This window comes from Triticum urartu, chromosome 1 (genome assembly GCF_003073215.2).
Source record: "Triticum urartu cultivar G1812 chromosome 1, Tu2.1, whole genome shotgun sequence".
NCBI lineage: Eukaryota > Viridiplantae > Streptophyta > Magnoliopsida > Poales > Poaceae > Triticum > Triticum urartu.
Window position 1 is genome coordinate 442,727,671 of NC_053022.1, and position 72,089 is coordinate 442,799,759.

The 72,089-nt window shown below is 45.2% G+C and overlaps 3 protein-coding genes across 3 annotated transcripts; 1 reads left to right on the plus strand and 2 right to left on the minus strand.

Annotated features, from left to right (window-relative positions):
* Nucleotides 1-8,130: 8,130 nt before the first annotated feature.
* LOC125517228 (homeobox protein Hox-B3) lies at nt 8,131-8,919 on the minus strand. Its single transcript, XM_048682414.1, has one exon. The coding sequence runs from the start codon at nt 8,836-8,838 to the stop codon at nt 8,365-8,367; it is 474 nt and encodes a 157-aa protein (XP_048538371.1). The 5' UTR covers nt 8,839-8,919; the 3' UTR covers nt 8,131-8,364.
* A 28,817-nt stretch (nt 8,920-37,736) lies between these two features.
* LOC125535197 (membrane protein PM19L) lies at nt 37,737-38,820 on the plus strand. The gene is made up of 3 exons (XM_048698241.1): nt 37,737-37,976; nt 38,097-38,362; nt 38,457-38,820. Exons 1-3 carry the CDS (start codon nt 37,850-37,852, stop codon nt 38,577-38,579), a joined length of 516 nt encoding a protein of 171 aa, XP_048554198.1. The 5' UTR covers nt 37,737-37,849; the 3' UTR covers nt 38,580-38,820.
* A 245-nt stretch (nt 38,821-39,065) lies between these two features.
* LOC125535207 (GDSL esterase/lipase At5g45910-like) lies at nt 39,066-40,617 on the minus strand. Its single transcript, XM_048698252.1, has 3 exons — nt 40,302-40,617; nt 39,991-40,203; nt 39,066-39,895 (listed from the first exon to the last, which is right to left on the minus strand). Exons 1-3 carry the CDS (start codon nt 40,576-40,578, stop codon nt 39,162-39,164), a joined length of 1,224 nt encoding a protein of 407 aa, XP_048554209.1. The 5' UTR covers nt 40,579-40,617; the 3' UTR covers nt 39,066-39,161.
* Nucleotides 40,618-72,089: the final 31,472 nt, after the last annotated feature.

Genomic DNA, 72,089 nt, shown 5'->3' on the forward strand with positions numbered 1-72,089 from the left:
AGTATCTCCTTTGCGAACGATCACTTGTGAGATGCCTCTATAGATAGGTGTGAGTTTGAGCACATCTTTCCACCAGAATGATCCACACGGGTCTGAGGCGTGTGGGATTTTGTTGTTGTAATAAGTAGACCAAATCAAGTCAACCCACGACAGATCCCAATGGTTATAGAATTTGTGCAGGTATTTCATGAGTCAAGCATCACTTTGGGTTTGTAAGTCCAGAACCCCTAGGCCCCCACACATTTTCGGTCTGCAGACCATTTGCCAAGAAGCTAGGGAGTTACATTTATCCCCATCATCAGTTTTCTTGGTCCATAGGCATTGTCTTCTGATTTTATCCAACAGCTCAATAATCTTCGGTGGCAGTTTGAGGGTGCAAAGGGCAAAGATTATAAGAGAAGCTTGGTCCGGACACGCAGGGAGCAGCATGATCGTGTCATCGGCGTATTGAATCACCGGGTACTCCGACTGGTTGGGTCGGTGAAAGGGCAGTTGAAGATCATTTCTTCGGAATGAGTCATTAATTGCAGCTTGCAATAAATCTGCCGCCAGGACAAAGATTAGGGGGGACAGGGGATCACCTTGGCGCACTCCACAAACACAATTAAACTGCCTGCCCGGGACTCCATTAAGGAGCACAGAAGACTTTGCAGATGAGAAAATGGTTTTGATCCACCCCAGCCATTTTTCATTGAAACCCATGTGTTTCATGATTTCCAGCATAGCATCATGGTCAATGGTATCAAACGCTTTTGCAAAATCCAACTTGAGCAGAACTATTGGCTTTTTGGAAGATTGGCATTGGTATATGTACTCAAAAGCCCAAGCAAGGCAGTCTTGTATAGACCTCTTTTTCAAGAAACCGTATTGGTTACGGTGAATAATCTTGAGAATGATTTTTTGTAACCTGTTGGCTAAAAGCTTTGTGATGACTTTAAGACAACAATTAAGCAGATGATCGGTCTAAAGTCATTAACTCCTTGGGGCGCAGCAATTTTGGGGATGAGTGTGATGAAGCCATCATTGATACTATCAAGGTTGAGACCACCCTCAAAGAATTGATCACATAGAGCATAGAAATCTTCCTTAATTATGTGCCAACAAGATTTTAGAAATGCACCATTAAACCCATCAGGACCCGGAGCCCTATCTGCAGGCATTTCTTTGATTACTAGGTCAATCTCCTGCCTAGTAAATGGTACAGTGAGAGCATCTAACCCCTCAATTCGCTTGATAATGGAGGGAAGATCAAATTTCATGTCATGCTTTGAGGAAGTTCCAAGTCTTTCCTTAAAAGATTGATATATGACAGATTCTTTACTTGCGTGATCATCCACTATGGTTCCGTCATGTAACATTAAGGAGGCAATATTGTTTCGTCTGTAATGTTCAGAAGCCATGGCTTGAAATTTTTTGGAATTCTCATCACCAAAATGAACCCACCGAATTGTGCATCGTTTCTTCCAATATTGCTTTTGATAGGAGAGTAATCGTAGGATGTGGGCCTTTAAGATAATCCTAAAATTAGCCTTAGGAGTTGTCAAAGGCCTTTTGTTTTCCAGCGTGTCCAGATCAGCTAGAGCTTTGTTGGAGTTAGAGATGGCGATGGACAAATGGGAAATGTTCTTGCTCCATCTTCTGAGGCAGTACCGCAAGTGCTTAAATTTTCTACAAAGAATGGTTGCAGAATTGGTCGATCGGACGGGCTTATCCCAAGCAGACTGAACTATCTCCATAAATCCAGGATGTTGGATCCAGAAAGGTTCAAAGCAAAAAAGTTTACTTCTAGGAATAGAAGTTTCAATGGACACCACGCAGGGTATATGATCAGACACTGGTTTGCCTAAGGGTTTAACAACTGTGTTGGGATATGAGCCAGTCCAGCTACATGATGTAAAAAACCAGTCAAGTTGTTCCAACAGTGGATCCTGTTGCATATTGCTCCAAGTGTAAGTGCGGCCTTTGAGTGGCAATTCAACAAGAGATTGTGTTCGTATGAAGTCATTGAACGTAATCATGTCATTAATGCTCCCACCCGGCTTGTTACGATTGTCAGGGCTGCGAATGTAGTTAAAGTCTCCGAGTAGGAGCCAATCTTCATTAGCCGGGATGTTTAAGGAGAACAACCAATTAGTGTAATTAATACGTGGATCACCTTGACATGGGCCATAAATATTCACTAGTGTCCATGCTTGGGAGGACTGGGTTGATTGAAATTTAATTACCAGGGCAAAATCCTCTGAGGCAATAACTGTGCCAAAGAAAACCGAACTGTTCCAAATAGTAACAATTCCACCCGAAGCCCCATGTGAAGGAACAAAAGCAAATTGGTCGAAGCGACGGGGACAGCAAGATTTGATAAAGGCATGATCGATCATAGTCTTCTTAGTTTCTTGCAAACATAAGACCGAGCAACCACTAGCATTGATAGCATTAGAAAGAGCTAATTGTTTATCGCCAGAGTTTAACCCACGAATGTTCCAGCATAACACATTCCAATTAACCAAAAGACCCATAAAGTAAATAAAGCAGCAAATTAAGCTGAGGACAAAGACCCGACATCCTTGGACTCCAAGAGAGCAGCTTCAGTAAGTTCTTCTAGCGGGATGGCGCATTGTTGGACACCCACCTGCTGGATTACTTGAATGGGAGTGGGAGGAGGAATGCCCTGGGCCGTCTCAGAGTCCAGCTCCCTGATGATCACCGAGGAAGGAGCAGCAGGAGTGTGGCATGGTTTGACCTTTGATTGCTTCTTCTTGGTGTCTGTTAGTGCATGGACCCGGAATCCATCATATTTATTAGATCTGGCACTGCGACGAAGAGAAATTTCACATTCAGGTGCCTGAACTTTGCCACGATGAGAGGAGGCGCCTCCAGGAGACACGACCACTGCAGATGGAGGTATAAGCAGAGAGCTAGAGCTTCCCGGGATCATATCTATGGGGGATCAGTCGGAGCCGCAGCAGAAACAGACCAGGATTGAACCACAGACACATTCTTCATTTTCCCTAGTGATCTGGTGCCCAGCAGTGATGAGGATAGAGTCATTGTGGAGGCAAACTTGAACATGCGCTTGCAAGCAGTCCCGAAAGCCCAGCCCCGAGCTCCATGGGCCAAAAGTGGCCATAATTGGCTTAGTGGCCGTCCACAGAAAGTCATTAATCTGTCTCACCGGCCTGGAGGAGTGGAAGAGCATAGAAGCCATTAAATTTCCTTGGTGTGACATAGTGAAGTGCAGACCAGAGTTGTTCAGAGCAAGATCAATGGTGAGAGAATCTTGTTGCTGTATTATGGGAACCACAGCAGAATTGGCAGGACTGTCAAAATTATTCCTCCAGAGATTGTGCAGAACATTGACAGGCACAAGAGCAAACCCATCAGAGCTGACAGAGGAATCAGAGCTGCTGTTCAGAGAGATGGAGTCATTCCAAGCCATTGCAGGGCTATCAAGTAGATTGTTTTCAGGTAAAATTCCATCAGAAACCTGAAGACCTTCAGCAGCAAGCCATGCCTGAAAGTTGTACACAGCAGGAGGTGGAGGAGCTGGCCAGGCACCCCATTGCGCCTGAAACTGAACCTGTTGGTCGACAACCACATTGTCATTGGCCTGATTAGCCTGATGCATTGCCTGATCAGCAGCCACGTTCTGAGCCATCCAGTTGTGCAGCTGGGCTTGATACAGTTGCTCAGCAGTCAGCCCTTCCCCAAACAGAGGATGTGGAACACCATCCTCAGGAGGAGGATCTTCACCCGCAGGTGGGACTTCAGGTAAGTGCGCATTCCAATCACTACTGCGTAGCATAGTGACAACAACTGTCCAGCAATGTCTAGCCCCCCCCCCCCCAATCTGCCTCATCACAATACTCTTAGGGACCAATCTAAGATGAATGACCCTGGCCTTCAGAAGCACAAAATGCCTGTCACCCCTGGGGTTATGCCATTCAATCAGAGACCCGAAAGTATCCACCGTGTAAGTGCATCTAGTGCCACCCCTAGTTGGTTTTGGAGTATTGACGACAAACCTAGTTGAGGGACTAATGTGTTTGTGAGAATTGCAGGATAACACAGGTAGAAGTCCCTCATTGATTCGGTTTTCCTACCAGAGATGACCCCTAAAAATATATGAAGACATTGATGTCAAAGGTGGTATATGAAGATATTCACGTCGAAGACTATGACAAGAGAAGACATCGCATGAAGCCTATGGAGCTCGAAGACTTAGATCTTTTGTAGTTCTTTTTTCTTCTTTGTTGAGTCATAGGAATCACCGTACTGTTAAGTGGGGTCCAAGAGAACCAGTCAGAATGACTGAAGTGATGCTTAACCAAAACATATGTCTTCGAGTGAAGACTATGAGAGCGAATCTTGTCCAGAGTCGGACAAGTCAGTTTTGCTTGTAGCCCAAGTAAAGTTGCCGTGTGAGTTTGAAATCTGACCGTTGGAACATGTCTCAATTCCTTAGTGACCCAGGGTCATTTCGGACAAATCAGGTCGGGTTGCCTAGTGGCTATAAATAGCCCACCCCCTACAACCATAAACGGTTGGCTGCTCAGAGTTAGTGTACGGCTTTTGTCGTTTGAGAGCAACCCACCTCGAAGCCTTTGAGAGAGAATTCCTTGCGAGGATAAAGCCCTAACCACCCAGAGCCAAAGAGAGTTAGGCATCACTTAAGTCTTCTTGTCTGTGTGATCTGAAGACTTATTACATTTGAGGACTGTGAATCCTCCAGCCGGTTAGGCGTCGCGTTCTGAGCATCCAAGAGACATTGTGGATAGCCGATGAACGAAGTCTGTGAAGGTTTGGGAGTCTCCCTTGAAGACTTACCAGAGTGATTGGGCGAGGTCTGTGTGACCTTAGCTCAAGGGGAATACGGTGAGGACTGGGTGTCCTGAGCTGCGTGTTCAGGACTGGGTGTCCGGGACTGTGTGTCCTCAGGTTTAAATACCTAGCCGCCCTAACCAGACGTACAGTTGTCACAGCAACTGGAACTGGTCCAACAAATCATTATCTTCAACGAGTCACTGGTTTCATCCTTCCCTTCCCTTTACTTACTGTTGGTCCTTGTGAAGTCATTGTATGATTGCACTATCTTTTGTCTTCACCGAGTGACTGCGTGTTCTGTTTGGCTTCATAATATCTTCCTACCTGATCCTTACTACCTAGCTGCTATTAGTCATTGTGCTTTCACTTCATTGAATACTTGATTATGGTTTGCCTAGTGTAGTCTACCTTCCGCTGCATGGTAATAGGTTTATTTCTATCGTTTGTCTTCAAAACTTCCACGTTTTGAAGACTTTCATAAAAATCGCCTATTCACCCCCCCTCTAGTCGATATAACGCACTTTCACACCGACTTGTGCATGTAATGCTGGGTCTGATAGTCATATGGAAATCCAACATATAAGATCCAAATCTCCAGGCCAAAAGTGGTGAGCCGCATGTTAAGCGCAGCGTCATGAGGAACAAAAGAGATAATCGTGTGCTCATCCGCTTGCATCTCATCTAGTTCAAAGGTGGTTCCGACGACATAGTCTCTAACTAGGGAGTCATCAAATCCAAAAATACCAATCCCTAGAGGGTGATCTTCAACTTCAGTAGGGAAGAAGTGAGACTCATGGAGCAAACCTTGGATTGTATCTCTGAGCGCTTCTTTCTGATGCTGTGGGATGAACCTGTTGGCCTCAGCAATGGCCAGGAAGTCATGGCGCAAGGGAGGCACCGCGCTGACCACCATGTCTGATCGCACCTTCCGATCAGGCGGGCCGAGCTCCACCGTCATTCCTTGCGGCAGGTAGGGGACGATGTTGACGGGGAAGTTCGCCATTGTTGGTGTGGGAGGGAGGAGCAGAGCATGCGCAGAGGAAAGCACGCGTGGCGAGGCGGAATGCGTATCGACAGGGGGTATGGACTGTTTGTTTAGCCAATTTTCTTTGTTGGAGTGCCACCCCTGGATACAGGATGAAGCCACGTGTCCAAGCAAGCCGCAATGAACGGTCGAGGATTGTTTGGGCGGAGTTGTGGGGCGCAAAGTAGGTGAAAGAGGTAATTGCTTGCTAGTAGAAGGAATCCGTGCAGCCCCTGATTTGACTAGACCAAAATCAATTAGCCTCCCATTTCCCAAGTTGGCCGTGGCAGAGCTGCCAGTAAATGGTAGGCAGGGTAATGATTCCATATCAATTAAAGGAGAAATAGGATCCTTTCCTTTGAATGATTTAGCAAAATGATTTATTACTCCAGATGAATGAATATCAGAAACCGTAACATGCTTGGGCTTCCAAAGATAGCGCTTGGCCTCAGGATTGAAGCAGGTACGCTTGGTATGGCCCAATAAGAGACATGCCTCACATTTGAGATAGGACGAGCACTGGAAAAAAAGATGGGAATGTGATCCACAGATAGTACAGTCCCGCGAGAACAATGGCGGCCCAGGGCCCATATCGTGTTCAAAGGTGGGCCGAGCAGCACTCACCCGGCTAGCAGGTGGGGGACAGCAGCAACTATCTTTTAAGATAGATTGAACAAATCTCGCCTAGGCATGCAGTAGCCAAATGGCCCAACAACTTACGAGAGGAGCACAAATTAAGCCTCCCATAAATGTAAACCGAGGGAGGGACCGACGTTAGAGACCATATGTTGGCAATATGTGCATCAGAATACCCAAAATGACGTTGGTCCAGAATATGGAAGAGCATAAAATTCGGAATATTGCTCCATGTAGTCTCCTTAAATTGACAACCTACAAATCTGTATTTATTAGGCCTTGGCTCATTAAACACATAATTCCCCGCAGTAAAGGGTGATTTGAAAGTCCCAAAGATGACGTCCGAAGACAAGGAATGTGTGTTAATGCCCGCAGTAAATGTCTGGCTATCTGTCTGCCCCGGAATAATCTGCTCCGGCAACAGAGCTGCCGGCGTTGAGCCGTCCGGTGACGCGGCAAGGCTGGAAACCAGACCCTCCGTAGGAGGAAAGCCAAATTTAGATAAAATCAGACTTGAAGCTTTCAACACCTTATCTTGCTGCGAAGAGAACTTGTATTTAGACTTGATAGCAATAGGAGAACGAGCAGCCACCTCAGGTATGTGAGAATCAAGATGCCATGATGAATCCTTTGCCAAAATACCAGTATTGTTCTGACGGAAAAGACTAAAGTGGCATACAAAATCCGGCCAGACTCTGTCCTTAAGACCATAGATGAAATGCCCAACCTTATTGGACGCCACTGAGAAGCGAAATCTTCTACCATCAATATGTGCCACGTTAAGACCAGAAGGGAGGCCCCCAATACAGCATTGGAGGGCAATAGCAACCGAATCATCATTGAGAGGGAAGCTTGCCGATGAAAAATGCACCACCACCAAGAACTCTTTGTTCGAACCAGAAGGAGAGAAATGGACGGTAGAACCAAAACGACGACGCACCTGAGCTGCCACGGCAAGGCCGGGGGGAAAATCCCAATGCAGAAGACCTTCCATGATCGTCTAGATCAGAAATCTCCATGGCTGAGTGGTGTGTGGTGGAGGGCAGGTGGAAGGGAGGGGAGGAGAGGAGAGGAGGTGGGAGGAGCCATCTTCACGAAACCCTATACCGCTCCATCATATTGGGTATATTGTCATTTGTATAATTGGAAACATTGGCATTGATCAATCTAATAACATTGTCATTCGTCAACCTTTTAACATTGCCAGTTGTCAAATTTTGCAGCTAAAAATCACTAGTACTGTCTTATTTTGCAACTGAAATTCATTAAACATAGATTTCATTCATAAATTAGGCAGTCGTTCTTTATACATACAGCACAGTTTAACTTACAGCTAAGCCGAACAAACTTTTTCTCAATCGTTGCCAATCATGTACCAAATCACACATTTAGGAGAAATTAGTCATCTACTGGGCCACTTAAAAGAAAAACATTACAGTCCAGTGGCACCACTATAATTCTTGGTTTATACCGTTACATTATACCTTTTTTTAAGTGTATTACCGTGACATTATACCTTTCCACTTGCTGCACGGTTTACAGTTTCGACCATGCAAGTGACCAGATATAGCCACAAACATTTTTCCAAACAAGTATCAATTGCTTGCACCAAACAACTTTCTGTATAATTTGTACTAAGCAATCGGTGCTAGTCCAAGAAAATAGAAGGTCTTGTTCATATGTTCTTCCATTTCAATTCGACGAATTTGTTTTCACGGATCGCCAGAAGCAATCAGCAAGGAACAAGGATCCTAGCCCCCCAACCCCTAAATTCACAGGCACGCACATATATACACAAGCAGAATTCGGGTAGAGGAAGCAGATCCTACATCAGGGGAGAGACCGGGCAGTAGGAGACTGAACCGTCCGAGAGGATCCCCACCTCAGCAGACTCTGGGGACGAAGCGCAGCGCGGCGACGCGGGCGGCGAGAAGCCCCGCGAGCCTCCGCACGGCAAACTGGGTGCAGTTGGAGAGCGCGATGAGGCACATGAGCTCGTAGATCACGCCGAGCGCCACCTCCGCCGCCGATCGGCGGGGCGTGGGGACGTCGGGCTCCGATGAGTCCCAGCCTTGACCAGATCCGGACCCGAAACCATGGTTCCACCCGCCGCCGCCGCCGCCGCCGCTCCCGCCACAGCCGGGTCCGAAAGGGCCCTCCCCGTCATCGCCGCCCGCGCCGGAGATGGTCTTGGAACGGCGGGTGCGCGCGCGACGGCGGCGGACGGTGGTAGAGGCGGAGGCGGAGGCGCGGCGGCTGATGGTGGTGGTAGCGGAGGAGGTGGCGTGGGGGCGGAGGAGCACCGGCTTGGCTGGCGGGGAAGAGCCGGCCGTGGCCGTGGCGGCTGAGATCTCCATGGTTGGTGGCCGGCGGGCTAGGGTTGTGTGTGGAGGAAGGCAGGCGATCCAGGTGGGGGGTGGGGGGGGGGGGGGGATACCGTGGTCTCGCGGCTGCCGTGTGGGGTTTGGTTTTCACGTGTTGTGACTGCCAAGGCGACGCGCGGACACGGAAGGAGGAGGGCGCACGGCCGGTCGGTGCCGAGGGTTCGACACTTCCACTGCTTGGGATCAGGCTCACGATCGTTGACAGGGGTTCGTTCGCTGCGGTCCACGGAGGGGCGAACGGCCAAAATGCCCCGGCTGCTAACGTGCACAAGAACGCAATGTGTCACAATCTCTACCTAATTTTGTTTTATTTTATGGGGGACGTTAGGCGTCGGCCGGCGGATTTTTTAAAAATATTCGCCGGCTCGGCAGCCGTTAGATCTAGTGTCAATCTATGACCCAGATGCGTTCTTACAATTGCAACAACGATGGTGTTGCGAAAACTTTCGCAACAGATGTCATGTTATGGAAATTTTTACAACAAAGCTCATGTTGCAGAAATTTTTGTAACAGTGGTCCTGTTACATAATGTTTTTGCAACAGAGGTCCTGTTGTGAAAAGAAAATTCAAAACTTTTTTTGCAATATAGATCCTGTTACAGAACCTCATTGTAACACAACATGGGTTGCAAAAAACACCTTGGGTGATAATTCACTGCAGCGAACACACAGCGCTTCTAAGCCAAGGAGATAAGACTAAGTGTGGCGTGAAGAAAGACGCATGGCGATTGGAACAGCGGTGGATGCGACCGAGTGATCCGCCGGTTGATTATTAGCATTTCCCTTATTTTATTCTTATTTTAGTAGAAGGAGACGTTTCTATTGACTACAAAGACGTATGTGGCAACTTTGTCAATGTCAATATGATTAATAAGTTGGGTCGACTTAGTCTTTCCAAGGTCTCGCAGATAGAATGTACATGCATGTGTTGTGTGTATGTATTTATGAGCGTCTATGTTTATATTGTATTAAAATAAATTAACAAAAAAATAAAGAGAGATATATTTTTCTGATTTTTTGGTTCGTCCAACCATGTATATAACGATTCGTCTGACCCCACAAAACTTTCGTCAGTGGCTATTCAAAGTGGTATTAAATTGTGTTACCTTCATCCTAAATTAATTTTCTTAGATTTTAATATATGTGTTAGATACATCTATATCTAAAAAAAATGAATAATTCAAGAAGAAGGGAGTACCAAACTAGCGATGCTTTTGTTCTATGGGTCAAATAGCAATTTTATCCAGGCCGCTTTCCGTCTGGCAGCCATGTCATAAGCAATGAAATCGCTAATTAAGGAGTACTCATTCCAAACATAACTTCCATCTCCCCAGGTTGCGACAAGTGACTGGGAGTTTGCCTTTTTTTTGTAGATCCGTTTATTCAAAACGGTTTACCTTTTAAACCGTGCGTCCAAATCTTGAACTGTTTTCATCATTGGATTTCTCGCGTAGAAATCCTCAAAACTAGATCTCATGTTGTTAGGTTTTGACGAACTTTTTTTTTCACAAAAAAAACGGACCGGAAGCATGTTTTTCTCTCTTTCCGGAAGCCATTTATGAGAGCACGACCATGCCTCTCGCGGAAGCAAAACCATGCCTCAAGCGAAAGCAAACTATACTCTTGCGAAAGAAAAAAAAGAAAATATGTTTTTTTTTCGTTTCCAAGAGACGCGGCTGTGCCTCTCGTGGAAGCAAAACCATGCCTCGTGACTCTCGTGAAAGAAAGAAATCATATTTTTTTTCCATTTTCAAGAGGTACGGCTGTGCCTCTCGCGGAAGCAAAACCATGCCTCTCGTTGAAACAAAACCATGCCTCTCACAAAAAGGAAAAAGAATGTGTTTTCTCGTGTAATTTTTTTTAAATTTTTTTGGTCCAAAAGATAAGGAAGACCGTTGAAAACTGAAAAGCCGAAAAACCTGAGAAAACCCATCTAAAAAGGCAAAAACACGTGCGAAAAAAAATTCGAATGAAGCATCCAGAGCCTAACACATGACGGCGGCTGAGAGCGCGCCAACCCATCCTCAAGTGTCCCTTGGGAGGTCGGGAACAAGCACTCTTTAGTTAGTTTCTCCCTCATAGCAAATTAGAAATAAAAGTAGAAACGAGACCTCCTCGTCAGCGCCCTCTGCGCCGGTTACTGCTACTCGCGCCTGTGCAGAACGCATAGAGGGCCGGCCCAACAAACCTGATGAGGAGAAAAAAGTTAATCGGCTCGTAACCTCCGTAACCAAGACAACAACCACTACCCCAACTCATTCTATTGTCACTTTGGAGGGCAAAAACCGTATATGACCCTTTTTTAGTATGACATTAACATGTACTAGGATATATATATACCCAGCATACTATGCGTATTATATTATGATAAAAGTGAAAAAGAATTAAAAGAAAATAAAACGCGAACTTGAAGAAAGTTCACATATTTAAAAAGGTTCATACAAACTGAAAAAAAAAATTATCGGTTTTGAAAAAGTTTGGAACTTTCCGAAAGCTCATCGATTTAGAAAAAAGGTTCATCGATTTTGAAAAAGTTCATAAATTTGAAAAGGGGTTAATCAATTTTAAAAATCATAAAATAGAAAAGTCCATCGATTTTGACACAAATTCATCAAATTTTCATAAGTTCAACGATTTTGAAAAAGAGTTCACAAATTACAAAAGTTCATCGAATTTTATAAAAGTTTGCCAATTTTTTAAAAAAGATCATCAATTTTTTTAAAAATTTCTCAATTTTGAAAAAAATAGTTCACAAATTCAAAAATAAATCATCAATTTTGGAGAAAGTTCATGAACTTGAAAATTTTCATCAATTTGAAAAAAAAACTTCATCAATTTTGAAAAAAAATCACGAATTTGAAAAGGTTTGCCAATTTGAAAAAGTTTTATCAATTTTTCAAAAAAGTTCATGAATCTGAAAAAGGTTTATCATTTTTTCAAAAAGAATCACGAATTCAAAAAATGTTCATCGATTTTGAAAAAGGTCATAAATTTGGCAAAAGTTCATGGGTGTTGGGAAAAAGTTTATCTATTTTTTAGAAACAAAATCGCTAATTTGTAAAAATAAAAAAGGTGACGAAGAAAAAAGGAAAGAAAAGAAAAAGAATCAAAGGAAAAAGAGAGGGGGAAACATGTACCAAATCGCAGCAAGATGGTTATCGCGTCTTACATTGCCCTCAGATGTCGCGGGTTCAAATTACAACTCATCTCGTGTTTTTGCAGTTTTGAAACAGGAAAAAACTTGAAACGGGACGGCCCATCGCGGTGGAGAGGGGTGTGCGCCCGTTTGCGGGATCTGAAGAAAAGGGCGCTGAAGGCGCCGAATAGCATTTGGCACTAGAAAACCAATCATTTTTTGCTTTTATGGTTTTCTTTAAACACGGCTTGCCTCAAGCCCGCGGATGGCCCAGTTTCATACATCACGTTGGGCCTCGGCATCGGCCTGCAAGTGAGCACCAGAACAACTCACTTTCTTAGAGTTAATGAATTTTGATTCTACCATAATTTTAAGTGTTGGATATGCATGTGGCTTCAAAATGGCATAGCTGATGCAAGAATTAACATAAATCATTCTATAAACATTGAGCAGAATGTAAGTCCAAGCCAATGCAATCAATGTAGAACGCATGCCACCGCGGGAAAAAGGTACATTGAGCAAGTTGGCAACATCATATATCTTTGGATATGCAAATAAAGGCACATTTAAGCTTTTGATTGCATAGATATAAAATTAAGTAATAAATGCTCAAGAATATACAAAACCATAGTTTGGATGAAATGAACAATAAAGCAGTGGGTTAGCAGTAGGCTTGCTCTCCCTTTCATCTTGACCCTTTTCAAGTATACAATTTATTTTTCCTCAACGTGCTTGAAGGAAAACCATAGTTATCTTTGAAGGTTAAAAACACAACAACAACAACAACAACAACAACAACAACAACAAAGATGATGATGAAGAGGAAGAAGCAAAAAAGTTGTTCTTACCTATTTTTAGCTAACTTCCATTCTCGGAGATACTAAAATTACTACTGAAAACCTTGAGCATAGGAGCAAAAATCTAAAATTATAGCAACACAAATAAGAAAACAGTAAAAACTTTACCTATACAAAAACTTCTTCATCGCCGTTCTCTTCTACCTCTTCTATCGCAAGTCAACTAAAGTGTCTTTCTCACCAATGTTCAACATTTTATCGCACAACTTGGTTTTAGTCACATGCAGGAAGTCTTGCTTACTTTCTCAAGCCGCAATCAAAGAGCCTTTGGTGAGTTTCCATTTTACTTCACCGAAATAACCAAGATGTTTAACATCGTCAAGCTTTCCCACAGATAAAAGATTCAGCCTTATGTCGAGAAAATGCCTCACACCATCAGGCACCGACGCGCAACCTGTGTCTGTCTCAATTATTATAGAGCACTTGCCAACAATTGCTGTCGAACCATTGTTTGCCATCATCACTTGACCAGTAATGCCACTTTGTGGATGATGTAAAATAATCTTTGTGTGATGTGATATGAAAGGATGCACCTAAATTCACAACCAAACTCATGGCATCATCACGAACAAATACTATAACATTCTTCATCTTCAATGACAAAGTAGTCATCATCTGTTGCAGTCACGGCTGAACTATTTCACCCTTTTGCTCGGTTTCTTTGCATGTTTACCCTCTGCAAGCACTCTTTTTTGTATTTCCTACATTTTCTCGTATTGTATGAGATTGCGTAAATAAAGCAATTGAATTCTTTTCTCTGTTGTTACTTTAATCTTGTAACACCCCATATGTAATTACCTTAATTGTATTCCAACTCTTGCCGTTTCTGGCACTAAGTTATTTTATTTCATCGTTGTCGGGTTTTTGCCTCCGTGTGTTTTGTCTTTCTCATGCATCTCATATCTGTTGGGGAACGTTGCAGAAAACAAAAAAATTTCCTACATTTCACCAAGATCAATCTGTGGAGTCAACTAGCAACAAGAGGAGAGTGCATCTACATACCCTTGTAGATCGCGAGCGGAAGCGTTCAAGAGAACGGGGATGATGGAGCCGTACTCGCCGTGATCCAAATCACCGATGACCAAGTGCCGAACGGACGATACCTTCGCGTTCAACACACGTACGGAGCGGATGACGTCTCCTCCTTCTTGATCCAGCAAGGGGGAAGGAGAGGTTGATGAAGATCCAGCAGCACGACGGCGTGGTGGTGGATGCAGCAGTGATCGCAGCAGGGCTTCGCCGAGCTTCTGCGAGAGGGAGAGGTGTAGCAGGGGAGAGGGAGGCGCCAAGACTTGAGGTGCGGCTGCCCTCCCTCCCCCCTTTATATAGGCCCCCTAGGGGGGTGGCCCTGGAGATGGGATCTCCCAAGGAGGCGGCGGCCAAGGGGGGTGGAGTGCCCCCCAAGGCAGGTGGAGTGCCCCCCAAGGCAAGTGGAGGCGCCCCCCACCCTAGGGTTTCCAACCGTAGGCGCAGGAGGGCCCAAGGGGGGGCGCACCAGCCCACTATGGGCTGGTTCCCCTCCCCACTTCAGCCCATGGGGCCCTCCGGGATGGGTGGCCCCACCCGGTGGACCCCTGGGACCCATCCGGTGGTCCCCGTACAATACCGGTGACCCCGAATCTTTCCCGATGGACAAAACTACACTTCCTATATATAATTCTTCACCTCCGGACCATTCCGGAACTCCTCGTGACGTCCAAGATCTCATCCGGGACTCCGAACAACTTTCGGATTACTGCATACTCATATCTCTACAACCCTAGCGTCACCGAACCTTAAGTGTGTAGAACCTACGGGTTCGGGAGACACGTAGACATGACCGAGACAGCTCTCCGGCCAATAACCAACAGCGGGATCTGGATACCCATGTTGGCTCCCACATGCTCCTCGATGATCTCATCGGATGAACCACGATGTCGAGGACTTAATCAATCCCGTATTCAATTCCCTTTGTCAATCGGTACGTTACTTGCCCGAGACTCGATCGTCGGTATCCCAATACCTTGTTCAGTCTCGTTACCGGCAAGTCACTTTACTCGTACTGTAATGCATGATCTCGTGATCAACCACTTGATCACATTGAGCTCATTATGATGATGCATTACCGAGTGGGCCCAGAGATACCTCTCCGTCATACGGAGTGACAAATCCCAGTTTCGATTCATGCCAACCCAATAGACACTTTCGGAGACACCTATAATGTACCTTTAAAGTCACCCAATTACGTTGTGACGTTTGGCACACCCAAAGCACTCCTACGGTATATCCGGGAGTTGCACAATCTCATGGTCTAAGGAAATGATACTTGACATTCAGAAAAGCTACAGCAAACGAACTACACGATCTTTGAGCTAGCTTAGGATTGGGTCTTGTCCATCACATCATTCTCCTAATGATGTGATCCCGTTATCAATGACATCCAATGTCCATAGCCAGGAAACCATGACTATCTGTTGATCAACGAGCTAGTCAACTAGAGGCTCACTAGGGACACATTGTGGTCTATGTATTCACACATGTATTACGATTTCCGGATAATACAAAATTATAGCATGAATAATAGACAATTATCATGAACAAGGGAATATAATAATCATTTTATTATTGCCTCTGGGGCATATTTCCAACAGTCTCCCACTTGCACTAGAGTCAATCATCTAGTTACATTCTGATGAATCGAACACCCATGGAATTCTGGTGTTGATCATGTTTTGCTCTAGGGAGATGTTTAGTCAACGGATCTGCTACATTCAGGTCCGTATGTACTTTACAAATTTCTATGTCTCCATTTTGAACACTTTCACGAATGGAGTTGAAGCGACGCTTGATATGCCTGGTCTTCCTGTGAAACCTGGGCTCCTTGGCAAGGGCAATAGCTCCAGTGTTATCACAGAAGAGAGTCATCAGCCCCGACGCATTGGGTATGACTCCTAGGTCGGTTATGAACTCCTTCACCCAGACTGCTTCGTGTGCTGCCTCCGAGGCTGCCATGTACTCCGCCTCACATGTAGATCCCGCCACAATGCTTTGCTTGCAACTGCACCAGCTTACTGCCCCACCATTCAAAATATACACGTATCCGGTTGGTGACTTAGAGTCATCCAGATCTGTGTCGGAGCTAGCATCGACGTAACCCTTTACGACGAGCTCTTCGTCACCTCCATAAACGAGAAACATTTCCTTGGTCCTTTTCAGGTACTTTAGGATATTCTTGACCACTGTCCAGTGTTCCATGCCGGGATTACTTTGGTACCTTGCTACCAAACTCACAGCAAGGTTTACATCAGGTTTGGTACACAGCATAGCATACATGATAGACCCTATGACCGAGGCATATGAGACGACACTCATCTTTTCTCTATCTTCTGCCGTGGTCGGGCATTGAGCCATGCTCAATCTCGTACCTTGCAATACAGGCAAGAACCCCTTCTTTGACCGATCCATTTTGAACTTCTTCAATATCTTGTCAAGGTACGTACTCTGTGAAAGACCAATGAGGCGTCTCGATCTATCTCTATAGATCTTGATGCCTAATATATAAGCAGCTTCTCCAAGGTCCTTCATTGAAAAACACTTGTTCAAATAGGCCTTTATGCTTTCCAAGAATTCTATATCATTTCCCATCAACAGTATGTCATCCACATATAATATGAGAAATGCTACAGAGCTCCCACTCACTTTCTTGTAAATGCAGGCTTCTCCATAAGTCTGCATAAACCCAAACGCTTTGATCATCTCATCAAAGCGAATGTTCCAACTCCGAGATGCTTGTACCAGCCCATAAATCGAGCGTTGGAGCTTGCACACCTTGTCAGCAATCTTAGGATCGACAAAACCTTCCGGCTGCATCATATACAATTCTTCCTTAAGGAAACCATTAAGGAATGCCGTTTTGACGTCCATTTGCCATATCTCATAATCATAGAATGCGGCAATTGCTAACATGATTCGGACGGACTTCAGCTTCGCTACGGGTGAGAAAGTCTCATCGTAGTCAACCCCTTGAACTTGTCGATAACCCTTAGCGACAAGCCGAGCTTTATAGATGGTCACATTACCATCCGCGTCTGTCTTCTTCTTAAAGATCCATTTATTTTCTATGGCTCGCCGATGAACGGGCAAGTCAGTCAAAGTCCATACTTCGTTTTCATACATGGATCCTATCTCGGATTTCATGGCTTCCAGCCATTTGTCGGAATCCGGGCCCGCCATCGCTTCTTCATAGTTCGAAGGTTCACCGTTGTCTAACAACATGATTTCCAAGACAGGGTTGCCGTACCACTCTGGTGCGGAACGTCTCCTTGTGGACCTACGAAGTTCAGTAGCAACTTGATCTGAAGTTTCATGATCATCATCATCAACTTCCTCTCTAGTCGGTGCAGGCACCTCAGGAACATTTTCTTGAGCTGCGCCACTTACCGGTTCAAGAGGTAATACTTCATCAAGTTCTACCTTCCTCCCACTTATTTCTTTCGAGAGAAACTCTTTCTCTAGAAAGGACCCGTTCTTGGCAACAAAGATCTTGCCTTCGGATCTGAGGTAGAAGGTATACCCAACAGTTTCTTTAGGGTATCCTATGAAGACGCATTTTTCCGACTTGGGTTCGAGCTTTTCAGGTTGAAGTTTCTTGACATAAGCATCGCATCCCCAAACTTTTAGAAACGACAGCTTAGGTTTCTTCCCAAACCATAATTCATACGGTGTCGTCTCAACGGATTTCGACGGAGCCCTATTTAAAGTGAATGCGGCAGTCTCTAAAGCATAGCCCCAAAATGATACCAGTAAATCGGTAAGAGACATCATAGATCGCACCATATCTAATAGAGTGCGGTTACGACGTTCGGACACACCATTACGCTGAGGTGTTCCAGGCGGCGTGAGTTGTGAAACTATTCCACATTTTCTTAAGTGTGTGCCAAATTCGTGACTCAAGTATTCTCCCCCACGATCTGATCGTAAGAACTTGATTTTCCTGTCACGTTGATTCTCAATCTCACTCTGAAATTCCTTGAACTTTTCAAAGGTCTCAGACTTGTGTTTCATTAAGTAGACATACCCATATCTACTCATGTCATCAGTGAGGGTGAGAACATAACAATAGCCACCGCAAGCCTCAACACTCATTGGACCGCACACATCAGTATGTATGATTTCCAATAAGTTGGTTGCTCGCTCCATTGTTCCTGAGAACGGAGTCTTGGTCATTTTACCCATGAGGCATTGTTCGCACGTGTCAAATGATTCGTAATCAAGAGACTCTAAAAGTCCATCTGCATGGAGCTTCTTCATGCGTTTGACACCTATGTGACCAAGGCGGCAGTGCCACAAGTATGTGGGACTATCATTATCAACCTTACATCTTTTGGTATTCGCACTATGAATATGTGTAGCATTACGCTCGAGATTCATTAAGAATAAACCATTCATCATCGGAGCATGACCATAAAACATATCTCTCATATAAATAGAACAACCATTATTCTCGGATTTAAATGAGTAGCCATCTTGAATTAAACGAGATCCTGATACAATGTTCATGCTTAAAGCTGGCACTAAATAACAATTATTGAGGTTTAAAACTAATCCCGTAGGTAAATGTAGAGGTAGCGTGCCGACGGCGATCACATCGACCTTGGAACCATTCCCGACGCGCATCGTCACCTCGTCCTTCGCCAGTCTCCGCTTATTTCGCAGCTCCTGCTTTGAGTTACAAATGGGAGCAACCGCACCGGTATCAAATACCCAGGAGCTACTACGAGTACTGGTAAGGTACACATCAATTACATGTATATCACATATACCTTTTGTGATGCCGACCTTCTTGTCCGCTAAGTATTTGGGGCAGTTCCGCTTCCAGTGACCACTTCCCTTGCAATAAAAACACTCAGTCTCGGGCTTGGGTCCATTCTTTGGCTTCTTCGCGGCAGCTTGCTTACCGGGCGCGACAACTCCCTTGCCGTCCTTCTTGAAGTTCTTCTTACCATTGCCTTTCTTGAACTTAGTGGTTTTATTCACCATCAACACTTGATGTTCCTTTTTGACTTCTACCTCTGCTGATTTCAACATTGCAAATACTTCAGGAATGGTCTTTTCCATCCCCTGCATATTGAAGTTCATCACAAAGCTCTTGTAGCTCGGTGGAAGCGACTGAAGGATTCTGTCAATGACCGCGTCATCCGGGAGATTAACTCCCAGCTGAGTCAAGCGGTTATGCAACCCACACATTTTGAGTATGTGCTCACTGACAGAACTATTTTCCTCCATCTTATAGCTGAAGAACTTGTCGGAGACTTCATATCTCTCGACCCAGGCATGAGCTTGGAAAACCATTTTTAGCTCTTCGAACATCTCATATGCTCCGTGTCGCTCAAAACGCTTTTGGAGCCCCGGTTCTAAGCTGTAAAGCATGCCGCACTGAATGAGGGAGTAATCATCAGCACGTGTCTGCCAAGCGTTCATAACGTCTTGGTTCTGTGGGACGGGTGCGTCACCTAGCGGTGCTTCTAGGACATAATCTTTCTTGGCAGCTATGAGGATGATCCTCAGGTTCCGGACCCAGTCCGTATAGTTGCTGCCATCGTCTTTCAGCTTGGTTTTCTCTAGGAATGCGTTGAAGTTGAGGACAATGTTGGCCATTTGATCTACAAGACATATTGTAAAGATTTTAGACTAAGTTCATGATAATTAAGTTCATCTAATCAAATTATTCAATGAACTCCCACTTAGATAGACATCCCTCCAGTCATCTAAGTATAACATGATCTGAGTTGATTAGGCCATGTCCGATCATCACGTGAGACGGACTAGTCAACATCGGCGAACATCTTCATGTTGATCGTATCTTCTATACGACTCATGCTCGACCTTTCGGTCTTCTGTGTTCCGAGGCCATGTCTGTACATGCTAGGCTCGTCAAGTCAACCTAAGTGTATTGCATGTGTAAATCTGTCTTACACCCGTTGTATATGAACGTTGGAATCTATCACACCCGATCATCACGTGGTGCTTCGAAACAACGAACTGTCGCAACAGTGCACAATTAGGGGGAACACTTTCTTGAAATTATTATGAGGGATCATCTTATTTACTACCATCGTTCTAAGTAAACAAGATGCAAAAACATGATAAACATCACATGCAATCAAATAATAGTGACATGATATGGCCAATATCATATAGCTCCTTTGATCTCCATTTGGGGCTCCATGATCATCTTGTCACCGGCATGACACCATGATCTCCATCATCATGATCTCCATCATCGTGTCTCCATGAAGTTGCTCGCCAACTATTACTTCTACTAGTATGGCTAACACGTTTAGCAATAAAGAAAAGTAATTTACATGGCGTTTCTCAATGAAACGCAGGTCATACAAAAAATAAAGACAACTCCTATGGCTCCTGCCGGTTGTCATACTCATCGACATGCAAGTCGTGATTCCTATTACAAGAACATGATCAATCTCATACATCACATATATCATTCATCATTCATCACAACCTTTGGCCATATCACATCACAAAACACTTGCTGCAAAAACAAGTTAGACGTCCTCTAATTGTTGTTGCAAGTTTTTACGTGGCTGCTATAGGTTTCTAGCAAGAACATTTCTTACCTACGCCAAAACCATAACGTGAATTGCCAATTTCTATTTACCCTTCATAAGTATCCTGTTCATCGAATCCGATCCGACTAAAGTGGGAGAGACAGACACCCGCCAGCCACCTTATGCAACTAGTGCATGTCAGTCGGTGGAACCGGTCTCACGTAAGGTACGTGTAAGGTTGGTCCGGGCCGCTTCATCCCACGATGCCGTCGAATCAAGATAAGATTAGTAACGGCAAGCAAATTGACAATATCGACGCCCACAACTACTTTGTGTTCTACTCGTGCATAGTAACTACGCATAGACCTAGCTCATGATGCCACTGTTGGGGAACGTTGCAGAAAACAAAAAAATTCCTACGTTTCACCAAGATCAATCTATGGAGTCAACTAGCAACAAGAGGAGAGTGCGTCTACATACCCTTGTAGATCGCGAGCGGAAGCGTTCAAGAGAACGGGGATGATGGAGTCGTACTCGCCGTGATCCAAATCACCGATGACCAAGTGCTGAACGGACGGCACCTCCGCGTTCAACACACGTACGGAGCGGATGACGTCTCCTCCTTCTTGATCCAGCAAGGGGGAAGGAGAGGTTGATGAAGATCCAGCAGCACGACGGCGTGGTGGTGGATGCAGCAGTGATCGCAGTAGGGCTTCGCCGAGCTTCTGCGAGAGGGAGAGGTGTAGCAGGGGAGAGGGAGGCGCCAAGACTTGAGGTGCGGCTGCCCTCCCTCTCCCCCTTTATATAGGCCCCCTGGGGGCGCCGGCCCTGGAGATGGGATCTCCCAAGGGGGCGGCGGCCAAGGGGGGTGGAGTGCCCCCCAAGGCAAGTGGAGGCGCCCCCACCCTAGGGTTTCAAACCCTAGGCGCAGGGGGGGCCAAGGGGGGGGGCGCACCAGCCCACTACCCCTCCCCACTTTAGCACATGGGGCCCTCCGGGATGGGTGGCCCCACCCGGTGGACCCCCGGGACCCATCCGGTGGTCCCGGTACAATACCGGTGACCCCGAATCTTTCCCGATGGCCGAAACTACACTTCCTATATATAATTCTTCACCTCCGGACCATTCCGAAACTCCTCATGACGTCCAGGATCTCATCCGGGACTCCGAACAACTTTCGGATTACTGCATACTCATTGAAGGAAATATGCCCTAGAGGCAATAATAATGTTATTATTTTATTTCCTTATATCATGATATATGTTTATTATTCATGCTAGAATTGTATTATCCGGAAACATAATACTTGTGTGAATACATAGACAAACCAAACGTCACTAGTATGCCTCTACTTGACTAGCTCGTTGATCAAAGATGGTTATGTTTCCTAGCCATAGACATGTGTTGTCATTTGATTAATGGGATCACATCATTAGGAGAATGATGTGATTGACATGACCCATTCCATTAGCTTAGCACCCGATCGTTTAGTATGTTGCTATTGCTTTCTTCATGACTTATACATGTTCCTATGACTATGAGATTATGCAACTCCCGTTTACCGGAGGAACACTTTGTGTGCTACCAAACGTCACAACGTAACTGGGTGATTATAAAGGAGCTCTACAGGTGTCTCCAAAGGTAAATGTTGGGTTGGCGTATTTCGAGATTAGGATTTGTCACTCCGATTGTCGAAGAGGTATCTCTGGGCCCTCTCGGTAATGCAAATCACATAAGCCTTGCAAGCATTACAACTAATGAGTTAGCTGCAAGATGATGTATTACGAAACGAGTAAAGAGACTTGCCGGTAATGAGATTGAACTAGGTATTGAGATACCGACGATCGAATCTCGGGCAAGTAACATACCGATGACAAAGGTAACAACGTATGTTGTTATGCGGTCTGACAGATAAAGATCTTCGTAGAATATGTGGGAGCCAATATGAGCATCCAGGTTCCGCTATTGGTTATTGACCGGAGACGTGTCTCGGTCATGTCTACATTGTTCTCGAACCCGTAGGGTCTGCACGCTTAAGGTTTCGATGACAATTATATTATGAGTTTATGCTTTTTGATGTACCGAAGTTTGTTCGGAGTCCCGGATGTGATCACGGACATGATGAGGAGTCTCGAAATGATCGAGACATAAAGATTGATATATTGGAAGCCTATATTTGGATAGCGGAAGTGTTCCGGGTGAAATCGGGATTTTACCGGAGTACCGGGAGGTTACCGGAACCCCTCGGGAGGTATATGGGCCTTAGTGGGCTTTAGTGGAAGAGAGGAGAGGTGGCCAGGGCTGGGCCGTGCGCCCCTCCCCCCTAGTCCGAATAGGACAAGGAGAGGGGGGCGGCGCCCCCCTTCCTTCTCTCTCTCCTCTTTCCCCCTTCCCGAATCCTATTCCAACTAGGAAAGGGGGGGAATCCTACTCCCGGTGGGAGTAGGGACTCCTCCTGGCGCGCCGTCCTCCTGGCCGGCCGCACCTCCCCCTGCTCCTTTATATACGAGGGCAGGGGGCACCCCTAGACACACAAGTTGATCCACGTGATCATATTCTTAGCCGTGTGCGGTGCCCCCTTCCACCATAATCCTCGATAATATTGTAGCGGTGCTTAGGCGAAGCCCTGTGACGGTAGTACATCAAGATCGTCACCACGCCGTCGTGCTGACGGAACTCTTCCCCGACACTTTGCTGGATCAGAGTCCGGGGATCGTCATCGAGCTGAACGTGTGCTAGAACTCGGAGGTGCCATAGTTTCGGTGCTTGATTGGTCGGGCCGTGAAGACGTACGACTACATCAACCGCGTTGTGCTAACGCTTCCGCTGTCGGTCTACAAGGGTACGTAGATCACACTCTCCCCTCTCGTTGCTATGCATCACCATGATCTTGCGTGTGCGTAGGAATTTTTTTGAAATTACTACATTACCCAACAGTGGCATCCGAGCCTAGGTTTTATGTGTTGATGTTATATGCACGAGTAGAACACAAGTGAGTTGTGGGCGATATAAGTCATACTGCTTACCAGCATGTCATACTTTGGTTCGGCGGTATTGTTGGATGAAGCGGCCCGGACCGACATTACGCGTACGCTTACGCGAGACCGGTTCTCCCGACGTGCTTTGCACAAAGGTGGCTAGCGGGTGACAGTTTCTCCACTTTAGTTGAACCGAGTGTGGCTACGCCCGGTCCTTGCGAAGGTTAAAACAGCAACCAACTTGACAAACTATCGTTGTGGTTTTGATGCGTAGGTAAGATTGGTTCTTGCTTAAGCCCGTAGCAGCCACGTAAAACTTGCAACAACAAAGTAGAGGACGTCTAACTTGTTTTTGCAGGGCATGTTGTGATGTGATATGGTCAAGACATGATGCTAAATTTTATTGTATGAGATGATCAGTTTTGTAACCGAGTTATCGGCAACTGGCAGGAGCCATATGGTTGTCGCTTTATTGTATGCAATGCAATCGCCTGTAATGCTTTACTTTATCACTAAGCGGTAGCGATAGTCGTGGAAGCATAAGATTGGCGAGACGACAACGATGCTACGATGGAGATCAAGGTGTCGCGCCGGTGACGATGGTGATCATGACGGTGCTTCGAAGATGGAGATCACAAGCACAAGATGATGATGGCCATATCATATCACTTATATATGATTGCATGTGATGTTTATCTTTTATGCATCTTATCTTGCTTTGATTGACGGTAGCATTATAAGATGATCTCTCACTAATTATCAAGAAGTGTTCTCCCTGAGTATGCACCGTTGCGAAAGTTCTTCGTGCTGAGACACCACGTGATGATCGGGTGTGATAGGCTCTACGTTCAAATACAACGGGTGCAAAACAGTTGCACACGGAATACTCAGGTTATACTTGACGAGCCAAGCATATACAGATATGGCCTCGGAACACGGAGACCGAAAGGTCGAGCGTGAATCATATAGTAGATATGATCAACATAGTGATGTTCACCAATGAAACTACTCCATCTCACGTGATGATCGGACATGGTTTAGTTGATTTGGATCACGTAATCACTTAGAGGATTAGAGGGATGTCTATCTAAGTGGGAGTTCTTTAAGTAATATGATTAATTGAACCTAAATTTATCATGAACTTAGTACCTGATAGTATCTTGCTTGTTTATGTTTGATTGTAGATAGATGGCCCGTGCTGTTGTTCCGTTGAATTTTAATGCGTTCCTTGAGAAAGCAAAGTTGAAAGATGATGGTAGCAATTACACGGACTGGGTCCATAACTTGAGGATTATCCTCATTGGTGCATAGAAGAATTACGTCCTGGAAGCACCGCTTGGTGCCAGGCCTGCTGCTGGAGCAACACTAGATGTTATGAACGTCTGGCAGAGCAAAGCTGATGACTACTCGATAGTTCAGTGTGCCATGCTTTACGGCTTAGAATCGGGACTTCAACGACGTTTTGAACGTCATGGAGCATATGAGATGTTCCAGGAGTTGAAGTTAATATTTCAAGAAATGCCCAGATTGAGAGATATGAAGTCTCCAATAAGTTCTATAGCTGCAAGATGGAGGAGAACAGTTCTGTCAGTGAGCATATACTCAAAAATGTCTGGGTATAATAATCACTTGATTCAATTGGGAGTTAAATTGGGAGTTAATCTTCCAGATGATTGCGTCATTGACAGAATTCTCCAATCACTGCCACCAAGCTACAAGAGCTTCGTGATGAACTATAATATGCAAGGGATGAACAAGACTATTCCCGAGCTCTTCGCAATGCTGAAAGCTGCGGAGGTAGAAATCAAGAAGGAGCATCAAGTGTTGATGGTTAACAAGACCACTAGTTTCAAGAAAAAGGGCAAAGGGAAGAAGAAGGGGAACTTCAAAAAGAACAGCAAGCAAGTTGCTACTCAAGAGAAGAAACCCAAGTCTGGACCTAAGCCTGAAACTGAGTGCTTTTACTACAAGCAGACTGGTCACTGGAAGCGGAACTGCCCCAAGTATTTGGCGGATAAGAAGGATGGCAAGGTGAACAAAGGTATATGTGATATACATGTTATTGATGTGTACCTTACTAATGCTCGCAGTAGCACCTGGGTATTTGATACTGGTTCTGTTGCTAATATTTGCAACTCGAAACAGGGACTACGGATTAAGCGAAGATTGGCTAAGGACGAGGTGACGATGTGCGTGGGAAATGGTTCCAAAGTCGATGTGATCGCAGTCGGCACGCTACCTCTACATCTACCTTCAGGATTAGTATTAGACCTAAATAATTGTTATTTGGTGCCAGCGTTAAGCATGAACATTATATCTGGATCTTGTTTGATGCGAGACGGTTATTCATTTAAATCTGAGAATAATGGTTGTTCTATTTATATGAGTAATATCTTTTATGGTCATGCACCCTTAAAGAGTGGTCTATTCTTATTAAATCTCGATAGTAGTGACACACATATTCATAGTGTTGAAGCCAAAAGATGCAGAGTTGATAATGATAGTGCAACTTATTTGTGGCACTGCCGTTTAGGTCATATCGGTATAAAGCGCATGAAGAAACTCCATACTGATGGGCTTTTGGAACCACTTGATTATGAATCACTTGGTACTTGCGAACCGTGTCTTATGGGTAAGATGACAAAAACACCGTTCTCCGGTACTATGGAGAGAGCAACAGATTTATTGGAAATCATACATACAGATGTATGTGGTCCGATGAATGTTGAGGCTAGTGGCGGATATCGTTATTTTCTCACCTTCACAGATGACTTAAGCAGATATGGGTATATCTACTTAATGAAACATAAGTCTGAAACGTTTGAAAGGTTCAAAGAATTTCAGAGTGAAGTTGAAAATCATCGTAACAAGAAAATAAAGTTTCTACGATCTGATCGTGGAGGAGAATATTTGAGTTACGAGTTTGGTGTACATTTGAAAAATTGTGGAATAGTTTCGCAAATCACGCCACCCGGAACACCACAGCGTAATGGTGTGTCCGAACGTCGTACTCGTACTTTACTAAATATGGTGCGATCTATGATGTCTCTTACTGATTTACCGCTATCGTTTTGGGGATACGCTCTAGAGACGGCCGCATTCACGTTAAATAGGGCACCATCAAAATCCGTTGAGACGACGCCTTATGAACTGTGGTTTGGCAAGAAACCAAAGTTGTCGTTTCTGAAAGTTTGGGGCTGCGATGCTTATGTGAAAAAGCTTCAACCTGATAAGCTCGAACCCAAATCAGAGAAATGTGTCTTCATAGGATACCCAAAGGAGACTGTTGGGTACACCTTCTATCACAGATCCGAAGGCAAGACATTCGTTGCTAAGAATGGATCCTTTCTAGAGAAGGAGTTTCTCTCGAAAGAAGTGAGTGGGAGGAAAGTAGAACTTGACGAGGTAACTGTACCTGCTCCCTTACTAGAAAGTAGTACATCACAGAAAACTGTTTCAGTGACACCTACACCAGTTAGTGAGGAAGCTAATGATAATGATCATGAAACTTCAGATCAAGATACTACTGAACCTCTTAGATCAACCAGAGTAAGATCCGCACCAGAGTGGTACGGTAATCCTGTTCTGGAAGTCATGCTACTAGATCATGATGAACCTACGAACTATGAAGAAGTGATGGTGAGCCCAGATTCCGCAAAGTGGCTTGAAGCCATGAAATCTGAGATGGAATCCATGTATGAGAACAAAGTATGGGCTTTGGTTGACTTGCCCGATGATCGGCAAGCAATTGAGAATAAATGGATCTTCAAGAAGAAGACTGACGCTGATGGTAATGTTACTGTCTACAAAGCTCGACTTGTCGCGAAAGGTTTACGGCAAGTTCAAGGGATTGACTACGATGAGACCTTCTCACCCGTAGTGATGCTTAAGTCCGTCCGAATCATGTTAGCGATTGCCGCATTTTATGATTATGAAATTTGGCAGATGGATGTCAAAACTGCATTCCTGAATGGATTTCTGGAAGAAGAGTTGTATATGATGCAACTGGAAGGTTTTGTCGATCCAAAGGGAGCTAATAAAGTGTGCAAGCTCCAGCGATCCATTTATGGACAGGTGCAAGCCTCTCGGAGTTGGAATAAACGCTTTGATAGTGTGATCAAAGCATTTGGGTTTATACAGACTTTTGGAGAAGCCTGTATTTACAAGAAAGTGAGTGGGAGCTCTGTAGCATTTCTGATATTATATGTAGATGACATATTGTTAATCGGAAATGATATAGAATTTCTAGATAGCATAAAAGGATACTTGAATAAGAGTTTTTCAATGAAAGACCTCGGTGAAGCTGCTTACATATTGGGCATTAAGATCTATAGAGATAGATCAAGACGCTTAATTGGACTTTCACAAAGCACATACCTTGACAAAGTTTTGAAGAAATTCAAAATGGATCAAGCAAAGAAAGGATTCTTGCCTGTGTTACAAGGTGTGAAATTGAGTAAGACTCAATCCCCGACCAATGCAGAAGATAGAGAGAAAATGAAAGATGTTCCCTATGCTTCAGCCATAGTCTCTATCATGTATGCAATGCTGTGTACCAGACCTGATGTGTGTCTTGCTATAAGTCTAGCAGGGAGGTACCAAAGTAATCCAGGAGTGGATCACTGGACAGCGGTCAAGAACATCCTGAAATACCTGAAAAGGACTAAGGATATGTTTCTCATATATGGAGGTGACAAAGAGCTCATCGTAAATGGTTACGTTGATGCAAGCTTTGACACTGATCCGAACGATTCTAAATCGCAAACCGGATATGTGTTTACATTAAGTGGTGGAGCTGTCAGTTGGTGCAGTTCTAAACAAAGCGTTGTGGCGGGATCTACATGTGAAGCGGAGTACATAGCTGCTTCAGAAGCAGCAAACGAAGGAGTCTGGATGAAGGAGTTCATATCCGATCTAGGTGTCATACCTAGTGCATCAGGACCAATGAAAATCTTTTGTGACAATACTGGTGCAATTGCCTTGGCAAAGGAATCCAGATTTCACAAAAGGACCAAGCACATCAAGAGACTCTTCAACTCCATCCGGGATCTAGTCCAGGTGGGAGACATAGAGATTTGCAAGATACATACGGATCTAAATATAGCAGACCTGTTGACTAAGCCTCTTCCACGAGCAAAACATGATCAGCACCAAAGCTCCATGGGTGTTAGAATCATTACTGTGTAATCTAGATTATTGACTCTAGTGCAAGTGGGAGACTGAAGGAAATATGCCCTAGAGGCAATAATAATGTTATTATTTTATTTCCTTATAATCATGATAAATGTTTATTATTCATGCTAGAATTGTATTATCCGAAAACATAATACTTGTGTGAATACATAGACAAACCAAACGTCACTAGTATGCCTCTACTTGACTAGCTCGTTAATCAAAGATGGTTATGTTTCCTAACCATGAACAATGAGTTGTTATTTGATTAACGAGGTCACATCATTAGTTGAATGATCTGATTGACATGACCCATTCCATTAGCTTAGCACCCGATCGTTTAGTATGTTGCTATTGCTTTCTTCATGACTTATACATGTTCCTATGACTATGAGATTATGCAACTCCCGTTTACCGGAGGAACACTTTGTGTGCTACCAAACGTCACAACGTAACTAGGTGATTATAAAGGAGCTCTACAGGTATCTCCAAAGGTAAATGTTGGGTTGGCGTATTTCGAGATTAGGATTTGTCACTCCGATTGTCGGAGAGGTATCTCTGGGCCCTCTCGGTAATGCACATCACATAAGCCTTGCAAGCATTACAACTAATGAGTTAGTTGCAAGACGATGTATTACGAAACGAGTAAAGAGACTTGCCGGTAACGAGATTGAACTAGGTATTGAGATACCGACGATCGAATCTCGGGCAAGTAACATACCGATGACAAAGGGAACAACGTATGTTGTTATGCGGTCTGACCGATAAAGATCTTCGTAGAATATGTGGGAGCCAATATGAGCATCCAGGTTCCGCTATTGGTTATTGATCGGAGACGTGTCTCGGTCATGTCTACATTGTTCTCGAACCCGTAGGGTCCGCACGCTTAAGGTTTCGATGACAGTTATATTATGAGTTTATGCTTTTTGATGTACCGAAGTTTGTTCGGAATCCCGGATGTGATCATGGACATGACGAGGAGTCTCAAAATGATCGAGACATAAAGATTGATATATTGGAAGCCTATATTTGGATATCGGAAGTGTTTCGGGTGAAATCGGGATTTTACTGGAGTACCGGGAGGTTACCGGAACCCCCCAGGAGGTATATGGGCCTTAGTGGGCTTTAGTGGAAGAGAGGAGAGGTGGCCAGGGCTGGGCCGCGCGCCCCTCCCCCCCTAGTCCGAATAGGACAAGGAGAGGGGGGCGGCTCCCCCCTTCCTTCTCTCTCTCCTCTTTCCCCCTTCCCGAATCCTATTCCAACTAGGAAAGGGGGGGGATCCTACTCCTGGTGGGAGTAGGACTCCTCCTGGCGCGCCCTCCTCCTGGCCGGCCGCACCCCCCTTGATCCTTTATATACGGGGGCAGGGGGCACCCCTAGACACACAAGTTGATCCACGTGATCATATTCTTAGCCGTGTGCGGTGCCCCCTTCCACCATAATCCTCGATAATATTGTAGCGGTGCTTAGGCGAAGCCCTGCAACGGTAGTACATCAAGATCGTCACCACGCCGTCATGCTGACGGAACTCTTCCCCGACACTTTGCTAGATCGGAGTCCGGGGATCGTCATCGAGCTGAACGTGTGCTAGAACTCGGAGGTGCCGTAGTTTCGGTGCTTGATCGGTCGGGCCGTGAAGACGTACGACTACATCAACCGTGTTGTGCTAACGCTTCCGCTGTCGGTCTACAAGAGTACATAGATCACACTCTCCCCTCTCGTTGCTATGCATCACCATGATCTTGCGTGTGCGTAGGAAAATTTTGAAATTACTATGTTCCCCAACACTCATATCTCTACAACCCTAGCGTCACCAAACCTTAAGTGTGTAGACCCTACGGGTTCGGGAGACACGTAGACATGACCGAGACGGCTCTCCGGCCAATAACCAACAGCGGGATCTGGATACCCATGTTGGCTCCCACATGCTCCTCGATGATCTCATCGGATGAACCACGATGTCGAGGACTTAATAAATCCCGTATTCAATTCCCTTTGTCAATCGGTACGTTACTTGCCCGAGACTCGATCGTCGGTATCCCAATACCTTGTTTAGTCTCGTTACCGGCAAGTCACTTTACTCGTACCGTAATGCATGATCTCGTGATCAACCACTTGATCACATTGAGCTCATTATGATGATGCATTACCGAGTGGGCCCAGAGATACCTCTCCGTCATACGGAGTGACAAATCCCAGTCTCGATTCCTGCCAACCCAACAGACACTTTCGGAGACACCTGTAATGTACCTTTATAGTCACCCAGTTACGTTGTGACGTTTGGCACACCCAAAGCACTCCTACGGTATCCGGGAGTTGCACAATCTCATGGTCTAAGGAAATGATACTTGACATTCAGAAAAGCTACAGCAAACGAACTACACGATCTTTGAGCTAAGCTTAGGATTGGGTCTTGTCCATCACATCATTCTCCTAATGATGTGATCCCGTTATCAATGACATCCCCATGTCCATAGCCAGGAAACCATGACTATCTGTTGATCAACGAGCTAGTCAACTAGAGGCTCACTAGGGACACATTGTGGTCTATGTATTCACACATGTATTACGATTTCCGGATAATACAATTATAGCATGAATAATAGACAATTATCATGAACAAGGAAATATAATAATCATTTTATTATTGCCTCTAGGGCATATTTCCAACAATATCATGTCATCATGTGCATTGCATTTGCATACGTGTTCGTCTCATGCATTCCAGCATTTTCCCCGTTGTCCGTTTTGCATTCCGACGCTCCTATATCCTCCGGTGTCCCTTTCTACCTCTTTTCATGTTCGGGTGTTAAATGTTTTCGGATTGGACCGAGACTTGTCATGCGGCCTTGGTTTACTACCGGTAGACCGCCTGTCAAGTTTCGTGTCATTTGGACTTCGTTTGATACTCCAACGGTTAACAGAGGGATCGAAAAGGCCTCGTGTGTGTTGCAGCCCAACACCCCTCCAAATTGGCCCAAAACCCACCTAAACCCCTTCCATCATCTAGAGCGTTCGATCACGATCGCGTGGCCGCAAACCACACCTCATTTGGAGCTTCCTAGCTCCCTCTACCCCTATATAAAGATCCCTACATTCCAAATCCGGGCGAAACCCTAAAATTCCGCTCCCCGCGCCGCCGGACACAACTCCACCACCGGACAACGTTCGCTTCGTCCCGACGCCGACACGTGGCACCACCTGACTCGTCGCCACCCGGTGCCCACATCGCCGCCGCGCGGGCCTGCCTGGGCCCAGGGAGAGCCCTCCCGGCCCACGTGCGCGTCGCCGCCCGCGACCCGGCGCCCCTCCACCGCATCCGCCGCCTCACGCCCACGTCGCCGGCGAGCTCCGCCACCCGCCGGCCCGGTGCGCCGCCCTACATTGCCTCTCGCCGCCCCGCCGACTCGGCTTCCGCGCCGCTCCGAGGCGCCGCGCCCAAACCACCCTCGTCGCCGGCCGCGCCCCCGCCGGATCCACCTCCCCCTCGCCCCGGTGGTTCGTACTCCGGCCGTCTACAGCTCCGGCGAGCTCGGATCCGCCGCCACCTCGATTCGTGTGCGAACCCTAGATCTGAGAATCGGCTTGACTTTTGCCTCTCTCTCAGTAAATTTTTGCAATCTTTGACATGACATAACTTCCTAATCGTAGATCCGATTCGTGCGTGTAGCATATCAAAATGTCCATCTCGACGAGTACATCATTTCATCTCATTGCATCATTTTCATTTAAGCTCATCTTGATGCCCAAAATGCTGTTGGAAGAGGGCTATGTGATGATAGTTGCAGATCTGTTTCAGCAAATGCACTTTTGTCATTTTTGCCATGATTAATGTGTGCATGCTTTGATCCTGAGCTCTACATGTGTTTTGTTGTATTCCATGTCATCTTTACAGTGGTGTATGCCATGTATTTTTGTGATCCTTGTGGTGACTAGCACAAGCATGCAAAGTAGCTTACTCAATGATGTTGATTTCAGGGACTTAGAATTTCACTAAGTCCTTGCCCTGTCATTATTTTTATGCCATATGTTCATGTTGTTTCCTAGTGATCTGTGCCTATTTTGAGGATGATCAGTAAGGATGTTTTGTAGATAATGTTGTGCTCTTTCCATCCATGTATTTGTTTGCAATTATGGAGCACCCTAGCTTGAGTCAACCGAGCTCTACTTTTGCTATAAAATGTTCTTGGCAGATTGTTAACATGTTTTGCAATTTTGCCAAGCTTGTTGTTGTTGATCCGTGCATGCTATGTTGTTGTTCTTGCCATGTCTAGCTTCTATGCCATGTCTATTTGCTGTGTGTATGCTTAGATTATCATGACATGCCTCGTGGTGCGTGCATTGAGCTCGTGAACATGCCTACTTGTTAACTGTTTTGCCATGCTCCAGTTTTTCACTAAGTCTGAATATGTTTATGTTTTTGCTATGTTCACATGCTTGCAATTGTATTTTCTGATCCCTTTTGGCTTATGGTCACTAAGGGACTTTTGTTATATGCTTAGATTAGCTTCATGCCATGTCTTGCTTTGCCATGATAGATTCCTGTAGCATGTAGTTTTCATGCTCTAAACATTGCTTCCTGATGATAAATTTCCTGACATGCTGTTAATTTCACTAAGTCTGAAACCTGTTATCTTTTGCACTTTTGCCATGCTTGTTTGAACCTGTTAATGAGTGAATTAGCCGTAGATAAGTGTTCATATTTTGTCAAGCATCATGAGTGGATCCCTGCCATATATTTTGTTGCTATGTTTGGGTGCAGTATCATGTTGTTCTTGATGCATTTAGATGGTCTCTTGCTGTTTATCGTAGACCGGTGCCATATTTGTTTTGCTTGCCATTTCCAAACCGTGCATCCGATTCCGGTGATCTTTATATCGATTTCGACCGAAATCACCTCATCTTTCCAGTGCCACTCTTGGTTTTCCAAGTTGAGGCCAGGTTCAATCATTCTTTCCAAATCATGCCTATGCATCACATATCGCATCCCGCATATCATCCCATGTTTTGCATCATGTTGCTTGAGCATTGCACGTGGTTGATTGTGGTCCTTTTGCTTGTTGTTCTTGTTTGGTTAGAGCCGCGATATGAGTACGTGAACCCGTTGAGTACACTTACGAGGATCAAGGCAACTCTGAGAACTTTGCAGGCAAGATGACCATACCCTCGAAGTCACTTCTATCTTTGCTTGCTAGATGCTCGCTCTTTTGCTATGCCTATGCTACGATACCTACCACTTGCTTATCATGCCTCCCAAATTGCCATGTCAAACCTCTAACCCACCTTGTCCTAGCAAACCATTGTTTGGCTATGTTATCGCTTTGCTCAGCCCCTCTTACAGCGTTGTTAGTTGAAGGTGAAGATTGGAGTTGTTCCTCGTTGGAACATGTTTATTGTTGGGATATCATTACTATAACTTGTCTATTTTAATGCACCTATATACTTGGTAAAGGGTGGAAGGCTCGGCCTTATGCCTAGTGTTTTGTTCCACTCTTGCCGCCCTAGTTTCCGTCATACCGGTGTTATGTTCCTTGATTTCGCGTTCCTTACACAGTTGGGTTATAATGGGAACCCCTTGACAATTCTCCTTGAATAAAACTCCTCCAGCAATGCCCAACATTGGTTTTATCATTTGCCACCTAGCCTCTTTTTCCCTTGGGTTTCCGGAGCCCAAGGGTCATCTTTATTAAACCCCCGGGCCAGTGCTCCTCTGAGTGTTGGTCCAAAACAGAGCCACTTGCAGCGCCACCTCGGGGAAACTTGAGGGTTGGTTTTAGTTGTACGGATTGCTTATTTGAGTGTGCCCTGAGAACGAGATATGTGCAGCTCCTATCGGCATTTGTCGGCACATTCGAGCGGTGTTGCTGGACTTGTTTTACCATTGTCGAGATGTCTTGTAACCGGGATGCCGAGTCTGATCGAATTGTCTTGGGAGAAGGAATATCCTTCGTTGACCATGAGAGCTTGTGATGGGCTACGTTGGGACTCCCCTACAGGGATTTGATCTTTCGAAAGCTGTGCCCGCGGTTATGGGCGGATGGGAATTTGTTAATGTATGGTTATAGATAACCTGAAACTTAACTTAATTAAAATGCACCAACCGCGTGTGTAACCGTGATGGTCTCTTCTCGGCGAAGTCTGGGAAGTGAACACGGTGTTGGAGTAATGCTTGACGTAGGTTGTTCTAGGATCACTTCTTGATCATAGTTGTTCGACCGTGCTTTTGCCTTCTCTTCTCGCTCTCATTTGCGTATGTTAGTCACCATATATGCTAGTCGCTTGCTGCAGCTCCACATCATACCTTTACCCTACCTATAAGCTTAAATAGTCTTGATCGCGAGGGTGTGAGATTGCTGAGTCCCCGTGACTCACAAATTACTTCCAAAACCAGATGCAGGGACCGATGATGTCGCTCCAGATGATATGACCGAGCTCAAGTGGGAGTTCGATGAAGACTCTCGTCGTTACTAGGTATCTTTCCCAGATGATCAGTAGTGGTGCCCAGTTGGGGCGATCGGGGACTTTGTCGCATTTGGGGGTTGATCTTTATTTTGGTTTCGTAGTCGGACCTTGAGTGTATTGGATGAATATAATGACTTATTTATGTATTTGTGTGACGTGGCGAGTGTAAGCCAACTATGTACTTTTCCCCTCTATTTATGTACATGGGTTGTTGTGAAGATTACCTCACTTGCACATTGCTTTCAATGCAGTTATGCCTCTAAGTCGTGCTTCGACACGTGGGAGATATAGCCGCATCGAGGGCGTTACAAATCTTTCCCTAGATTTTATCTCTGCCTTGCTGGAATCTTTTGTGGCTATGTCCATGGTTAGCCACGTACAATCCGAAGAAGAGGCATCATTTTCACATTTCACTTATTTCTGGCTTCTTCATGCAACAATTTTTTTTCACCATAAGTAAGCTTATCATGAAGAGCTGAATTGCTAAGTGACACAACAACCGTGTTCCAGCTATCAAGCATCGAACTCAGCAACAACAATGCGTGTACCTCATCCTCAAAATTGTCCTTCGTGGCTGAGAGTTGATTTATATGGAATTGGAAGACACATTCAAGTGCTCAATCACATTATTGCCATGTCGGTACTCAAGCTTACAAGTATTTTGATTACCAAGGCCTTGTTCATTGATGTCTTCCTTTCATTCATAGACTCTAATTTTTTTACATCTCATATGTATTTACGGCATTTGCAACATGGTGAAATAAAATTGCGGTTTATGTAGAGCATACCTATTGTCTTTCTGTGTAGCACTATTCATTCTTCTTACGTGACACCGTAGAGTACCTTGTCTTTCACAATTGGCTCATACAAATATGTTCAATAAATGTCGTCTTTCACCATGGGCTTCCATAGTGAGTAATTGAAAGAATCAAATTTTATCATGAAGGTTGTCGTAGCACCCTCGTCCATAGCCATTGTGAGCAACACTTCCAACAACAATCAAACAACTAAATTAGAAAGCTCCTAAGACACCAAAACTTTGATGCCACTCTGTTCGGAATTAGCACACAAATACACTTATGATGAACTAAGAAATGATGTGGAAATAAAGTAATCTCAACACCATTTCATGTATTAATTCAGAGACCGTTACACAACATGGAAGGAAACATATGTAGTAACATATATGGAGGAAATAGCCCTTGCAACACTCCAGACACACCCCAGACAGTGTTGGAGTCAGGAGAAACTCTTTGAATAACAACATAACATCAACACACAGAGACACAAGATATTTTTACTTGGTTTTAACCCCAACCTTGTCCCTATCCAAAGTTCTCCTGACCCCATACATCATTTGAGAGGCGTCTGGGGTGTTGCGAGAGCTATTTGCATGATATATGTTGCTGCATATGTTTTCTTTCGTACTAAGCAACAATCCTTAAATTAGTGCATGAAGTGGTGCTGGGATTAGTTTATTTCTGCTGCACTTTTTCGGTTCACCATAAGTGTGTTTGCATGCTAATTCCCAACAACATGATAGAGGTTGGGGATGTCCAATCACGTCCTTAGGTTTTTTTTTCACACACCCTTATAGGTTGGCCCTACTTGCAGGATTCAGCGTCAAAACGGGCTAAACATGTAATTGAGCTTGTTATTGGAAACTAGTTGAATACTTGTTGAGCACATGTTTATATCGATGTACTCTAACTCCCATGGGTGAAGCAATGATTGCTCGGTTTGTTTGAAACCGCATGAAAACATTGTGAAGTTGGAAATAACCTTCTTTATACATATTTTCATTAATAGATTGATAAATGAGCTCTAGGAAGTTATCAACAGTGTAACATGTAACGGATCCTAGGAATGGAGACGATCAGTTCTTAGGGTCTTCCTCCATGTTATCAGCAGCATAGCGGATCCTACTACTCTCAAAGTTGTAGCATGCCGCTATTGCGTTTGATCTTGCACCGCTGAACCTTCACATCACATTGGCCTCAAAAAAAGCAACTTGTGATTGACATTGCATTTGACACGGGGGTCGATACTAAGCTAGTGAAGGAAATCAGGGCTATGCCATCTAGTTCCGCGAATTGCAAATTCGTTTTGAGCGTCAAACTCGGAGGCCCATAATCTAGCCAAGTTCTCTCATTCTTCAGATCGTGGAATCCATGTCTGGCTTGCCCAACCCCATGATCATCTTGATATTTCTATCTCGTTAAACCCTGATCAATAAAGCTTGGCTGATTATACTAAAAAAAGCTGAATACTTCTGGTTTTGCGTTAAAGTGGCCAAAAAAGAAAAAAATTGTGGTCAATCGCTAAGTTGTCATAAAAGTTTTTGTTCCACTTTAATAATCCACTTATTTCCTTTCGAAAAAGATTGTTGGAAGTTCTGCTTTTGACGGGTCCTTTGGAGGCTGGCGTTGCCGAGCAAGAGGGAAAAGAACATATGCAATCCATGCTTGAAACTAAAGCTTTCCGTGTCCACGAGCATATCACCCTATTCACCTGGCGAAGAAAAGAATTCGTGACCCCGTGCAAGGAGAGGAGAGGAGATCCGTCCCTTGCAGACCGCAAAAGCAGCATACTACCTGGCTGGCTTACTCGCAAAGAAACGGCAGAATATCTGTGGCTTCTTCGTGTGCGTCTCTTAGCTGCGCGCCGACCTTTCCACCAAAAGAATGCATTTCCGTGGCGGTTATATATGCCGCCGATCACCACGCCGTAGCAGCACACCACGACCGGAGCGGCATAGAAAAGGGAGCGAGCTGAGCACACGAGCACGCACGGCGCATCGATCTCGTGTTCGGCAGCTCAGCTAGCAGCTAGCATGGCGAGCGGGGGCATCAAGACGATGGCCTCGGGCCTCCTCTTCCTGAACCTCATCATGTACGTCGTCGTCGCCGTCATCGCCGGCTGGGCCGTCAACTACAGCATCGAGGACAGTGCCCACTCACGTAAGCCCATCGTCTGCAACCTCTGATCAGAAGTTCAGAGCCTGAAGAATACTCGTCTGTTTGATCTTGTCCTGGTGTTGATGGATGTGCATGTATGTTCGATTGTTCGTGCTCGTGCAGTGAGGGGCGCGTCGCCGCCGGTGCGGCTGTTCCCGGTCTACTTCCCGATGGGCAACCTGGCGACGGGGTTCTTCGTCATCTTCGCGCTCCTGGCCGGCGCGGTCGGCATCTCCACCTCGCTCACCGGCCTGCGCGACGTCACCGAGGGCTACCCCGCCAGCATGATGTCCGCCGCCGCCTCCGCCCTCGTCACCTGGACCCTCACCCTCCTCGCCATGGGACTCGCGTGCAAGGAGATCAGCATCGGCCTGAGGCCCCCCAGCCTGGTAATTAAGCACCAGTAAATCAATGGAGAATCTGTCGAGCCCATCTCTTGTCCTTGTGGAACCTAATTAACGATGTTCATCTGTGTGTGTGTAGCGCGCGCTGGAGACGTTCACGATCATCCTGGCCGGAACGCAGCTGCTCTGCGTCGGGTCGCTGCACGCCGGGGCGAACGCGGCCATCGTGCAGACGCCCATGGGAGTCAGAGCACGGGTCTGATGATCGGTCGACGCAGGCCGGTCGTCGATGGAGTGTGGTCTATTTGAAGGTGCAGCATCATCCTGGCAAGGATTATTGGTTTGCGTGTGCGTGCGTGTGATGTGAATATGCGGATTATATATGCTACCGTGTCGGGGTTCTCAGGGTGTGCGTGCGCTTGCGGTGAAATTGTGTCCGGCCGGTGGGCGTGACGATCACATAATATGTCGAGTACTATTATTTATTCTCTAATTTGTGGGACTGTCGCATTCTGCACAAAATCTGGCAAATATATAACGTTGCTCATGCAAAATCTGGCAAATATTACTACTTCCGGGCTCCATTTATACAACAGCGTATTGAACGACTAAACGGTAACGCAGCTGCGTCACTGAATAGAGACAGATGAAGCAGAGCTTTCACAATTTTTTTTTAAACCGGGCATTACCCCTTTCCATTACTTTCACAAAATTAGAAGCAGCTCTGTTTTTTTTTTTGAGAAACACAAGCAGTTCTGTTTTTTGTGAGACATCCACGATTTCGCTCGCACAATGTGGTTACACCAGACGGGGGCCCAAACGCCAACAAACGTGACGACCCGCATCAACTCACGGGCAGGCAAGGCTTCTGGCGCGGGAGTTTCACCGCAGCCGGGCACGCGAGCCCTCGGCGATACAGCAGCTCGGTCATGACGCGGTAACCATGCTGCGTGAGGTGGATGCCGTCCCAGCTGGGACGCCTGCTCGGGTCCGCGCACACCGTCGTCCCCGGCGCGCCGCACAGCCTGTTGTGATCAAAGTTATACTCCCCGCCGCCCGCGCCGCAGCACGCCCTACGCAGGGCCGCGCCGCCCTCGAAGCCGAGCCGCGGCGCGTGGCGGAGGATCTCGAGGTAGGCGGCGAAGTAGTCGGCGTAGGCCACCGTCGCGTCCGGGTACGACCGCCGCAGCTCCCCGACGGCGCGGCGCAGGCGCTCGTTGTGCGCGCGCGCCAGGACGTTGAAGGAGATGAGGCAGCCGTCGCCGTCGCGCAGCGACGCGGGGCTCGACGCCGTGGCCGCGGTCAGGTAGCTCGGCATGCACCCGATGGGGAAGTTGCCGGGGATGACCATCCTCGTGGCGCCCATGTCCAGCACCTCCTTGGCTGCGTCTGCTACGGATTGCACGACCTCGGGTACGAGTGAGAGGGCGTGCGCCAAGCTCTCCGCGCTGCGGGTAGCATTGCTGATCGGGTCGTGTCTGTCGTTCGTCCGCCGGGGCTGTAGGAAGACGTAGTTGTAGTCGTTGCCGCCGATCTCCCCCAGCATCACCAGTGAACTCGCTAGTTTCTTATCTATCTCTGCGATACAAAGTTAACTTTTTGCATCAGCTTAATTTTTGCTTTGGTGGCAAGTTAATTACAGTAGCTTAATGAGAAGGTGAAGGGCAGTAGACCTCGAGGGGAGTTAGTTGTGGAGCTCATGAACTCTTTGAACCATCTGAGCTGGACTCCAAGGGAGCTGTTGGTGTGGGAGACGGTGAGCCCCCTGTTGGCCAGCGCCGTCGTGCTGAGCGCGGTGGCTCCGGCGACGGCGAAGTTGACGCCGTGCGTGAAATCCGCGCGCCTGTCGAGGTACGGGTTGAGCAGCGGGAGGCCGAGATCTTCAGCTGCACAACCACAGATGCTCGCTCGTTTAAAGACAGTAGAGAGCTAGAGAGCTAGCATGCATTGTACTAGTAGTCGGCAAATGGACATGTGGATGTACCAAGGAAGTCGATCATGAGGAAGCCGTCGGAGCAACCGCCGGTGGGGCGGCCGATGGTGACACCGTAGGGAAGGCCCGTGGTGTAACGCAGCATTCCGGTGTCGCCTTCCCGGAGGAGGTTCCCCGTGTCCGAGATGGAGTCCCCGAAGTTGTAGATGGCCGTAATGCTGTCAACCGTTGCCTCCGAAGGCGAGACCTGCGGCGGCGGCGGCGCTGCGACGCCTGTGCCCGCGAGGAGCAGCACCATGAGTAGGCGACCTGCTAGAGCGAGAGCCATGGATAATTTGCCCTCTTCGTACCCACAGAACTAGCTGAGCCCCCCTACACATATACACGAGTGCGGTATGCAAAGCTAGCGCATGTCCCTCTGTCCTCACAGAAATACACAGATACGGTTGGTAGCTATGAGCATTTGGAACGGCAGCAGCCGGCGCAATAAGGGTCCTGCCGGACAGGGTGACATGGCAAAAAAAAGCCAATTACATCCATATACAATTTTGCTTTGCAAAAGGACCCCTAAAAAAAGCAATCGGGTCCTTACCCTGAAAACAAAAGCAATCGGGGCCTTGCCTCCTACCAATCCGGTGGGATTGCTCCGGGGCGTGGCCGGCGCCGCCGCCGCTCACGCCCGTGCGCTGCCACTGCCTGCTCGTGGCCGCCTGCGCACACGCGGCGAGCAGCCGGTGGAGGGAAACAGGTGGAGCCGCTTCGAGAAGGACCTGCAGCTCCCCTCCAACTGCAACGTCGACGGCATCCGCGCCAAGTTCGAAAACGAGGAGCTCACCATCACCCTACCTGCTACTTCTTGAGATTGCGTTGGTTTTTTTTCTTGAGGAGGAAAGGGTGATGCAGCACAGTAGAGATAAGTATTTCCCTCGGTTAAGAACCAAGGTATCAATCTAGTTGGAGAAGAACACGCAAATCATCAATACTTGCACAAACAATCAAACACTTGCACCCAACACGATAAAGGGTTGTCAATACCTTCACGGTCACTTGCAAATGTGAGATCTAACCAAGATAGATTAATAAAAGATAAAATATTTTTGGGTTTTTTGGTTTATATATCTGAAAATAAAAGAGTGCAAAATAGTAGATCGAAAACTAATATGATGGAAAATAGACCCGGGGGCCATAGCTTTTGTTGGGGAATGCAGTAATTTCAAAAAAAATTCTACGCACACGCAAGATCATGGTGATGCATAGCAACGAGAGGGGAGAGTGTCGTCCACGTACCGTCGTAGACCGTAAGCGGAAGCGTTATGAGAACGCGGTTGATGTAGTCATACGTCTTCACGATCCGATTGATCCAAGTACCGAACGTACGACACCTCCGAGTTCAGCACACGTTCAGCTCGGTGACGTCCCACGAACTCCGATCCAGCAAAGCTTCGATAGTTCCATCTGCACGACGGCGTGATGATGGTGATGATGATACTACCGACACAGGGGCACCACACACGGCTAAAAGATCAACTGGTCAACTTGTGTCTCTATGGAGTGGAGGGGGGGGGGAGAGGCCCGCCCTCCTAGGCGCGCCCCAAAGGGAGTCCTACTCACACCGGGAGTAGGACTCCAACCCTTCCAAGAGTAGGAGTAGGAGAGAGGGAAGGAGGAGAGAGGGGGAAGGAAAGGGGGGCACCGCCCCCCCTCCTTGTCCAATTCGGACTAGAGGGAGAGGGGGCGCGTGGCCTGCCCTGGCCGCCCCTCCTCTTCTCCACTAAGGTCCAGTAGGCCCATTACACTCCCCGGGGGGTTCCGATAACCCCCCGGTACTCCGGTATTTGTCCGAACTTGCCCGGAACCCTTCCGAAGTCCAAACATAGTCATCCAATATATCGATATTTATGTCTCGACCATTTCGATACTCCTCATCATGTCCGTGATCACATCCGGGACTCCGAACTACCTTCGGTACATAAAAAACACATAAACTCATAATACCGATCGTCACCGAACGTTAAGCGTGCGGACCCTACGGGTTCGAGAACTATGTAGACATGACCGAGACTCGTCTCCGGTCAATAACCAATAGAGGAACCTGGATGCTCATATTGGCTCCTACATATTCTAGGAAGATCTTTATCGGTCAAATTGCATAACAACATACATTGTTCCCTTTGTCATTGATATGTTACTTGCCCGAGATTCGATCATTGGTATCCTTATACCTAGTTCAATCTCGTTACCGGCAAGTCTCTTTACTCGTTCCGTAATGCATCATCCCGCAACTAACTCATTAGTCACAATGCTTGCAAGGCTTATACTGATGTGCATTACCGAGAGGGCCCAGAGATACCTCTCCGACAATCGGAGTGACAAATCCTAATCTCGATCTATGCCAACTCAACAAGCACCATCGGAGACACCTGTAGAGCACCTTTATAATCACCCAGTTACTTTGTGACGTTTGGTAGCACACAAAGTGTTCCTCCGGTACTCGGGAGTTGCATAATCTCATAGTTATAGGAACATGTATAAGTCATGAAGAAAGCAATAGCAACAAACTAAACAATCAACATGCTAAGCTAACGGATGGGTCAAGTCAATCACATCATTCTCTAATGATGTGATCCCGTTAATAAAATGACAACTCATGTCTATGGTTTAGGAAACATAACCATCATTGATTCAACGAGCTAGTCAAGTAGAGGCAAACTAGTGACACTTTGTTCGTCTATGTATTCACACATGTACTAAGTTTTCGGTTAATACAATTCTAGCATGAATAGTAAACATTTATCATGATATAAGGAAATATAAATAACAAGTTTATTATTGCCTCTAGGGCATATTTCCTTCAGCTTTCACTAGAGGCTTCTCTCTTGAAAGCAAATAATACGGTGGGTGAACAAATTACTGTCGAGCAATTGATAGAAAAGCGCAAAGTAATGACGATATCCAAGACAATGATTATGAAATATAGGCATCATGTACGTGTCAACTAGACCGACTCCTGCCTGCATCTACTACTATTACTCCACACATCAATCGCTATCCAGCATGCATCTAGAGTATTAAGTTGATAAAGAACGGAGTAATGCCTTAAGTAAGATGACATGGTGTAGAGGAATAAACTCATGCAATATGATGTAAACCCCATATTTTTATCCTCGATGGCAACAATTCAATACGTGTCTCGCTACCCCTACTTTGTCACTGGGTGAAATCATGCAAGATTGGACCCAAAGCTAAGCACCTCTCCAATTGCAAGAAAAACCAATCTAGTTGGCCAACCGAACCGATAGTTCAGAGAGAAATATAGAGATACCAAATCATGCATATAAGAATTCAGAGAAGATTCAAATAATATTCACAGAAGCTGATTATAAATCCACAATTCATCGAATCTCGACAAACACACCGCAAAAGAAGATTACATCGGATAGATCTCCAAGAACATCGAGGAGAACATGGTATTGAGAATCAAAGAGAGAGAAAAGGCCATCTAGCTACTAGCTATGGACCCGTAGGTCTATGGTAAACTACTCACACTTCATCGGAAGGTCAGTAGGGTTGATGTAGATGCCCTCCGTGATCAAATCCCCCTCCGGCGGGATGCCGGAAAAGGCCCCAAGATGGGATCTCATGGGAACAAAAGGTTGTGGCGGTGGAAAAGTGTTTTCATGGATGCTTCTGGTGGTTCTGGAATATATATGAATATATAGGAGGAAGAGCTAGGCCAGAAGGTCACCGAGGGGCCCACAAGGTAGGGGGTGCCTCCTAGGGCGTGCCCTCCACCTTGCCGCCACCTCGTGGCTCTTCCGACTTGCACTCCAAGTCCCCTGGGTGTCTTCTGGTCCAAGAAAAATCATTGTGAAGTTTTATTCCGTTTGGTATTCCTTTCCTGCGAAGCTCAAAAACAAGGAAAAAACAGAACTGGCACTGGGCTTTAGGTTAATAGGTTAGTCCCAAAAATAATACCCCCTCCATTTACTTTTGTAAGTCATTTCAGACAACTCTAAATAGGTTGTTTTGCACATTGTCTGAAATGTCTTCAAGGTCTTATAAAAGTGAACAGAGGGACTATAAAATAGCATATTAATGCATATAAAACATCCAAAACAGATAATATAATAGCATGGAACAATCAAAAGTTATAGATACGTTGGAGATGTATCACAACCCAAGAAGCACCCTTCGCCGCACGTCGCACCGACGACGCCCGTGCCCGAGCCCAGGAGGCCCTACACGGCGCCGTCCCAGAAGCCGTCACTGGCGCTCCCGGAGCCCGCCAAGCCATCGGCCACGGCGCCGCCCCCCCCGTCCCTTCCGTGAATCCCTTCCCCAACTGCAGGCCTTCACTGCCCTGCAAGCCGGCGGACATTCCCGCACCGGCTAGGCAGGCGCCTCACGTGCTGGCACCAGCGCCGGAGTTGGAGTCCTAGAAGAAGCACGACGGAGCCGCTGCCATCGCGAGGACCGAGCTGCCCGCATTCCCGAAGCCGACGGGGGAGTGGGTTAGAGAGGAGGCCCGCGCCGGCTAGGCGGGCACCTCCCGTGCTGGCACCAACACCGGAGTTGGAGTCCTAGAAGAAGCACGACCGAGCCGCTGCCATCGTGAGCACCGAGCTGCCCGCTGCTACCTCTTGAGAATTGCATTGGTTTTCCCTTGAACAGGAAAGGGTGATGCAGCAGAGCAGCGTAAGTATTTCCCTCAGTTTTTGAGAACCAAGGTATCAATCCAGTAGGAGGCCACGCACGAGTCCCTCGCAGCTACACAAACAAATAAACTCCTCGCAACCAACGCAATAAAGGGGTTGTCAATCCCTTCACGGTCACCTACGAGAGTGAGATCTGATAGATATGATAAGATAATATTTTTGGTATTTTTATGATAAAGAGAAACAAAGATGCAACTAAAATAAATGGCAAAGGAAATAACTAAGTATTGGAAGATTAATATGATGGAAAATAGACCCGAGGCCATAGGTTTCACTAGAGGCTTCTCTCGAGAGCATAAGTATTACGGTGGGTGAACAAATTACTGTTGAGCAATTGACAGAATTGAGCATAGTTATGAGAATATCTAGGTATGATCATGTATATAGGCATCACGTCCAAGACAAGTAGATCGACTCCTGCCTGCATCTACTACTATTACTGCACACATCGACCGCTATCCAGCACGCATCTAGAGTATTAAGTTCAAGAGAACAGAGTAACACTTTAAGCAAGATGACATGATGTAGAGGGATAAACTCATGCAATATGATATAAACCCCATCTTGTTATCCTCGATGGCAACAATACAATACGTGCCTTGCTGCCCTTACTGTCACTGGGAAAGGACACCGCAAGATTGAACCCAAAGCTAAGCACTTCTCCCATTGCAAGAAAGATCAATCTAGTAGGCCAAACCAAACTGATAATTCGAAGAGACTTGCAAAGATAACCAATCATACATAAAAGAATTTAGAGAAGATTCAAATATTGTTCATAGATAAACTTGATCTAAACCCACAATTCATCGGTCTCAACAAACACACCGCAAAAGAAGATTACATCGAATAGATCTCCACAAGAGAGGGGGAGAACTTTGTATTGAGATCCAGAAAGAGAGAAGAAGCCATCTAGCTAATAACTATGGACCCGGAGGTCTGAAGTAAACTACTCACACTTCATCGGAGAGGCTATGGTGTTGATGTAGAAGCTCTCCGTGATCGATACCCGCTCCGGCGGAGCTCTGAAAAAGGCCCCAAGATGGGATCTCGTGGATACAAAAAATTACGGCCGTGGAATTAGGGTTTTGGCTCCGTATCTGGTAGTTTGGGGGTACGTAGGTATATATAGGAGGAAGGAGTATGTCGGTGGAGCAACATGGGCCCCACGAGGGTGGAAGGCATGCCGGGGGGGGGGGGGTAGGCGCCCCCCTATCTCGTGCCTTCCTGGTTGATGTCTTGACGTTGGGTCCAAGTCCTCTGGATCACGTTTGTTCCGAAAATCACGTTCCCGAAGGTTTCATTCCGTTTGGACTCCGTTTGATATTCTTTTTCTGTGAAACTCTGAAATAGGCAAAAAATAGCAATTCTGGGCTGGGCCTCCGGTTAATAGGTTAGTCCCAAAAATAATATAAAAGTGTATAATAAAGCCCAATAATGTCTAAAACAGGATATAATATAGCATGGAACAATAAAAAATTATAGATACGTTGGAGACGTATCAAGCATCCCCAAGCTTAATTCCTACTCGTCCTCGAGTAGGTACATGACAAAAACAGAATTTTTGACGTGGAATGCTACTTGGCATAATTCCAATGCAATTCTCTCAATTGTTGTATGAATATTCAGATCCGAAAGATTCAAGACAAAAGTTCAATATTTACATAGAAATAATAATACTTCGAACGTACTAACTAAGCAATTATGTCTCTTCAAAATAACATGGCCAAAGAAAGTTATCCCTACAAAATCATATAGTCTGGCTATGCTCCATCTTCACCACACAAAGTATTTAAATTATGCACAACCCCGATGACAAGCCAAGGAATTGTTTCATACTTTTGGTGTTCTCATACTTTTTCAATCTTCACGCAATACATGAGCGTGAGCCATGGACATAGCACTATATGTGGAATAGAATGGTGGTTGTGGAGAAGACAAAAAGGGAGAAGATAGTCTCACATCAACTAGGTGTATCAACGGGCTATGGAGATGCCCATTAATAGATATCAATGTGAGTGAGTAGGGATTGCCATGCAACGGATGCACTAGAGCTATAAGTATATGAAAGCTCAACAAAAAGAACTAAGTGGGTGTGCATCCAACTTGCTTGATCACGAAGACCTAGGGCATTTTGAGGAAGCTCATCATTGGAATATACAAGCCAAGTTCTATAATGAAAAATTCCCACTAGTATATGAAAGTGATAGCATAGGAGACTCTCTATCATGAAGATCATGGTGCTACTTTGAAGCACAAGTGTGGAAAAAAGGATAGTAGTATTGCCCCTTTTTATTTATTTATTTATTCTTTTTTGGGCCTTCTTTTTTTTGGCCTTTCTCCCCTTTTTTTAATTGGGACAATACTCTATGAATGATGATCATCACACTTCTATTTATTTACAACTCAATGATTACAACTCGATACTAGAACAAAGTATGACTCTATATGAATGCCTCCAGCGGTATACGGGATAGCAATGATGCATGAGTGACTTATATGAAAGAATTATGAACGGTGGCTTTGCCACAATTAAAATGTCAACTACATGATCATGCGAAGCAATATGACAATGATGGAGCGTGTCATAGTAAACGGAACGGTGGAAAGTTGCATGGCTATATATCTCGGAATGGCTATGGAAATGCCATAATAGGTAGGTATGGTGGTTGTTTTGAGGAAGGTATATGGTGGGTGTATGATACCGGCGAAAGGTGCGCAGTATTAGAGAGGCCAGCAATGGTGGAAGGGTGAGAGTGCGTATAATCCATGGACTCAACATTAGTCATAAAGAACTCACATACTTATTGCAAAAATCTATTAGTTATCGAAGCAAAGTACTACGCGCATGCTCCTAGGGGGGTAGATTGGTAGGAAAAGACCATCACTCGTCCCCGACCACCACTCATAAGGAGGACAATCAATAAATACATCATGCTCCAACTTCTTAACATAACGATTCACCATACGTGCATGCTACAGGAATCACAAAATTCAACACAAGCATTTCTCAAATTCACAACTACTCAACTAGCACAACTCTAATATCACCATCTCCATATCCCAAACCAATTATCAAGTTTCAAACTTCTCATAGTATTCAACACACTCATAAGAAATTTTTATTATTAATCTTGAATGCCTAAAATAATTGAAGCAAATTACCATGCTGTTTTGTAGGACTCTCAAAATAATCTAAGTGAATCATGAGAGAGCAAAAGTTTCTATAAAACAAATCCACCATCGTGCTCTAAAAGATATAAGTGAAGCACTAGAGCAAAAACTATATAACTCAAAAGATATAAGTGAAGCACATAGAGTATTCTAACAATTTCTGAATCATGTGTCTCTCTCTCAAAAAGGTGTGTGCAGAAAGGATTATTGTGGAAAACTAACAAATAAAGACTCAAATAATACAAGACGCTCCAAGCAAAACACATATCATGTGGTAAATAAAAATATAGCTCCAAGTAAAGTTACCGATAGAAGTAGACGAAAGAGGGGATGCCTTCCGGGGCATCCCCAAGCTTTGGATTTTATGTGTACTTAGATTATCTTGGAGTTCCATGGGAATCCCCAAGCTTAGGCTCTTGCCACTCCTTGTTCCATAATCCATCAAATCTTTTACCCAAAACTTGAAAACTTCACAACACAAAACTTAAAGTAAAAAATCTCGTGAGCTCCGTTAGCGAAAGAAAACAAAACACCACTTCAAGGTACTGTAATAAACTCATTCTTTATTTATATTGGTGTTAAACCTACTGTATTCCAACTTCACTATGGTTTATAAACTATTTTACTATCCATAGATTCATCAAAATAAGCAAACAACACACGGAAAACAGAATCTGTCAAAAACAGAACAGTCTGTAGTAATCTGTAGCTAACGCAAGATCTTGAACCCCAAAAATTCTAAAATAAATTGCTAGACGTGAGTAATTTATCTATTAATCATCTTCAAAAATAATTAACTAAATATAACTTTCCAAATAAAAATGGCAGCAGTTCTCATGAGCGCTAAAGTTTCTGTTTTTTACAGCAAGATTAAAAAGACTTTCCCCAAGTCTTCCCAACGGTTCTACTTGGCACAAACACTAATTAAACACAAAAAACACAACCAAAACAGAGGCTAGATAAATTATTTATTACTAAACAGGATAAAAAATCAAGGAATAAAAATAAAATTGGGTTGCCTCCCAACAAGCGCTATCGTTTAACGCCCCTAGCTAGGCATGAAAGCAAGGATAGATCTAGGTATTGCCATCTTTGGAAGGCAATCCATAAGTGGCTCTCATAATAGATTCATAAGGTAATTTAATTTTCTTTCTAGGGAAGTGTTCCATGCCTTTCCTTAACGGAAATTGGAATCTAATATTCCCTTCCTTCATATCAATAATTGCACCAATCGTTCTAAGGAAAGGTCTACGAAGAATAATAGGACATGAAGGATTGCAATCTATGTCAAGAACAATAAAATCCATGGGCACATAATTCCTATTTGCAACAATAAGAACATCATTAATTCTTCCCATAGGTTTCTTAATAGTGGAATCCGCAAGGTGCAAGTTTAAAGAGCAATCATCAAAATCACGGAAACCTAGCAAATCACACAAAGTCTTTGGAATCGTGGAAACACTAGCACCCAAATCACACAAAGCATAGCATTCATGATCTTTAATCTTAATTTTAATAGTAGGTTCCCACTCATCATAAAGTTTTCTAGGTATAGAAACTTCCAACTCAATTTTTTCTTCATAAGATTGCATCAAAGCATCAACGATATGTTTGGTAAAGGCTTTATTTTGACTATAAGCATGAGGAGAATTTAGCACGGATTGCAACGAGGAAATACAATCTATCAAAGAGAAATTATCATAATTAAATTCCTTGAAATCCAAAATAGTGGGTTCATTAATATTTAAAGTTTTGACTTCTTCAATACCACTTTTAACAATTTTAGCATCAAGATATAAAGACTCCGAATTTTTGGAATGCCTTTTAGGTAAAGGTGGATCATATTCAGTCCCATCATTATCAAGATTAATATTGCAAAATAAAGATTTAATAGGGGACACATCAATAACTTTTAGATCTTCATCTTTATTATCATGGAAACTAGAAGAACACGCTTTTATAAAGCAATCTTTCTTAGCACGCATCCTAGCGGTTCTTTCTTTGCACTTATTCCATGAATCAATACTATTTTTAGGCAAAGACGAGAACCAAGCTTTAGCACGGTCTCTAAGCGAAAAAGGAAATATCTTCAATTTAACAATATCATTGTCCACATCTTTCTTCTTTTGCATATCACACAGATCAACAAAGTTGTTTAGATGGGTAGCAACATCTTCACTAGGAAGGCCGGAAAATGGATCTTTCATGACAAGATTCAGCAAAGCAGCATTTATTTCACAAGACTCAGCATCGGTAAGAGGAGCAATCAGAGTGCTAATAAAATCATTGTTGTTGGTATTGGTAAAGTCACATAATTTGGTATTATCTTGAGCCATCATGACAAGCAAGCAATCCGACACACAAGCAAACAAGAAACGGGTAAAAAGAGGCGAATAAAGAAAGAGAGGGAGGATGGAGAGAGAGAGAGTATGAATAAAACGGCAAGGGTGAAGTGGGGGGAGAGGAAAACGAGAGGTAAATGGCAAATAATGTAATGCGGGAGATAAGGGTTTGTGATGTGTACTTGCTATGTTGACTTTTGCATAGACTCCCTGGCAATGGCGCCAGAAATCCTTCTTGCTACCTCTTGAGCACTGCGTTGGTTTTCCCTTGAAGAGGAAAGGGTGATGCAGCAGAGCAGCGTAAGTATTTCCCTCAGTTTTTGAGAACCAAGGTATCAATCCAGTAGGAGGCCACACACGAGTCCCTCGCACCTACACAAACAAATAAACTCCTTGCAACCAACGCGATAAAGGGGTTGTCAATCCCTTCACGGTCACCTACGAGAGTGAGATCTGATAGATATGATAAGATAATATTTTTGGTATTTTTATGATAAAGAGAAATAAAGATGCAAGTAAAATAAAGGGCAAAGGAAATAACTAAGTATTGGAAGATTAATATGATGGAAAATAGACCCGGGGGCCATAGGTTTCACTAGAGGCTTCTCTCGAGAGCATAAGTATTACGGTGGGTGAACAAATTACTGTTGAGCAATTGACAGAATTGAGCATAGTTATGAGAATATCTAGGTATGATCATGTATATAGGCATCACGTCCAAGAAAAGTAGATCGACTCCTGCCTGCATCTACTACTATTACTCCACACATCGACCGCTATCCAGCATGCATCTAGAGTATTAAGCTCAAGAGAACAGAGTAACGCTTTAAGCAAGATGACATGATGTAGAGGGATAAACTCATGCAATATGATATAAACCCCATCTTGTTATCCTCGATGGCAACAATACAATACATGCCTTGCTGCCCTTACTGTCACTGGGAAAGGACACTACAAGATTGAACCCAAAGCTAAGCACTTCTCCCATTGCAAGAAAGATCAATTTAGTAGGCCAAACTAAACTAATAATTCGAAGAGACTTGCAAAGATAACCAATCATACATAAAAGAATTCAGAGAAGATTCAAATATTGTTCATAGATAAACTTGATCATAAACCCACAATTCATCGGTCTCAACAAACACACCGCAAAAGAAGATTACATCGAATAGATCTCCACAAGAGAGGGGGAGAACTTTGTATTGAGATCCAAAAAGAGAGAAGAAGCCATCTAGCTATTAACTATGGACCCGAAGGTCTGAAGTAAACTACTCACACTTCATCGGAGAGGCTATGGTGTTGACGTAGAAGCCCTCCGTGATCGATACCCCCTCCGGCGGAGCTACGGAAAAGGCCCCAAGATGGGATCTCGTGGATACATAAAGTTACGGCGGTGGAATTAGGGTTTTGGCTCTGTATCTGGTAGTTTGGGGGTACGTAGGTATATATAGGAGGAAGGAGTACGTCGATGGAGCAACATGGGCCCCACGAGGGTGAGGGCGTGCCTGGGGGGGTAGGCGTGTCCCCTACCTCGTGCCTTCCTGGTTGATGTCTTGACGTAGGGTCCAAGTCCTCTGGATCACGTTCGTTCCGAAAATCACGTTCCCGAAGGTTTCATTCCGCTTGGACTCCGTTTGATATTCTTTTTCTGCGACACTCTGAAATAGGCAAAAAACAGCAATTCTGGGCTGGGCCTCCGGTTAATAGGTTAGTCCCAAAAATAATATAAAAGTGTATAATAAAGCCCAATAATGTCCAAAACAGGATATAACATAGCATGGAACAATTAAAATTTGTAGATATGTTGGAGACGTATCACCCGCGTTCCCGAAGCCGACGGGGGAGTGGGTGAGAGAGGAGGCTATTAAAATGTTATTCGACCATTTCATTATTTGTAGATAAACCATTTTATTAGATTATATGAAGATGTTATTAAAATCAAAATATATTAAAACTTTTAATCGTATCTTATTAAAATGCTATGATTGTATTATTATGTTTTAGAGTCGTACCAGATGATAATAAAAATAAAAATAGTTCAAGCTTAAATACGAACATTAAAATGTTTTTGCCCTTATTATTATATTTTAAGTTCTGGTAATAATGAAATATTCGATTACTAATTATTTGAAATGTAAATATGGATGTTCATTAGGCACTATGGAAAATTTGTTACTGTTCTATGGGGATGTCGTACGCGACGACCCTTCCAGGGTCGATGTGTCCATGTGCAGGTGGAAGATAGTGGTAGCGAGAGACATGGTCAAAGTAGGTTATGCGGCAGTCAGAAGATGCATCCGAGCGGCGTTTGGCCCTGAGATGCATGGAAAGAAAATGACCATGGAGGTCTTTGTCGTTGTTCGACGTAATGATGGTATAGTTGCCCGTTGGGTCTGCGGCCTGTCATAGGAGAAAACTCGTGGGGATCGTACATGAGGTTTGCAAGCAATCCTAATTGCTCTATGTTTGGACAATGGATGGTGTATGTGGAGTTCATTTCTATCAGTGATGATGCCGGATGCAGTAGTGGCGGTGGTGAGGTCGAGTTGGCCATCATAGTAGCCCCTAGCGCTGGTCCAATGGAACCGACAGGCCGCAACAAGTGTATGACACGGGATATTGGTATGCGACCATTGACTTGAGTGAACACATGGAGGAATTGCCGGAGGCGATAGATGATGATGATGACGGTCATTCTTCTGCCTCTTCGGACTCAGGCGAAGAAGTTGTTACTCCTCGGAGGGTGGTCACGGCACCACTGGAACCTGAGTTTTTACAGGTTACGAGTGTTGGGGAACGCAGTAATTTCAAAAAAAAAATCCTACGCACAAGCAAGATCTATCATGGTGATGCATAGCAACGATAGGGGAAGAGTGTTGTCCACGTACCCTCATAGACCGTAAGCGGAAGCGCTATGACAACGCGGTTGATGTAGTCGAATGTCTTCACGATCCGACTGATCCTAGCACCAAAAGTACAGCACCTCCGCGATCTGCACACGTTTGGCTCGGTGACGTCCCATGAACTCTTGATCCAACTGAGTGTCGAGGAAGAGCTTCGTCAGCACGACGACATGATGACGGTGATGATGAAGCTACCGGAACAGGGCTTCGCCTAAGCACTGCAATGATATGACCGAGGTGGATTATGGTGGAGGAGGGCACCGCACACGGCTAAGACAATAGTCAACTTGTGTGTTTATGGGGTGCCCCCTCCCCCGTATATAAAGGAGTGGAGGAGGGGGAGGGCCGGCCCTCTATGGCGCGCCCTGGAGGAGTCCTACTCCCATCGGGAGTAGGATCCCCCCTTCCCTAGTTGGACTAGGAGATGAAGGAAGGGGAAGGAAGGAGGAAGGAAAGGGGGCCCGCCCCCCACCCAATTCGGATTGGGCTTGGGGGGGGAACCCCCTCCTAGGCTTCCTTCTCCTCTCTCCCACTAAGGCCCAATAAAGGCCATGTACTTCCCGGGGGGTTCCGGTAACCTCCCGGTACTCCGGTATATTCCCGAACTCACCCGAAACCATTCTGATGTCCAAACATAGGCTTCCAATATATCGATCTTTATGTCTCAACCATTTCGAGACTCCTTGTCATGCCCGTGATCACATCCGGGACTTTGAACAACCTTTGCTAAATCAAAACACATAAACTCATAATACCGATCGTCACCGAACGTTAAGCGTGCGGACCCTACGGGTTCGAGAACTATGTAGACATGAACGAGACTCATCTCCGGTCAATAACCAATAGCGGAACCTGGATGCTCATATTGGTTCCTACATATTCTACGAAGATCTTTATCGGTCAAACCGCATAACAACATATGTTGTTCCCTTTGTCATCGGTATGTTACTTGCCCAAGATTTGATCGTCATTATCTCAATTCCTAGTTCAATCCCGTTACCGGCAAGTCTCTTTACTCGTTCTGTGATGCTACATCCCGTAACTATCTCATTAGTCACATTGCTTGCAAGGCTTGTAGTGATGTGCATTACCGAGAGGGCCCAGAGATACCTCTCCGATACACGGAGTGACAAATCCTAATCTCGATCTATGCCAACTCAACAAACACCATCGGAGACACTTGTAGAGCATCTTTATAGTCACCCAGTTACGTTCTGACGTTTGATAGCACACTAAGTGTTCCTCCGATATTCGGGAGTTGCATAATCTCATAGTCATAGGAACATGTATAAGTTATGGAGAAAGCAATAGCAGTAAACTAAATGATCATCGTGCTAAGCTAACAGATGGGTCAAGTCAATCACATCATTCTCTAATGATGTGATCCCGTTTATCAAATGGAAACTCTTTGTCCATGGCTAGGAAACTTAACCATCTGTGATCAACGAGCTAGTCAAGTAGAGGCATACTAGTGACACTCTGTTTGTCTATGTATTCACACATGCACTAAGTTTCCGGTTAATATAATTCTAGCATGAATAATAAACATTTATCGTGATATAAGGAAATATAAATAACAACTTTATTATTGCCTCTAGGGCATATTTCCTTCAGTCTCCCACTTGCACTAGAGTCAATAATCTAGTTCACATCGTCATGTGATTTCACACCAATAGTTCACATCTTTATGTGATTAGTTCACATCTTCATGTGACTAATACCCAACGGGTTTACTAGAGTCAATAATCTAGTTCACATCACTATGTGATTAACACCCAAAGAGTGATCATGTTTTGCTTGTGAGAGAAGTTTAGTCTGGGTCTGCAACATTCAGATCCATATGTATTTTGCAAATTTCTATGTCTACAATACTCTGCACGGAGCTACTCTAGCTAATTGCTCCCACTTTCAATATGTATCTAGATCGAGACTTAGAGTCATCTAGATCGGTGTAAAAAGCTTGCATCGACGTAACTCTTTACGACGAACTCTTTTATCACCTCCATAACCGAGAAATATTTCCTTAGTCCTCTAAGAATAATTTTGACCGCTGTCCACTGATCTACCCCTAGATCACTATTGCACTCCCTTGCCAAAATCATGCTAAAGTATACAATAGGTCTGGTACACAGCATAGAATACTTTATAGAACCTATGACTGAGGCATAGGGAATGGCTTTTCATTCTCTTTCTATCTTCTACCGTGGTCGGGTTTTGAGTCTTTACTCTACTTCACACCTTGCAACATAGGCAAGAACTCTTTCTTTGACTGATCCATTTTGAACTCCTTCAAAATCTTGTCAAGGTATGTACTCATTGAAAAAACTTATCAAGCATCTTGATCTATATCTATAGATCTTGATGCTCACTATATAAGCAGCTTTACCGAGGTCTTTCTTTGAAAAAATCCTTTCAAATACTCCTTTATGCTTTCCAGAAAATTCTACATCATTTCCGATCAACAATATGTCATACACATATACTTATCAAAAAGGTTGTAGTGCTCCCACTCACTTTCTTGTAAATACAGGCTTCTCCAAAAGTCTGTATAAAACCATATGCTTTGATCACACTATCAAACTGTATATTCCAACTCCGAGAGGCTTGCACCAGTCCATAAACGGTTCGTCAGAGCTTGCACACTTTGTTAGCACCTTTTGGATCGACAAAACCTTCTGGTTGCATCATATACAACTCTTCTTTAAGATATCCATTAAGGAATGCAGTTTTGACGTCCATTTGCCAAATTTCATAATCATAAAATGCGGCAATTGCTAACATGATTCAGACGGACTTAAGCATCACTACGGGTGACAAGGTATCATCGTAGTCAACTCCTTGAACTTGTCGAGAACCTTTTGCAACAAGTCGAACTTTGTAGACAGTAACATTACCGTTAGCGTCAGTCTTCTTCTTGAAGATCCATTTATTATCTATGGCTTGCCGATCATCGGGCAAGTCAACCAAAGTCCATACTTTGTTCTCATACATGGATCCCATCTCAGATTTCATGGCCTCAAGCCATTTTGCGGAATCTGGGCTCATCATCGCTTCCTCATAGTTCGTAGGTTCGTCATGGTCAAGTAACATGACTTCCAGAATAGGATTACCGTACCACTCTGGTGCGGATCTTACTCTGGTTGACCTACGAGGTTCGGTAGTAACTTGATCAGAAGTTTCATGATCATCGTCATTAGCTTCCTCACTTACTGGTGTAGGAATCATTGGAACTGATTTTAGTGATGAACTACTTTCCAATAAGGGAGCAGGTACTGTTACCTCATCAAGTTCTACTTTCCTCCCACTCACTTCTTTCAAGAGAAATTCTTCTCTAGAAAGGATCCATTCTTAACAACGAATATCTTGCCTTCGGATCTGTGATAGAAGGTGTACCCAACAGTCTCCTTTGGGTATCCTATGAAGACACATTTCTCCAATTTGGGTTCGAGCTTATCAGGTTGAAGCTTTTCACATAAGCATCGCAGCCCCAAACTTTAAGAAACGACAACTTGGGTTTCTTGCCAAACCATAGTTCATAAGGTGTCATCTCAACGGATTTTGATGGTGCCCTATTTAACGTGAATGCAGCTGTCTCTAAAGCATAACCCCAAAACGATAGCGGTAAATCAGTGAGAGACATCATAGATCGCACCATATCTAATAAAGTGCGGTTACAACGTTCGGACACACCATTACATTGTGGTGTTCCAGGTGGCGTGAGTTGCGAAACTATTCTGCATTGTTTTAAATGAAGACCAAACTCGTAACTCAAATATTTGTTTCCGCGATCAGATCGTAGAAACTTTATTTTCTTATTACGATGATTTTCCACTTCACTCTGAAATTCTTTGAACTTTTCAAATGTTTCAGACTTATGTTTCATCAAGTAGATATACCCATATCTGCTCAAATCATCTGTGAAGGTCAGAAAATAACGATACCCGCCATGAGCCTCAACACTCATTGGATCGCACACATCAGTATGTATTATTTCCAACAAGTCTGTTGCTCGCTCCATTGTTCTGAACAACGGAGTCTTAGTCATCTTGCCCATGAGGCATGGTTCGCAAGCATCAAGTGATTCCAAAAGTCCATCAACATGGAATTTCTTCATGCGCTTTACACCAATATGACCTAAACGGCAGTGCCACATATAAGTTGCACTATCATTATTAACTTTGCATCTTTTGGCATCAATATTATGAATATGTGTATCACTATGATCGAGATTCAATAAACCATTTATATTGAGTGTATGACCATAGAAGGTTTTATTCATGTAAATAGAACAACAATTATTCTTTGACTTAAATGAATAATTGTATTGCAATAAACATGATCCAATCATACCATGCTCAACGCAAACACCAAAAACTTTTATTTTAGGTTCAACACTAATCCCGAAGGTAAAGGGAGTGTGTGATGGTGATCTTATCAACCTTGGAATCACTTCCAACTCACATCATCACCTCGCCCTTAACTAGTCTCTGTTTATTTTACAACTCCCGTTTCGAGTTACTACTCTTAGCAACTGAACCAGTATCAAATACTGAGGGGTTGCTATAAACACTAGTAAAGTACACATCAATAACATGTATATCAAATATACCTTTGTTCACTTTGCCATCCTTCTTATCCACCAAGTATCTATGGCAGTTCCATTTCCAGTGACCATTTCCTTTGTAGTAGAAGTACTCAGTTTCAGGCTTGGGTCTAGATTTGGGTTTTTTTCATGGGAGTGGCAACTTGCTTGCCATTCTTCTTGTAGTTCCCTTTCTTTCCCTTGCCCTTTTACTTGAAACTAATGGTCTTGTCAACCATCAACACTTGATGTTTTTCTTGATTTCTACCTTCACTGATTTCAGCACTGCGAAGAGCTCGGGGATTGTTTTCGTCATCCCTTACATATTATAGCTCATCACGATGTTCTAGTAACTTGGTGATAGTGACTAGAGAACTCTGTCAATCACTATCTTATCTGGAAGATTAACTCCCACTCGATTCAAGCGATTGTAGTACTCAGACATTCTGAGAACATGCTCACTAGTTGAGCTATTCTCCTCCATCTTGTAGGCAAAGTACTTGCCAGAGGTCTCATACCTCTCGACTCAGGCATGAGTATGAAATACCAATTTTAGCTCTTGGAACATCTTATATGCTCCGTGGCGTTCAAAATGTTTTTGAATTCCTGGTTCTCAGCCGTAAAGCATGGTGCACTAAACTATCAAGTAGTCATCATACCGAGCTTTGCCAAATGTTCATAACGTCTGCATCTGCTCCTGCAATAGGTCCGTCACCTAGCGGTGAATCAAGGACATAATTCTTCTGTGGAGCAATGAGGATAATCCTCAGATCAGGGAGCTAGTCCGCATCATTGCTACTAACATATTTCAACATAGTTTTCTCTAGGAACATATCATAAATAAAACGGGGAAGCTATACGCGAGCAATTGATCTACAACATAGGTATGAAAATACTATCAGGACTAAGTTCATGATAAATTTAAGTTCAATTAATCATATTACTTAAGAACTCTCACTTAGATAGACATCCCTCTAATCATCTAAGTGATCACGTGATCCATATCAACTAAACCATGTCTGATTATCACGTGAGATGGAGTAGTTTTCAATGGTGAACATCACTATGTTGATCATGTCTACTATATGATTCACGCTCGACCTTGCGGTCTTAGTGTTCCGAGGCCATATCTGCATATGCTAGGCTCGTCAAGTTTAACCTGAGTATTCTGCGTATGCAAAACTGGCTTGCACCTATTGTATGTGAACGTAGAGCTTATCACACCCGATCATCACGTGGTGTCTCGGCACAACGAACTGTAGCAATGTTGCATACTCAGGGAGAACACTTATACCTTGAAATTTAGTGAGAGATCATCTTATAATGGTACCGTAGAACTAAGCAAAATAAGGTGCATAAAGGATAAATATCACATGCAATCAATATAAGTGATATGATATGGCCATCATCATCTTGTGCCTTTGATCTCCATCTCCAAAGCACCGTCATGATCACCATCGTCACCGGCTTGACACCTTGATCTCCATCGAGGCATCGTTGTCGTCTCTCCAACTTTTGCTTCTACGACTATCACTACCGCTTAGTGATAAAGTAAAGCAATTACATGGCGATTGCATTTCATACAATAAAGCGACAACCATATGGCTCATGCCAGTTGCCGATAACTCTGTTACAAAACATGATCATCTCATACAATAAAATTTAGCATCATGTCTTGACCATATCACATCACAACTTGCCCTGCAAAAACAAGTTAGACATCCTCTACTTTGTTGTTGCAAGTTTTACGTGGCTGCTACGGGCTGAGCAATAACCGTTCTTACCTACGCATCAAAAACCACAACGCGGTATAGTGATTGATTTTTGATCTTCAGAAAGAACCTTGTTCATTGAATCTGATTCAACTAAAGTTGGAGAAAGTGACACCCACCGGCCACCTGTGTGCGAAGCACGTTGGTAGAACCAGTCTCGCATAAGCGTACACGTAATGTCGGTCTGAGACGCTTCATCCAACAATACCGTTGATTCAAGAATCAACTAGTGACAGCAAGCAATATGTATATACCCACGCCCACAACTCCTTTGTGTTCTACTCGTGCATATAACATCTACTCATAGACCTGGCTCGGATGCCACTATTGGGGAACGCAGTAATTTCAAAAAAATCCTATGCACACGCAAGATCTATCATGGTGATGCATAGCAATGAGAGGGGAAGAGTGTTGTCCACGTACCCTCGTAGACCGTAAGCGGAAGTGTTATGACAATGCGGTTGATGTAGTTGAACGTCTTCACGATCCGACCTATCCTAGCACCAAAAGTACGGCACCTCCGCGACCTACACACGTTCGGCTCGGTGACGTCTCACAAACTCTTGATCCAGTGGAGTGTCGAGGGAGAGCTTCGTCAGCACGACGGCGTGATGACGATGATGATGAAGCTACCGGAACAGGGGTTCGCCTAAGCACTGCAACGATATGACCGAGGTGTATTATGGTGGATGGGGACACCACACACGGCTAAGACAATAGTCAACTTGTGTGTCTATGGGGTGCCCCCTCCCCCGTATATAAAGGAGTGGAGGAGGGGGAGGGCCGACCCTCTATGGCACGCCTTGGAGGAGTCCTACTCCCACCAAGAGTAGGATTCCCCCCTTCCCTAGTTTGACTAGGAGAGAAAGGAAGGGGAAGGAAGGACGAAGGAAAGGGGGGGCCGCCCCCACCCAATTCGGATTGGGCTTGGGTGGGGGGGCTCCTAGGCTTCCTTCTCCTCTCTCCCACTAAGGCCCATATACTTCCCGGGGGAGTTCCAGTAACCTCCCGGTACTCCGGTATATTCCCGAACTCACCCGGAACCATTTCAATGTCCAAACATAGGTTTCCAATATATCGATCTTATGTCTCGACCATTTCGAGACTCCTCGTCATGCCCGTGATCACATCCGGGACTGGAACAACCTTCGGTACATCAAAACACATAAACTCATAATACCGATCATCACCGAACGTTAAGCGTGCGGACCCTACGGGTTCGAGAACTATGTAAACATGACCGAGACTTATCTCCGGCCAATAACCAATAGCGGAACCTGGATGCTCATATTGGTTCCTACATATTCTACGAAGATCTTTATCAGTAAACCGCATAACAACATACGTTGTTAACTTTGTTACCGGTATGTGCTACCTATTGAGCATGCGTTGGTTTTCCTTGAAGAGGAAAGGGTGATGCAACATAGTAGCGTAAGTATTTCCCTCAGTTTTTGAGAACCAAGGTACCAATCCAGTAGGAGGTAACACACAAGTCACCTAGTACCAGCACAAACAAACAAGAACCTCGCAACCAACGCGATAAAGGGGTTGTCAATCCCTTCACGGTCACTTACGAAAGTGAGATCTGATAAAGATAATAAGATAAATATTTTTTGGTATTTTTATGATATAGATTGGAAAATAAAGATTGCAAAATAAATGGGAATAGAAATAGCAAATTGATATGGAAATAATATGATGGAAGATAGACCCGGGGGCCATAGGTTTCACTAGTGGCTTCTCTCAAGATAGCAAATTCTACGGTGGGCGAACAAATTACTGTCGAGCAATTGATAAAAAAGCGAATACTTATGATAATATCTAGGCATGATCTCGTATATAGGCATCACGTCCGTGACAAGTAGACCGAAACGATTCTGCATCTACTACTGTTACTCCACACATCGACCGCTATCCAGCATGCATCTAGAGTATTAAGTTCATAAGAACAGAGTAACGCATTAGGCAAGATGACATGATGTAGAGGGATAAACTCAAGCAATATGATATAAACCCCATCTTTTTATCCTCGATGTCAACAATACAATACGTGCCTTGCTGCCCCTGCTGTCACTGGGAAAGGACACCGCAAGATTGAACCCAAAGCTAAGCACTTCTCCCATTGCAAGAACGATCAATCTAGTAGGCCAAACCAAACTGATAATTCGAAGAGACTTGCAAAGATATTTAAATCATGCATAAAAGATTTCAGGGAAGAATCAAATATTGTTCATAGATAATCTTGATCATAAAACCACAATTCATCGGATCTCGACAAACACACCGCAAAAAGAATTACATCGAATAGATCTCCAAGAGAATCGAGGATAACTTTGTATTGAGATCCAAAGAGAGAGAGAGAGAGAGAGATAAGAAGCCATCTAGCTAATAACTATGGACCCGAAGATCTGTGGTAAACTACTCACACATCATCGGAGAGGCTAGGGTGTTGATGTAGAAGCCCTCCGTGATCGATTCCCCCTCCGGTAGAGCGCCGAAAAAGGCCAAAAGATGGGATCTCACAGGTACAGAAGGTTGCGACGGTGGAAATACGGTTTCGTGGTGCTCCCGGATGTTTTCGGGGTATATGGGTATATATAGGAGGAAGAAGTACAACGGTGGAGCTGCGAGGGGCCCACGAGGGTGGGGGGCGCGCCTACCCCCCTGGGCGCGCCTCCCTGCCTCGTGGCCTCCTCGCTTCTTTCTTGATGTCCACTCCAAGTCTCCTAGATCACATTTGTTACAAAATAACTCTCCCGAAGGTTTCATTCCGTTTGGATTCCGTTTGATATTCCTTTTCTGCGAAACACTGAAATAGGCAAAAAACAATTTGCACTAGGCCTTTGGTTAGTAGGTTAGTCCCAAAAATAATATAAAAGGTAAATTAAAGCCCATTAAACATCCAAAACAAATAATATAATAGCATGGAACAATCAAAAATTATAAATACGTTGGAGACTTATCAAGCATCCCCAAGCTTAATTCCTGCTCGTCCTGGAGTAGGTAATTGATAAAAACAATTTTTTTGATGTGGAATGCTACCTAGCATAATTCTCAATGTAATTTTATTTATTGTGGCATGAATGCTCAGATCCGAAAGATTCAAGAGAAAAGTTTAATATTGACATAAAAATAATAATACTTCAAGCATACTAAGTAATTGTGTCTTCTCAAAATATCATGGCAAAAGGAAGTTATCCCTACAAAATCATATAGTCTCGCTATGCTTTATCTTCACCACACAAAGTATTTAAATCATGCACAACCCCGATGGCAAGCCAAGCAATTGTTTCATACTTTTGATGTTCTCAAACTTTTTCAATCTTCACGCAATATATGAGCGTGAGCCATGGACATAGCACTATAGGTGGAATAGAATGGTGGTTGTGGAGAAGACAAAAGGAGAAGATAGTCTCACATCAACTAGGTGTATCAACGGGCTATGGAGATGCCCATTGAGGGAGTCCTGGATTAGGGGGTCTCCGGACAGCCGAACTATATCCTTTGGCCGGACTGTTGGACTATGAAGATACGAGACTGAAGACTTCGACCCGTGTCCGGATGGGACTCTACTTGGCGTGGAAGGCAAGCTAGGCAATACGGATATGCATATCTCCTCCTTTGTAACCGACCTTGTGTAACCCTAGCCTCCTCCGGTGTCTATATAAACCGGAGGGTTTTAGTCCGTAGGACAACAGACAATCATACCATAGGCTAGCTTCTATGGTTTAGCCTCTCCGATCTCGTGGTAGATCAACTCTTGTACTACTCATATTATCAAGAATAATCAAGCAGGACGTAGGGTTTTACCTCCATCAAGAGGGCCCGAACCTGGGTAAAACATCGTGTCTCCTGTCTCCTGTTACCATCCGCCTTAGACGCACAGTTCGGGACCCCCTACCCGAGATCCGCCGGTTTTGACACCGCCCCGTCCAGTTTGGACCGTATACTCGACCGCTCGTGTCAAATACACGGCACCCCCGACAAGCCAGCCAACCACACCAACAGGGATTGTTGGGTGTTCAAGCAGGCCGGCAAGTTAAATGCCGAAATCAAAGATAAGGGGTCACATAGCGATGACGAGGAGGAGCCCCGGTAGCCGAACGCCGGAGGACAGAAGAGGTCCCCCCCCACAAGTGCGGACGGTGAACATGATATACGCAACCCACATCCCCAAGAGGGAGCGGAAGCATGCGCTAAGGGACGTATATGCGTTGGAGCCAGTCGCCCCAAAGTTCAACCCATGGTCCTCTTGTCCGATCACCTTCGATCGCAGGGATCACCCCACTAGTATCCGTCATGGCGGATTCGCCGCACTGGTCCTAGACCCAATCATTGACGGATTTCACCTCACTCGAGTCCTTATGGATGGCGGAAGCAGCCTGAACCTGCTTTATCAGGACACAGTGCGCAAAATGGGTATAGACCCCTCAAGGATCAAACCCACAAAAACGACCTTGAAAGGCGTCATACCAGGTGTAGAGGCCCATTGCACAAGCTCAGTCACACTGGAAGTGGTCTTTGGATCCCCGGATAACTTCCGAAGTGAGGAGTTAATCTTCGATATAGTCCCGTTCCGCAGTGGCTATCATGCACTTCTCGGGCGAACCACATTTGCGAGATTCAATGCGGTACCGCATTATGCATACCTCAAGCTCAAGATGCCAGGACCTCGGGGGGTCATCACAGTTAATGGAAACACAGAGCACTCTCTCCGCACGGAGGAGCACATTGCGGCCCTCGCAGCAGAAGCGCAAAGCAGCCTCTTAAGGTAATCCACCAGTTCGGCGATTAAAGCCCCAGACACCTTCAAGCGCGCCCGGAGTAATCGGCAACAAGACCGCCTAGCATGTTCCGAGCTCGCATAGCAATGCGGCCCCCGCCCCAGCCCCAGCCAAACGGCGAAATTCATGCCATGCGTACACAATTACGCATTGAAAATACCATGGGCACAGGTGGGGAGGGGGGCACGACTATGGCACGCCCCAAGACGCGGCTCAACCGCACTAGGGGCTTCCCGCTTTGTTATTTTTCTCTCTTTCAGGACTTTAATCTCTGGAAACCCTGTCCGGCAGTATGATTGCCGGACACATGATGCAGCAACCAAGGAGGCAGAAAGCTACATCGCACCACTGAACTCCCAGGTGGATTCCGATAACGAGTGAAATACTTGCTTTAAATACCATTCCTCAGCTTGCCCTTGGAGGGGACATGTCAAATAGTCCTACTTTCTGCTTATCGCGCTACTTGTATCATTCTGCTTTAACGCACCTTTTTGAATAAACAATGCATAGCACTAGACTATTATCGCATTCTCTATTCTTCTTTATATATATATGTTCATTCATAACATCTAGCACCCGTACACTCTCGTACGGCCAGTACGCTAGGGGCTTAAGCATACCCCATAATATGGCGTGAGAAGTCCGAACACTTTCGACAGTGCGGCACCCCGAACTTATAGCATTATATGCATCAGCTCCGAATCATGTCTTGGGTCAATAGTTGGGTTTGCCCGGCTCCCATGTTTTGGTACCTTACGTTCCGCTATATCGGCTAAGGTAGCAGTGGGAGAACTACTGCGATTGTGTCCCGGTTCAGCTGGGCTAAGCACCTCAGTAGAGAAAGCTAAAACTGACTGTCATGATAAGGCGAGAGCTGGTTGCTGTTCGAGAGGTTTCGAGTCCCTAAAGACTTATGCCGCTTAGAGCGAGGAGTCGGCTTTGTCCGGCTTAAGGCGTGTATAGCGCCCCGAATTCGGCCTTCTGAATACTAGGGGCTTCGCCAAATTTTAAAATTATAGAATTCTATGGCTAAGTGAGAGTGATAAAGCATTATAGTCCGATTGCCTTGTTCGTTGTGCTGAGCACCTCCCTCGAAGGACCCAAAAATGGGAAAAAGAGTGCTCAGGTTAATCCCGAACACCCCAGCACTCGTGGCATGGGGGCAGAAACCGACGACTAGCCATCTCTCAGATTTGATAAACAGCCGAACAGAAGGTAATATTTTAAATTCAAACAAGCGTTGCATAGCGCATATGAACAAGTTTTCATAATACAGGATCACACGAGCAAGTTCATTCAAATATTACATCTTTCGCACACTCGTCCGCCACAAGACGGGCACCCTTCAGGACACCCTCATAATACATCTCGGGGTAGCGATGCTCCTTGCCCTGCGGCGGCCCCTCCTTCACCAGCTTCTCGGCATCCATCTTGGCCCAGTGCACCTTTGCACGGGCAAAAGCCCAGCGGGCACCTTCGATACAGACGGATCGCTTGATGACTTACAGCCGTGGGCAGGCATCCACAAGCCGCCTCACCAGGCCGAAGTAGCTGTTGGGAAGGGAGTCGCTAGGCCACATCCGGACTATAAAGCCCTTCATGGCCTGTTCGGCCGCCGTGTGCAGCTCGACCAGTTGCTTCAGCTGGTCGCTCATAGGCATCGGGTGTTCGGTCCCAGTATACTGAGACCAGAACAACTTCTCCGTCGAGCTTCCCTCCTCGGCCTGGTAATACTTTGCGGCATCCGACACGCTGCGGGGAAAATCTGCGAATGCTCCTGGAGAGCTCCGGACTCGGGTAAGTAACAAGTAATTCACTTTCACATGCTTGCTTTGCATATTGAATGCCTTACCCTCCGCTATCTTCCTCATCGCCTCAATTTCCTAGAGGGCCTTTTGGGCTTCGGCCTTGGCATGCTTTGTGCTCCCAAGGGCCGCGGCAAGCTCGGACTCTCGCGTCTTCGAGTCAAGCTCCAAAGCCTCGTGTTTCTTCACGAGAGCCTGGAGCTCTTGCTGCACCTCGCCCACCCGTGCCTCTTGCCTTTCCCGCTCGGTGCACTCCTTGGCCGCTTAATTTGTCTTCGGCCTCGGACAACGCTTGCTTCAGGGTCGCCACTTCGGTCGTGGCCCCTTGCACATTCATGATGATCCTGTCATTTCGCAACCACATTTTCTTTTATATATAGACAAGGTATTACTTACCTTTGTTCTCCTTGAGCTGCCTCTTGGCAAGGCCGAGCTCTTTCCCGGACCCCTCAAGGTCCTTCTTTAGTGCGGTGACCTCCAGAGTCAGTGCGGCAGAGGTCAGCAGCGAAGCCTGCATACGCATACAGACATACTTATATTAGACTCCTACAGATATTATTGATCCTCTATTCGGCTTTTCTTTGTGAACACCAAACAGAGCATCAGGGGCTATTGTCTATGCGGTAATATTTTTCCTATATTTTAAATGCTTACCTCAAAGCCTGTTAGAAGGCTGGCACATGCTTCAGTCAGTCCGCTCTTGGCGGACTGAACCTTCTTGATCACCGCACTCATAATAGTGCGGTGCTCTTCGTCAATGGAAGTGCCATGAAGCGCTCCCAATAGGTTGTCCGGTGCCTTTGGATGGATAGAGGTCACCGGCACGGGCGTCTTGCCCCTTTTGGAAGGGGGCCTCCTGCTCGAGTCCGGAACCACTGGAGGTTCCGGTGCGGTGTTCGGCTGAGAGCCGAACTTGGAGCCCCCGAGAGGCTTGCTCCCTTTGCTCCTGGAGTCCGGAAGGTCGCCTTGAGGCGCCTCCAGGACTGTCTCCCCCCTGCTCGGTGCCCCTTGAGACAATACCTCGGCATTGTCCGTAGGGCAAGGGAAGGAGGCGGTTGGAAGTGTATCACTATTCATGTCCGACGAGTCCAAGGAACCGTCCGACGATGATACATCGATACGAGCTTGGGGCGGACTGCATAATCATATTCGACGTTAGGAGAAGCAGTGCGACAAAGGTATACTATGAGTTACTCTAGTATCCGAATACTTACGACTTCGCCAAGGGCTTGGCCCTGAGCAGCCACTCGTCTTCGCCGTCGACGGCGGTGGTGGAGCAGTCCGGAAGGAGAGTCCTTCCCTTCTTGGACCCTTCGGCCTCCCCGGTTGGGGAGACCTTCCTTTTCTTGTCTCCCCCGGTTGGAGGGGGAGAATCTTCATCATCCTTCTCCTGGTTTTCACGGGAGGAGGGTGTTTCGGTGTTATCAGACGATGAGTCCGATACCACCTGGCGCCGGGAACACTTTCGGGTTCCCTTGGCCTTCTTCTTGGTCTTGTCCGACACCTCATAAGGAGCCGGAGTCTGCATCTCCGTCAGCAGAGTGTCCGCAGGGTCTTCGGGCAGAGGGGCCGGACAGTTGATCTGCTCCGGTGTCTCCACCCAGTCCTTTCAAAGGCATGGGGGCTCAGACCCCGCACATGGTTAAGCTATGGGAAATAAATACCCTGCCAGATGTACAGAACTTACCAGATTCGCATGGCGCTTCGCGCTTAGCCCGCGGTCCTCGGTAAGAGAAGGAGGGACCTCGGCTCCCTTGAACAGCACCCTCCAGACGTCTTTATGCATCGTGTCGAAGAGCTCGCTGAGAGTCTGGTGCTGGGCTAGGTCGAACTCCCATAAGTTGAAGTCCCGTTGTTGACACGGGAGGATCCGGCGGAAGAGCATGACCTGGACTATGTTGACAAGCTTAAGTTTCTTGCTTGTCATGTTCCGAATACACTTCTAGAGTCCGTCCAGCTCCACCGATGAACCCTAGGACAGGCCCTTCTCCTTCCAGGAAGTGAGCCGCGTGGGGATTCCGGATCGAAACTCGGGGGCCTCCACCCAGTTGGTGTCGCGCGGCTCGGTGATGCAGAACCACCCCGATTGCCACCCCTTTATGGTCTCCACGAAGGAGCCCTCGAGCCATATAACGTTGGGCATCTTGCCCACCATGGCTCCGCTGCATTCCACTTGTTGGCCGCCCACCACCTTCGGCTTGATATTGAAGGTCTTCAGCCACAGGCCGAAGTGGGGCCGGATGCGGAGGAAGGCCTCGCACACGACGATGAACACCGAGATGTTGAGGATGAAGTTCGGGGCCAGATCATGAAAGTCCAGCCCATAATAGAACATGAGGCCACGGACAAAATGGATGGAGGGGAAACCCTAGTCCGCGGACGAAGTGGGGGAGGAAAACCACCCTTTCATGTGGTTTTGGGGTAGGGATGACCTGCCCTGCGGCTGGCAGCCGGTGCGCGATATCCGCGGTTAAGTATCCGGCTCCACGTAGCTTTTTGATGAGTCCCTCCATGATGGAGGAGGCCATCCACTTGCCTCCCGCTCCAGACATGTTTGGAGAGAGTTGAGGAGAAGGATGTGGACTTGGGCGTTGGAGCTCGAGTGCGCGAGAATGGATGAGCAAGGAGGAAGAAGGCGTGGGAAGAAAAAAGGTGAGATCTTATCCCTTTATAAGGGCGGACTAAACTATGCGCCCCCACTAGCCTGGTAAAACTCGCTTATCCCCCAAGCGCCGTAATCGATGGCGCGGTTGGGTTACTCACGTTTGTATTGATGAGAATCCCGTAATAAGGGGAACACGATCTCTACTTTGACAAGACGTGTCAAGAAACCGCCTCGCGTTATGTGTGGGGCTGGTTAAAGAAAAATGGTTCGAATAATTACCGGGCCATGGCATGATGTCATGCTACCAAAACGTGTCAGCAGATTAGATTTGTGGAAATATTATTCTCTCTACGATGGTATGTGGAACTTATTTTGCAGGTTCGGACACTATCCTTGTATTCAAACTCTTCTGTGGTGTATTTGGAGGAGGAACCCGCCTTGCAATGCCGAAGACAACACTGCGCGCCGGACTCATCTTCATTGAAGCCTGGTTCAGGGGCTACTGAGGGAGTCCTAGATTTGGGGGTCTCCGGACAGCCGGACTATATCCTTTGGCCGGACTGTTGGACTAGGAAGATACGAGATTGAAGACTTCGTCCCGTGTCCGGATGGGACTCTACTTGGCATGGAAGGCAAGCTAGGCAATACGGATATGCATATCTCCTCCTTTGTAACCGACCTTGTGTAACCCTAGCCTCCTCCAGTGTCTATATAAACCGGAGGGTTTTAGTCCGTAGGACAACAGACAATCATACCATAGGCTAGCTTCTAGGGTTTAGCCTCTCCGATCTCGTGGTAGATCAACTCTTGTACTACTCATATTATCAAGAATAATCAAGCAGGACGTAGGGTTTTACCTCCATCAAGAGGGCCCGAACCTGGGTAAAACATCGTGTCTCCTGCCTCATGTTACCATCCGCCTTAGACGCACAGTTCGGGACCCCCTACCCGAGATCCGCCGGTTTTGACACCGACACCCATCAATAGATATCAATGTGAGTGAGTAGGGATTGCCATGCAATGGATGCACTAGAGCTATAAGTGTATGAAAGCTCAAAAAGAAACTAAGTGGGTGTGCATCCAACTCGCTTGCTCAAGAAGACCTAGGGCATTTTGAGGAAGCCCATCATTGGAATAAACAAGCCAAGTTCTACAATGTAAAATTCCCACTAGTATATGAAAGTGACAACATAGGAGACTCTCTATCATGAAGACCATGGTGCTACTTTGAAGCACAAGTGTGGTAAAAGGATAGTAACATTGTCCCTTCTATCTTTTTCTCTAATTTTTTTATTTTTTTATTTGGGCCTTTTCTCTTTTCTTTTTTTATATGGCCTCTTTTTTTCTTCTTTTTTATTTTTTGTTCGAAGTCTCATCCCGACTTGTGGGGGAGTCATAGTCTTCATCATCCTTTCCTCAGTGGCACAATGCTCTAATAATGATTATCATCACACTTTTATTTACTTACAACTCAAGAATTACAACTCGATACTTAGAACAAAATATGACTCTATGTGAATGCCTCCGGTGGTGTACCAGGGTGTGCAATGAATCAAGAGTGACATGTATGAAAAATTATGAATGGTGGCTTTGCCACAAATACGATGTAAACTGCATGATCATGCAAAGCAATATAAAAATGATGGAGCGTGTCATGATAAACAAAATGGTGGAAAGTTGCATGGCAATATATTTCGGAATGGCTATGGAAACGCCATAATAGGTAGGTATGGTGGCTTTTTTGAGGAAGGTATGGTGGGTTTATGGTACTGGCTAAAGTTGCGTGGTACTAGAGAGGCTAGCAATGGTGGAAGGGTGAGAGTGCGTATAATACATGGACTCAACATTAGTCATAAAGAACTCACATACTTATTGCAAAAATCTATTAGTTATCGAAACAAAGCATTATGCGCATGCTCCTAGGGGGATAGATTGGTAGGAAAAGACCATCACTCATCCCCGACCGCCACTCATAAGGAACACAATCAAAAAATAAATCATGCTCCGACTTCATCACATAACGGTTCACCATACGTGCATGCTACGGGAATCACAAACTTTAACACAAGTATCTCTCAAATTCACAACTACTCAACTAGCATGACTCTAATATCACCATCTTCATATCTCGAAACAATCATCAAGAATCAAACTTCTCATAGTATTCAATGCACTCTATATGAAAGTTTTTATTATACCCTTCTTGGATGCCTATCATATTAGGACTAATTTCTTAACCAAAGTAACGGCGCCAGAAATCATTCTTGCTACCTCTTGAGCATGCGTTGGTTTTTCGTTGAAGAGAAAAGGGTGATGCAGCACAGTAGCATAAGTATTTTCCTCAGTTTTTGAGAACCAAGGTATCAATCCAGTAGGAGGTAACACACAAGTCACCTAGTACCAGCACAAACAAACAAGAACCTCGCAACCAACGCGATAAAGGGGTTGTCAATCCCTTCACGGTCAGTGAGATCTGATAAATATAATAAGGTAAATATTTTTTGGTATTTTTATGATATAGATTGGAAAATAAAGATTGCAAAATAAATGGTAATAGAAATAGCAAATTGATATGGAAATAATATGATGGAAGATAGACCCAAGGGCCATAGGTTTCACTAGTGGCTTCTCTCAAGATAGCAAATTCTATGGTGGGTGAACGAATTACTGTCAAGCAATTGATAAAAAAGCGAATACTTATGAGAATATCTAGGCATGATCATGTATATAGGCATCACGTCCGCGACAAGTAGACCGAAATGATTCTGCATCTACTACTATTACTCCACACATCGACCGCTATCCAGCATGCATCTAGAGTATTAAGTTCATAAGAACAGAGTAACACATTAGGAAAGATGGCATGATGTAGAGGGATAAACTCAAGAAATATGATATAAACCCCATCTTTTTATCCTCGATGGCAATAGTACAATACGTGCCTTGCTGCCCCTGCTGTCACTGGGAAAGGACACCGCAAGATTGAACCCAAAGCTAAGCACTTCTCCCATTGCAAGAATGATCAATCTAGTAGGCCAAACCAAACTGATAATTCGAAGAGACTTGCAAAGATATTTAAATCATGCATAAAAGATTTCAGAGAAGAATCAAATATTGTTCATAGATAATCTTGATCATAAACCCACAATTCATCGGATCT

Bases quoted from the DNA above. Each gene is read 5' to 3' on its own strand.
- LOC125517228 (XM_048682414.1), bottom strand. From the start codon at position 8,838: ATGGAGATCTCAGCCGCCACGGCCACGGCCGGCTCTTCCCCGCCAGCC.
- LOC125535197 (XM_048698241.1), top strand. From the start codon at position 37,850: ATGGCGAGCGGGGGCATCAAGACGATGGCCTCGGGCCTCCTCTTCCTG. The intron at 37,977-38,096 runs GTAAGCCCATCG...GTGCTCGTGCAG, and splicing joins CGAGGACAGTGCCCACTCAC to TGAGGGGCGCGTCGCCGCCG. The intron at 38,363-38,456 runs GTAATTAAGCAC...GTGTGTGTGTAG, and splicing joins GCCTGAGGCCCCCCAGCCTG to CGCGCGCTGGAGACGTTCAC.
- LOC125535207 (XM_048698252.1), bottom strand. From the start codon at position 40,578: ATGGCTCTCGCTCTAGCAGGTCGCCTACTCATGGTGCTGCTCCTCGCG. The intron at 40,204-40,301 runs GTACATCCACAT...GTGGTTGTGCAG, and splicing joins CCTCATGATCGACTTCCTTG to CTGAAGATCTCGGCCTCCCG. The intron at 39,896-39,990 runs GTCTACTGCCCT...TTTGTATCGCAG, and splicing joins CACAACTAACTCCCCTCGAG to AGATAGATAAGAAACTAGCG.